Here is a 72089-nt window from a genome sequence, read left to right on the forward strand (position 1 = left end):
GCTGTTTGGCTATTCACTTCAGGCAGGGATGGCCAAACTGTGGTGGAACCCTCCTGCTGTGGTGGAACTACGAATCCCATGAGGCTTTGCAAGATTCTCACAGCCACAGACATGACTCCCGGAGAGAGATGCTTCATGGCATTTGTTGTTTCACAACAGCTGGAGGGCCGGAGTTTGGCCATCCTTGACTTCAGGCTTGTACGGCTGAAATCAGCCGTACAAGCCTTTGTGCACAAGTGGAAAATCTTCTTGAATTGTAAACAGCCAGTGATTGCTGTTTACATACAAACATTCTGGCAGCTGTAGAGCCGCCCTATCGCTTGTATTATACATGTGGGTGTGCCCCCCCCCTTCTGATCCCGAGCTCCACTGTGCCCAGTGCAGCTCTGTCACTAGAGATCAGAGGGAGGGCAGTACACAATCTCCCTCTGATCTCTCTGCTGGCCTCTGGATGCAAGAAGTTATGTATATTACATCACGTCCGCATTCAGCTGATATTTTCCAACTACAAAAGCACGGATGGGGAGGGGGGCGGAATGAGAGGGCACCTCTCTGAAATGATTTTTTTCTTCAGGTTGGGATGTCTGAAACACCCTGGTCATCAAGTGGTTAAAAACAGTGCATTATACAGTATATGCTTTATAGAAAACATATTGTGCTCCACTACTCAATTCTACAGTCACATATTTGCTCTGTATTGGATATATTGTTTTAGAACTAATTAATGTATGCATTCTGCTTGTTTATCTTAAATCTTTATTTTGTCAGTGAGGTAGGGGTGACTGGTGATGAAAATATTTTGGGAACCAGGCTGTGTTTAGGCAGTTTCCTCAATGAGAAAAAAAACTTTGACACTTGGTGAAAATAAAAACCATCCACACTGCTGTGATTTTGTGAATAGTATTTCAGAAGCAGGCACAGTAACTTATTCTCCCAGCACTTTCCACTTGGAAGGTGAAATTCAATGGCATTTATCTCTGCTGCACAGATTCTGCATTACAGTTGTCAATATGCAACCATCCCTCATTTTCAAAGCATCCTTGATTCCCATCCTGCAACTGCATTGGAAGACAGGCAGATCAGAAGCTCCTGTTTAATTTACTGCCACCCCTGCTTATCTGTAAGACCATTTCCTTGTGATATATGTTGGGCATTAAATTACAGAAACTATCTGCAGCAAAACATACCATTATAAAATAGGATGAAAATAAAGTGTTAGCCATCATTATAACCTTCAAAGAGCTGACGGTTGTGTTTTTTGTTTGGAACAGAAAAAGTGAATACATTGTATTTGTATGTGCTCATTAAGGATTGCTTTTAACTTGTAATGCATAGAACAGCATGGACAAAGGCTACATACAGTTCATTATGAGCAAAAATATTTATCAGTGCATATGAGGTAATAAATATAAACTCAAGACAACATTAAAGATAGTTTGAACAGGATTGTATGCATGTAAGCAGTGTTCTTTCTCAGAATGGAAAACATAACATTTAGCTGAAGAGCTAGTGGAGGCCTACCTAAATTTTTTTTTAAAAATCTGTTACTCTGACTTGTATCTCAAATAACAGGATGATTAGGGCTTGTTCACACCATGTCTGGAGCAGATCTGGACCAGAACAGTTTTTGTCCACACCTGAAATGCATCCCATTGTATTCCTATAGTATTTCTGTGCTCTGTTCACACCAGTGCAGTCTGTTCCGGTGCAGGGAAAATAAATGCTGCATGCTCTATTTGTTCTGGTCTGGAATGCACAAAAATGCATGTAAATGCATCAAAAACATATGCAAATGCACTGGAACACACTGGAATGTACCTAAAAGCAAATTTAAAGCTGAAAAAAAGCATCGGAAATGCACTGCACTGCGTTTGCTGATCTGCTCCAGATCTGGTCTGGGCATGGTGTGAACATGCTTGTTCACACCATGTGCAGACCATGTCCAGACCAGAACAGTATGTTCTCGGACCAAAAAAGCATCCTAATGTATCCCTATGGTTTTTCTGGGCTCTGTTCACACCAGCTCAGTCCATTCCAGTGCAGACAAAAAAAAATACTGCTTGTCTCATTTTCTCTGGTCTGGAAGGCACTGGAACACATGGAAATGCATCAAAAATGCATGCAAATTCACTGGAAACACTGGACTGCACCTGACAGTCATTTAAGCTAAAACAAAAGTACCACAATGCAGCAAAATCGCAGTAAAATAGAGGCAAAAATGCACAGCACTGTGTTTGCAGATCTTCTCCAGATCTGGTCCAGACATGGTGTAAACATAGCCTAAGGGCCCAATCACACCATCTCTGGACTAGATCTGCACGCATTTCAGCAAACAAGGTGTGGTGCATTTGTGATGCATTTTTGATGCATTCTGGTGCGTTCCAGCGCTTTTTTTTTTACGGGGGCTGTCATTATGCAGATTATTCTCTGAGATTACTTCCTGCTTCATTTTGTAGCACATCCCTTTGTGTGAGTAAGCTGGTGAACAGACATGTTTTATTTGTATGCAGGCATGTTCTTAGTGATGGCTATTGCAATACTGAGACAAAGTGCTTGCAGGAGATATCGATTTTTGGATGCACCCACCATTGAAGCTAAGAGAATCAAAAGATCAATTTTGTATTTTATACAAGGACTTGCGGGCACACCCAGAAAAGTTTTTTTCATTCACTCGTATGTCTATTTGAAGGTGATATGTGTTATTTATCCAAAGCCCCCCCCTTTTTAATTCATTATTTTGTGTTCTGGTGTGTTCCAGTGGGGTTTTGACACTTTTTTTGCATTCCAGTGTGTTCCAGTGCAAAGGAAATGTGACATGCAGTATTTTTTTTCCTGCACTGGAATGGACTGCACTGCTGTGAACACAGCCCAGAAATCCCATACAAATACTGTACATTGGGATGCATTTTTGGTGCAAGAGAAAAATTTAATGATCCGGATGTGATCCAGACATGGTAATAATGGGCCCCAAGGATACGTGTATTTCCAGATCAATTACACCAATTTTTTCTACATAACCGCCTGATGAAAATTATCCCTCCAATGCTCCAGATGCCATTGCCCAATACCCATGAACAAAGTACTGATATTTTTGCCACCTTCCCTTCCTAAAAAAAACCCACAGCAGTACTGGATTTCATTATATTAAAGAAGAATTCCTTGCAATGTTGCAACCCCAGCACTGAAGTGTTAAGGGCTCGTTTGGGTCTAGGGACTAAAATAAAAGAGATATATTCACCTGATCCTCAGTTCCGCTTGGCTGCTAGACGGGTCCCTGCAGCCTCTTCTCCCCTTTGCTCTGGTGGTCTAAGTACCCATGACATCATCACATCTAAGGCAGACTTCCATTAGTCGTGAGGACACCAAGGGACATACCACAGCTGAAGCAGAGGGGGAGGGAGGTGATCACTCCAGCCAGCAGGTGGAGCACTCGGCTCCTTTTCCCATGTTTACCAGACAAATGTTAGCCACTTTTCTGAAAAAAACTCTTGTTTACAGAGCTCAATGGCTGATGCTTAGATTATATGCATAACTAGATGATCAGAGAAGGGACTTATCTCCCCTCCTCCTTTTCTGCACAGCACCATACATGCATGCAATTAGGAAGAGGCAGCCTAAGAAAAAAACATTGATGCTCTGTTCAAAATCAGTGGCAAGTGTGCTTTTGTACAGTATAAGTGTACAAAAGCTTTTATGAAATTAGTAAAAATATTAGTTTACACATTCTTTACACATTTAAAAAAAAATACTTCTAAACCACATTATAGTTTTCCTTTAATATTTGAACAAAGACACACACACGGTGGCATTCCAGCTGTGTGACCAGAGCAGTTTTATTAAAAAAACAATAACATAATATTAATTTAAAGCAATAAATTCCTTTACCAATCTTTACAAACACAACTGCCAATATCAACTATGCAGCTTATAATCGATTCACCAGAGTATATTCAGCAAACATAAATTCTGCCACAGTCTGTCTGCCGAGACTTGGTTATTCCTGTGTTGGGTGCTGCCATCTTGGCTCACAGTGTGAAGAAAGTTGAACCAAACTGTCAAAGACAACTTTGAGCCTCTTGTTCTCTGCCACTACTCTCTGTATACATCATCTGTCGAGGAGTGTTGTCAGAGATAGAGATAAAGTCTTAGCAAATTTGTGTGAATTTTGCGGAAAGCAGGAACTTATTTTAAACAGTTGATTTTAATGTTCTACAGTGTTCACAAACTTGGGGAGTTAAAAGGTTCATTTAAAAAAAAAAACATATTTGAAGCAGAGCAGAGTGGTCTTGTATATAGACAAAACATAAACATCTGTGTAAGACACATACTTGCCACATAGTTGACAATAAACTTACAATTTAGTTCACAGTAGGGCAGTGAATTGCATTAATGCAGTACTATGGATTTCTTTCCCTTTTCAACATATTCTGTTGTTTTTTTTACAACTGACCTTCTATTGCATGCCAAGGCCAGGATCCAAAAAGGATCTTAGTTGCACAGCAAGCTTGGTGCAAATTAACTCATACTTGATGGTAGCCTAATCTTAAGCTAGCCATACACCTGTCAATTTCTTTTGTTCAACTCGCGGGCTGAATGGAAGAAATTGACGCCATTCCTCCTTCAACACAAACAGTGTGCAGATCGAGGAATCCCGCCGGCACCTGCCAGAATACCCGGCCAGAGCGGGCAGTATATTGGCTGCTGGCTCTAATCGCACTGAGATTTTCCAGCCGGCTCCTTCGATCACCTGATTGAGGAATGCTGGCTGAAAGGGAGCCGACAGCCCCACACACTTTGCAAATTTTGGCCGGCACCATAAAAACTGTCCGAAATTCGACCAGTGTATGGGCACCTTAAGCGGGATGTGATGCATCACTATTACTGGTAGAGAAATGCTGCCCCTGAAGTGTAAGTGGCATGCCTTTTTACAAACTTTGGTGATAAATTATGTAGATGCCTACAACCTTTGTCTGTTTTGATAATAGCCAATCATTATTTGGCAATGAGCACACATTTCTTTAACCAGCTTCTTACTATGTAGTAAACAACTATTACTATGCACACAGGAAAGTGCAAACATAGAAATGTTACATGAGAATGAATCAACAGGTCACAACCAGCATATACATAGAGACGAAAAAAAAGCTTTTTGTACTGCTTGGAGGAGAAAGTGTAAGGTACAGGCTAAAATATGGTTACACTTTTCTGTCCTTGCTACACATTACTCTGTGAACGTTGCACTGCTTAATAAGCAACTAAACCCCATTATCCAATAAATTAGACTGCATGTAAAAGTTTGTAATGTTTATGTTCTGTATTCAAAATACAGAACTGCAATATAAAACAGCATATTTTCGCATATGTTGAAGTGTGACTATAGACAAAATAAAAAATTACGTATATGATGCAGTCTGTCACTAGTGTTAACACAGCTGCCTATATTTTTTACATAGTTGTTTTTACAGCAGTCTTTATTTTTTACATAGTTATACTTCCTTTTTACGGAGGGGCTGTGGGCAATACTAAAAAAAATATGAAACGGGGGGTTGGAGCAGCGGGATCCAGAGGTGGGTAGCTGGGTTACTGTTAGAAGGCGGGGGAGGGGGAAGAGTGCTAGAGAGGTCAGCCCTGATCTGATTCACCCCAATAAATTTGCCAAGTTGCAGGATGTTGGGGACATCAGTTCAGGGGGGACACTGCTGGAGCACGACTCATCCTATATCCGCAGGGGGGAGTGAGTGCTCCGACGAGGACGGGAGCAGGATGGAGGGTCGGGAGAGGCAGATCCTGGTGGTGGGAGACTCCTTTATCAGGCGGACTGACAGGGTAATCTGTCATTGGAACCGTGAGATCAAATACTATGTAACTATGTAAAATTCTGACTTTTAAAGTTAGAATTCTGTGTTTAAAAGTCAGAATTCTGTGTTTGAAAGTCAGAATTTTAAACATCGAATTCTGATGTTAAATGTCAGAATTTTGTTTCATGTTTTTAGCATGGCCCAGGGCTTTTCTGTACATTTTCATCCTGCCAGTAAGCCTGTTAGTTTTCAACTTCTTTTAACAGGCCAGGCTGTCCAGCAGAAATGACACTAAGAGGGTTGAGACAAACGATTTATCACTGACAGGGGTGCTTACAATGGTCAGCTTTTATTTATATAGTTAAAACATTTATCCCAAAGGGAAAACAGTGTGTTGCATTAACTGCTAAAGTGTTTGCTGGAGTTAGGTATTAATTTGTTAGTCACTTATAAAAAGTCAATCTACTGTATATCTAGTGGTCCATCTAACACCCTCTACTCAGGTTAACAATGCTGTTGTCCAAGGCTGGCTATGCTGCTTTTCTATAGATACAGTGCAGTACTGATCGTAGCCACTGAAAGACAAGTGGTGTGTTATTGGCCAGGTCACCAGGTGAAAATAAAGGCAAAAAGCCTGAGAGAAGATGATGGCTCTGCTTCTTCAAATCCTCCTTATTCACCCTTCACTTAAAAAAGTGGTTAGCTGGGTGGCGTGTCCGGCCGCCGAGTGTAATGGCCGCTATGTGAATCAGTTCTCCTTGTCTAAGCCCTGTCAGCGACGATCTTCACAGCAATCTGCAGCTCCTCTCACCCAGCTGTCTACCTGTGATCCCCCTACGATTCAGCAGTGTCAGCCGAGATGAAGAAGAGGAGTAAAGGTCTGCACAAACCCAAGAAGCTGACTGATTTCTATCCAGCTACTCAGTCAGTGGGAGGACAAGATGGCGCCGACTCCTTGCGCTCTTCATCTGACAGGTCCCGTTCTCCTCGGTCTGACAGAGCTGTGAGTAACGGCATCTCTCCTGCTCTTTCACAGCCCACACAACTACAGGATGAGTTATCTCCACCTGACTCTCCTACCACACGCAGCCCTGCTAAGAGCAAACGCTCTAAAAGATCTGATAACTCCTCCACTCTCCCCACAGCTACATTACAACCTGCTACTGTGCCCTCCTTGTCATTAGAAACATATCCTTCTACCACTAACCCGGCATCTCTGGCTGACATGAAAGATTTACTTGTCTCTCTCCGCTCCTCTCTGCAGCAAGATATGTCAGGAATGTTTGACAAATTAACCTCTTCCATGGAACAACTTTTCACACGTGTCTCACATGTTGAGCATAGAATGGGGGACTTCAAAAGGACATAACTCTCTAGTGGATCAGTTTAACAACCAGAATTCTGATATACAGTGGCTCCGGCTTAAATGTGCAGATCTAGAGGATCGCTCCCTCAGAAATAACATAAAATTCAGGGGGATTCCTGAGTCGGTCTCCCCAAATCAGTTAACAGCGTACATCACCCAAATGCTTCAAGAGCTCCTACCTGAGGCTCACTCAGGTGACCTCATTGATCGTGCTCATAGAATTGTCAAGCCTTCCTTCCTACCAGATACCGTCCCAAGAGATGTTTTAGTGCGTATACATTTCTATCACACTAAGGAAAAAGCAATGGCAGCAACAAAGAATAATGCACCTCTTTCTCCGCAGTTCAAAGATGTCTCCTTGTTTGCTGACCTCTCTCAGGGGACAATCGCTAATCGACGTAAGTTAGCTCCGATTACTTCAACTCTCCGCCAACACCACATCCTCTACAAGTGGGGATTTCCCACTAAGCTGCTCATTTCTTACAAAGGGAAAACATACCCTGTTCTCTCCTTAGAAGCTGGGCTCAAGTTCTTCTCTGATTGGAACATTCCTCCTCCATCTATGGATACCTGGAGGCCCTCAGGTCCCATACGGATTCCCAGGATTGGAGCTGAAGCTTTTCCCAACACCCACAAGTGAGGGCTTTTCTACATTTGGTACTCAGGGCTACTACCTAAGTTCCTTTTTTTTTTACAGTCTATGCAGTTGACTTTATCCTGTTCCTTACAGGCAAAACCACCTGCCTTTTGCCCCAGCTGCAGCTGCTGCCCATTAATGTCGACTTTTTACTGTCGACTGGTTCTTACGTTATTGTTTTGTTTTGTTATCCCTTGTCTCAGTTTTTTCAGTCATGGTCACGGGTCACAATTGATCTTGCATATGTGCTCTTTGTCTCAGATTGCTGTTTGGACTTCCTCTCTTCAGCCTGATTGCTCTGGCTCATTCACTTCCTATGTCCTCTTAGATGTCAACCTCCTTTTTTACTTCATCCTCCCAAATATGAATGCCTATTAACTTTACTTCCATAAATGCCAAAGGTCTGAACATTCCGCACAAACGTTACAACCTCCTCCAGGAAACCAAGAAAATTCATAGTGATGTTTTATTGGTACAAGAGACACATTTTGCTAAATCCAAAACACCTTCCTTCACCTTTCGGGACTTCCCTCATGTGTTTCTAGCCAGTGCCGACAAAAAGAAAGCTGGGGTGCTCATAGCAGTGAACTCTTCCATAGCCTTCCAACTATGTGAATGCATTATGGACCCAAATGGTAGATATATAATCCTTATTTGTGAACTTAATGCTCAAGTCTTCACTATTGTAAATATATACGCTCCTAACATCGGACAGATTACATTTCTGAAACGTTTACTTAAACTTATCGAGTCCCGAAAAGGCATTTGATAGAATCCATTGGGCATACCTTAAAGCTGTACTACAAAAGTTTGGGTTCAGTGGCCCTATACTTACAGCTATATTATCCCTATATTCCTTCATTCGTTCTTTCATCAGGTATTTTATCGGACTCCTTTCCGCTCACCAATGGCACTCGACAAGGATGTCCTTTATCTCCACTCATTTTCGTGCTGTTGATGGAACCTCTAGCTCATCAAATTCGTACTGCAGAGGATATCTCTGGAATTACCATTGGCCATTCCGAACACAAAATAGGCCTATTCGCGGATGACGTGATTCTTATCTTAACTAATCCCACTAAGTCCCTTCCCGCAACATATTCCTTGCTATCTTTATTCAGCGAGGTTTCTTACTAAAAACTTAACACCTCCAAATCTCAAATTCTACACCTGTTTCTTCCTCCATTTAATAAATCCCAGTTACAAACCCAATTTCCCTTCCATTTGGTTAGTTTTTGTGTTCCCTGTGTCCTTCCCTTCCCCAACCACCATCACATATGCTTAATCTTATATTTGTATTGCAGTGTCAAACCAGCTGACTTTTGATGATGGTGCTCTGTACCTTGTTATTCCAATGTATATTGTACTTACTCACTGTTAAAATCCAATAAAGATTTATTGAAAAAAAAAAAAAGTGGTTAGCTGAGATAAGATGTTAGTGCAGGCAGAGCTGGAACAAGATCCCCCGGCACCCAAAGATAAGTGCACCCCCCACCTCAGCTCAGATGGATTATGCATGCATATCCATACACTCGGTGGTTGGGCTGGTGTAGGTTTCAGAAATGACAGCTGCTATCCACCAGCACCATGGGTTACCACCTTTTGATCCATGGAAAACTGAATAGGATGAGGGGTAGTTGCAAAATGGTTACATTAGAATGATTTAGTCATAATGAGCATGAGATTGGTGAAACATAGCTAGGATGTCATTAACTTTAAAGTACTTACTGTAAAAGTCATCCAAAAAGACTAATGCTTCATTCCTCCCATAACAATGACTTTTAGTCAAAAAAATCAAACTACAGTCGATGGTTTGAGAGTTGTAGCATAGTATCAAATACAGAATTGTAACATAATAATTTTTTAGTAATAGACATTTTGAAACAATTGACTAAATGGGGCAGATCTTTTTATCAGTCTAGTGTCATAAAAAAAAAGATTCCACAAATTATTCATTAGTGACATTTCTAGGTTGCTAAAAGACCTGGTGCACTTCTGGGCATTTAGAGTAGATTAAAGTGCTGCAGCATGTCATAGCAAAAATAAAACTACCTTTTTGGTTTTTTTTTAGGTTTCACTCTTTTCTGCTCCCCTATCCCCCTAAGTCAGTTTTCTCTTTTCATGCTGTATTTTCCTGCAGATAGTCCTCTGGCTCTTTGCTGACGTGTCTAAAATCAAGGAATCTTAACTCACAAAAAGCCCTGCAAAGTTTCCTGCACGGCACTGCTTCTATCACAACTTATATTGTGCACCCTAATTAAGCCATATAGAAGTTACCATGGATGATCTAGTGTTGATTGGTGAGATATTAGCAATGGCAAATGTATGCTTTGGGCAGATATTTTAAGAAAAAAGTATCAGTCACAAGGGTTGACCTTGGTATAAAATAATGTAAAAGGGAAAAATGTATTTATGGCAATTTATCTAGTCACTGAGAGTGAGATGTGGAATCATTTGCACAATATTTATTTACAGGAAGGTATACAATCTGACTGTAAATATGTTTCCTGAAAAAAAGAACTCATACTCCATTTTAAGGTAAAAGATGCAATATTTCAGATTGTTTCCCAGGACTTTTGAGCCTTTTTGTATTATATAAGCAATTTAAAAAGGGAGTCATGGGGTAAATAAATCAAGCTCTCTGCAGACAGGGCACACAGTCAGGAGAGTAAAGAACAAAATTAGGAAGAAAAGGCAGATTAAAAACTAGTATGAAGAGATAATCAAATATAAGGTTCAATTCTTAATAATGTTGGGCCTTGCTTGGGCAATTAAAGTGGACCTTTAACCCCAAGTTGACCAAACATCTTTGTATGTCACTCTAACTGCTCTTTCAAAAAGGCTGTGTTATGGTAATCAACACCGCATACATAAGTTCCTTGCCACACCTAACTAGCCGGATTGTGTCTAAAGGCAACTTAAAGTTAACGCTACCTGAATTACTTTTATTTCAGGAAAGTAGAATTTGGACAAAACAATTTGTCAGGACTGCAAAGATTGAACCCCAGAATTCTCTGAAAACCCATGTTGGTGGTAAATCCAAACTGTATCCTTAAAAGGAAGAGCCTGAAAAACTTCCTTTATGGCAGGTTCACTTGGTATTTTTTTTAATGAAAATTATATCTGAAATTACATTAATATGTGGAAGGTCATATGAGATTTAGGAAATTGGTTTTACATACACCTTAATGTAAACCTGAGCCCAGACTATGCATACAAAACTATTTACATATTCTGAACAAGCTATTAAACCACCACAATTAAGAACCCCATACAGCTTATGAAGGATCCCTTTAAAATGTAAATACCAGTTAAAGATAATGTATAAACCAACAAGCACATGTAAATAAATAAAGATTTTGTTGGCAGACATGTTGTGTTTCCATCACCAAGGTACAGGTTCATGTAGGAAGGGACACAAAAAGTGTCCATCACTACACCCTGAACCTGGTCTCAGTGGGATCAGCTATTGTTATTGTGGTATTTTTCAAATATTTTGTGTTATATTTTTAGAATTTAAATTCTCCCCAGATACTGTTCTTGCTGAGCACCTTTTGGGGCTTATAAATGCAGATCAGTTCATATTGTTATATCAACTGTAAAATCTTTATTTACATGCACTTGTTTTGGTTTTAGTTAAAAAATGACAATACACTATCTATAGCAATTTGTAACGAAAGGGGATGGCCAGAAATATAATGCTACATGCCCAACGGTGCACATCCTACTCTATATAACCAATCCATCCCATATAGTGAATACCTGCACATTAATCGCAACAGCTTACACAATCAAGACTTTCAAAAATAGGCAGATTGTCAAGACGGCTACTGGAGAAATGTGGAACTGGTACTTATTAAAGGTGGACTCCCAGGTTGTGAATTTTATTAAACCAAGACAGTGTTTAGAAGGGCTACATCCATCAAAGATAAGTTAGTCCATAGCTATTATGAAAGTATTAAAGTCTCACCTTTTGTATTATATTATTCTCGCCTATTGTATTATTTTTTACAGTTCAGTCACCTTACACAGTATATGTTGTTTTTTTACCCCATGCTTCTCTGTGCAATAGAATATGAGGTCCAGATGGTAACAGCATACTCCCCCGCTTCCCAACCACGTTCTGCAAAGGAGACCACCTCTTGATTTACAGTACTTGTCTCACTGTCTCTGCACTTTCCCAACGCAAAACAATGTTCCTCTTCCACTTTGAGTGCCTGTATAGATTCTTGTGACAGTGCACCCCCTCCCCCTGTAGTTGTGTGCCCTTACTTGTTTCAGAAATAAGCAGGGGCAAAAGAGCTGTAAATCAAGAGGCCCATCTTCTTTTCAGAGCGAGCTTGCAAACGAAGGGAGGGTGCTGTCACCATCTAGATCTCAGCTTCTGTTGGGAGTTAAGTGATTGCACTGTGAAAAATAATACAAGTAATGTTTAAATGTGGTGGATGTAGATACTGCCAATTCATCAATGATCAGAGGTCAATTATTCTTCCTAATGGGAACTTTTTGACATCCAAGCTTTTTGACATCTTTTTGACATCTAAGCATTTTCTTAACTGTAAAACTCAGTGATTTATCTATACATTTATCTATACATTTACTTGTATAGTAGTTACTATATTGGAAAGACAAAATGTGAATTTTTATGCAGGATACATGATCATACCTATGCCACCGAAATGGGAGATTTAAATACCTTAATTGGGCAACATGCTGCCTTATATAATCAAGAGACTCAATGTGAAATATATGGCTTTATATAGTATCCATATTGATCTGAATGGAGGTGATTTTGATTACTACAATGTGTGATGAAATGAATATATTCAGACTGAGTGACCTGCCAAGGCTGAATGAAGCTACTGGCTTTAAACCATTTATTAATAGATAAAACACACATTGTAACATTGAGACAATAATGAATAAAATCACTAAGATTTACAATTAGATATATTTATATCAGGCTTACTATGATAATGGTATTTTTATATATTTTGAATGATGTACTTTATATAATTAGATTTTCTAAAAGTTTTCTATAAGTAGGCAATTAAGTGGAGGCATTCCCTGTTTTGCAAACTTACTGTGCTCTGTGGCCAGGGTCCATACACACACCTGCAGGACCCTTGTGCCATCTGGAAGCCCTCAGATGGCATAAATCTATATATTTAAACAAATGTCTTTGATTTACTGTTAATGTGCCATAAAAAAACAAAACCTTATATTTGTGATCAAAATGTCCCTTGGACGGGATGAAAAAATATCCAAATAAGGATAAATACAGTTAATAAAAATTATTACTGTGAAAAAATGTCACAATGAAACAATGTGTATAAATATATAACAGTGAATATCACAATGACCAAATATTGACAGTGAAAAGTTCATAAATGGACAATAATAAGAACAAAACGTGCCGCAACCAAACCAAAATAAGATAGTGATAATGCGACCCCTATCTGGATGGACAAGCCTTCAGATATAACAAACATGAAATATTTGTGACTATTTATAGTCAAACTCCAAAAAATTCATATAGTGATAAGTGCAATAATTGTCAATTCACAAAAAAGTCCTCAAAATAAAGGGTCAAAATAAATGCAAACTCCAAACTGCCACCTCCTGCAACAAAGGCTTGCAGTAAAAAGAAAAAGTTTGCCATGAACAGAAGAGCAACTAAAACTTACCCCTAACCTCAAATCAAGCATCATAAAATGTAAACAGAAAAGCCCCCAGGTGGCAAAAAAAGTTTACTGCCGAAAGAGCTAGCAATCAGAATTAAAACACAGCTTCCGAACGGAACCTAATCTCTTACTATACAATATATCAGACTTCCCTATGCTTTCCCCGCAGTTCCAATTTAGAGACACTATGGCTGCTCTGTCCCCTCCCCCCTTTTATAGTGAGGGGACTGACCAATATCCCCCTGATTGACCTTTCTAAATCTTCTGGCCATAGTTCAAGGTCATGTGGTGCATTATGGCTTTAAGAAATTCTTCATGGTGAATGGGCACATAAATTGACCAGGTCTGTGAATCTCAACCCCACAGGATTTGCCTCAAACCCATGATAGCGGCAAACCCGAACCTCATCCCTATAGTGCATCTGATACTGTATGTTAGTACTCACATCAGACACAGTGAAAAGGTACAAGTATCTCTTTTTCAATAACCCCAAACAGAGTCTTCTAATTTATCCCTTATAATTTACAGAGACACTTGTAAGGCTGAAAACGTGTAACTTGTAATGCATCATTAACACAGAGAGAAAGAGCATGAATACAATTAAGTGACAGCACCACAACCCCAGCAGAAAAAAAAGAAGCATCAAGCCTACCACACTGATTACAGGTGAAATATTTATCTTTTTTTCTAATTTAATGAGATTTTCTGATGGTAATTTGCATAGGTCCATTACAAAAAATTATTTCAGTATAACTCATCAGTTGGATTTAATTGCTATTGTGTCTCATTTTAGCACAAGGTAGCACTGACTTTCAGCAAGTTTTCATATTTTTTAACTTCAAAGGAATATGAATATTTCAACCTCAACTAAGCTACCAGCAGATCATGTCCTGTGTTCTATGTCTTACTCCTGTGGAGTTCATATCCCAATCGATGCCATAATCACCTCATAAGATGGCAAACACTTTGCCCTTCTTTTAAATAGAGAATGAGGAAAGCTGTAAATCAGGAGATTTACAAATAAAATAACATTTACCCCTCACTGGTAGCACAAATGTCTGTAGGCAAGGCCTCCCAGGCTACATCTGTTGAAAAGCAGGCACTTTAGACAGTTCACACCATAGGTTAGAGAGAAGTACTTCCAAAAGATTCACAATTGGCTGATTGCAACTGATGCCATTAAAAAGCATTTCATATGCTGTTTACATGCAGAAAAATGGCCTCAGGCAGTTATAGAAAAATGAATAATTCAGCAACTGTATTAGTTGAAAAATTTATCTAATGGAGCTGAGTGAAGATCTCCAGCAGTGATACAGGATTATACATTCTAATACTGGATAGCTGCTCCCTTGGGACTCCTAGAAAATAATTGGGAATAATGGGATTAACCTGTTCAGTGTAGTCCTGTTGCAGTCAGCAATTTTGTCTAGTGACATGCTAACTGTTTGAAGGTGACTGTAATACAACAAAAAGTCAATCTTAATATTTGTTTATCTTCTTATATGGGGAGACAATGTACAGGCCAGAACAAACAAAGCAATTGGTATATTATTTAATTAAAATTGTAAAGTAAAGAAGAAGTAAAGAAAATTAAAAGTGGCTCTGTTACTCAAGATAGCATTGATTGTGTGTACCAGAACACCCATCCTCTTCAAATCTAGTTGCTGTTAAACTCAGTTCCTGAGCTTCCAAATAGATTCCAAATGAGCCAATTCCAAATTGCTAACTCTACCGAATTGAAAATATAAAGGTAGTCTACATTTCGACATTTCTACCTATTCTAATAAAAACATTATTCAGGACTCTTGTACTTTAATTGTGTTGGTCTCTGATTATCAAGAAGGAAATTATTTACCCTCATTAGAAGAGAATAGTTGTCTGGAAACATTGTATTCAGGGAAATTAAATCTGGGTGACGAACATTACACTTAACTGAATGATTGGCAATCGGGAACTCTCACAACATTCTCAGTTTAGAATCAGTAGTATAAATGGAAACTCCAGGCACATCTAGCCAGAACAAACAAACCTCTAGGACAAATTTAAGTCATAAAGGTATCAAATAGGTGGGCATGCTAAAATGAGCACCAGCATTCTTGTAAAAATAAAATACCTTTTTATTGCAGTAACCATTCATCATCCATCAAACGACCATCTTGGTGACCCCTCTTTTAGCATATTTCCACATTCCTGTTTAGCAATTTCTGCACCACCTTATTAACATGTGACCAAAGCCAGGCACATGCTTTGGGTTGCCCATGCACAGGGTGGAGACAATATTGAGTCCGTTATTAATGAACAGGTTGCCCACTTACAAATGGTTAGGGTAAAATCAGCAACCCATTGTCTGGCTGAAACAACCCCAAGCAATCGTCCAGCATGTGGCATTTTTGCCTCAGGCTCATTAGGTGCAAGACAACATTTCAGGGCTTTAGTTTACATTTGTTTGTACTTAAGAAGATGGTGTTTGTGGCAAGAGATAATCCTGAAGTGAGGGTTAGAGAAGAAGGTGCTACTTACAGTCCTACAAGTTCCACTGTTGCCATCTGTGTATATTCACAGTCCTACAAGTTCCACTGTTGCCATCTGTGTATATTCATAGGTTGATAGACAGATAGGTTGAGTGGACTATGAAGAAAATATACTGCCCCTAGCCATGTCTACTGCTCCTTGTATACTTCACATAGCGAGATTGGGGAAATGTGGACACACAGTACCCAATCATCACAACTGGATGACATGCTGACCAATTTCTGACTAGTCACAGTAGCATCAGAAGAGGAATGCAATGATGTTGTTCTCATGTAAGCAGTGGATTTCTAGTGGTAAGTAAGTGGAGGTGGGTGATTAGGAAGAAGAGGAGAATGATGGATATGGGCAAGGGCACATACTGTAGATTTTCCCACTAGAAAGTGTGTTATCTTATGTGTTCCCACAAGACTCAACCCTCACAAAGTTCCAGGAGCAGTACACAAAACTAATGAGACTCCTCCAGATACTTTACACAGGTCTGCCAGCTCCGCTAACTCAGAGACAAAGATCCTGGTAAGCAGTGTCTCTTGCACCACAAGCTACATACTCTCCTGAAATGCAGAGCCTTCAGAGAGAAGTCCACGGAGGAATGCAAAGCCTTCCTGAAGGAGAACAATGTGTGCTACAAGTGCTGCTCATCTAAATCTCACCTTGCCAAGAACTGTAATGTCAGTGTAAAATGCACAGAATGTGACAGCTCAGATCGCAACACAGCTTTACACCCTGGGCCAGCCCCATGGACTTTAGAACGCACTCACTACACAAGTGAGCATGGCGGGTAGGAAGAATAACTGCTACAACTACACAAGATTGCTTCCAACAGTAAAGTAGTAATGGAAGCTTTCCCTTCCCAAGACCACTCTAATGATCTAAAAGACTTAGATTTAGGGACAGACTCTTTACCTGTCCAACGCAGTCTTGGTCTACTCCAGGACTTGAAATCTGATTCCTTTACCTTCCAAAAAAAGCCAAAGAAGAAAAAACCTTTCACTTGCAGAGTATGATCCATTAGGATTCCATTAGGATTCAGCCAGTATGATCCATTAGGATTTGCAGCTCGTGTCACAATTCAAGGTAAAGCATTACTTAGAGACTTAAGTTGTGAAACATCTGACTGGGATGCCCAACTCCCCCATGATAAAAAGGACCTCTTGGATAGAGTGGAGGAATTCTCTAACAGCCTTATCTGATCTCCATGTTTCACGTCCATATGCTCTTGTACCCTCTACAAAAGTACAGAGCCAAAAACTTTGCATATTTTCTGATGCTTCTGTCAAAGCAATAGCAGCTGTTGCCTAATTAAAGACTGCAGATGTTACAGCACAATGCCATGATTTGTAATGGGCAAAGCAAAACTAGCTCCACACCCAGAACACATTATCCCTAGACGAGAACTTTGTGCTGCTGCATTAGCTGTCAAGCTAGCAGAACGCATTACCTCAGAAATGGACATTGATCTCAAAGATGCCAAATTCTACACTGACAGCAAAGTAGTGTTAGGCTACATCTAGAATGAAACTAGACGATTCTACGTTTACGATAAGAACAGAGTGCTAAGGATCAGAAGATCCACCCATCCAACACAATGGTACTATGTATCTAATGACCATAATCCTGAAGACCACGCTAGGAGAGCTGTTCCTGCGTGTCACCTTAAAGACACAATACGGTTTACAGGACATGCATTCTTGTACAATCACAGCCAAGTCCCAAACTATTTTATGTTTGTGTAATATATTGAAATGTGTTGCATAGGCTACAAATTGAGGCTGAGATCTTTCCCTGATCTCCTCCTCTATCCCTATACTTTTACTTTTTTCCTGCTGTAAAAAAAAACTTCTAGCAGGGCTTCTAGCATTTTCTTTGCTATGTACGTACCATACATAATGAGAACAGAGCTGGATGCCAGGGCATGTGTGCATATGCAGGAGTTACATATTCACCTGCAATTGAATGGCCCAAAAGGAATGTTGAAACAGCAAATGCAGCCTGGAGCTGTCACCATTGGAGGAAGGCACATTGAGAAGTAAGTGCGGCATAATTTGTAAGTGTAGCACAGTGTAAGCAGGAGTGCATAGTAAAGTTAGTATTGTCAGATTGTCATTGTAATATCTGATGCTGATTTGTAATCTATGCTCATCTGGTTTCCCCTAATCAGTCTGTCATTGTTTGCATCTGCCTGATGCTTGTGTACCATGGCCACATGGCAGAGCAACTAATGAGAGATTGCTATGAGCATGTATGTCTCCCTAGCCAATCACTAGCAGGTTAATGACCAGTTGTGCATGCTGGGAGAGGAGATAAACACTTGGGGTGGGCCATGTGAGCTGTCTCTTCCTCCCCGGGCCCTGCCTGGGGGTAGGCTTCTATGGACTGTCTGAGATCGCTAGGCCTAAAGCCTGGGGACCAGCCATGTGCTTACACCGAGGCCTGGGTCTGGGGCCCAGTGGCTACTACTGATACCAAGGATGAAGATGAATAATGATTCCTGATTCAAGTGCTGCTTTGCCAGGTGCTCTTCTCCCAGACTGCCATGTGTGACTTAAAGGTTCTAGTCTGTGATGGCTGCAGTTACTCTATCCTACCACTTAAAGCAGTCTACACCAGCCTGGATGATCATGACCCTCAACCCCACTTCCTGAATTTCATCAATAAAGTTCCTCAGCATCATATCTACAATCTGGACCTCGCTTTTATCGGTCACCATAGAGGGTGGTTAGTGCTATTGGGTAGTTTGAATCTGAATACCCCTAGACATGGTGATGATGAATGGTTTTACTATTCTCTGCGGCTCCTTAAGGGGTGTGCTACATATTCTGTAAACCCCCACTCACAAATCACTGCACACATGCTGATAAGTTGCTGTAAATGGTAGAAAGATCTAACATAATGCATTATGGGAAAACCTACAAGTCACATAGGATGTGTGCACATGGAGGGATGTAAAAAATAAATGTCAGTATTAAAAAGTTTTCCCCAGTCACTAATCAAAATCAAATCTACTGTGGAAGTCTAAATGTGATTTGTAACACAGGAAGCAGGTGTAAAGTAAATTACACACTCCTAATTGGCTACAAGAGAACTATCTACAAGGAATTGCAGGGGACTCAAACTAAAGTAAACTGAGTAAACCTACTGACTTTAGCAGGGCAGATGTGTTTGCTTGATAGGTTGATTGTTTTCTGTTGCTACCCAGAATTGTTTTTTATACCTTAGCAATTAAGTGATTCTCAAATTGTTTTCACATTCCTTCCTCAATGGCTGTTTTTTGGCAGGATGAAGTGCCCCTCATAGAAATGAACAAAGATAAATTGTACATTATGCAAAAGCTAGAGGAGAATAAATTGTACTGCTGATTTTCAGATCTATAAATGCAGCCAGAGGAAATCTGATTATAACCACCAATCTGGATGAAAAAGTCCACATTTTAAAATATTCTCTGATCTCTAGTAGGGGCATTGCACAGTTTAGGACTTACATATCAGCACTACATTTAATGGTGGAAGATCACTGCAATCCTCTACAATCACCTCAAAATATCAAAATTTCATGTCCCTAATTACAGACTGCATATTAGCATCAGCTCTCTAATTTGCAACCTCATTTAATCACATACATTTAAACCTTGCTTATTATGCGAACAGCACAGCCCACTATAACATGCAGAGAATTGGGAGCTCTACAGGAGTCACAATTTCAGATTGTGTATACTGCATTGTTGTGAGAATCTCACCACTAGGGATAAGGTTCAGGATAGCAAATACCATGGGGTTCGAGGTTGAGATTCACAGTCCTGGCAAACGTATGTATGAATTTTTTTTTACAACCATAATTCACTGCATGGCTTTTAACCCCTTTCGCTGCCAGATCATTTTTTTGCACATATATTGCAATCCATATATTAGGCCGTAAACCCTCCAGAATGATATATATTTCCTGAAAACAAAGACCCTGTAAAATAAAATGGTTACAATTGAAATTTTTTATGTCGCATGATTTTAGTGCAACTCTTTATCAAGCCAAAAATGTTAGTAAAAAATAGTTTTGGAGCACAAAAACACACAGAAAAAGACTCAGGTTTGGTAAAATATAAATGACGAGGTGGTGCCGAGTAAATAGATACCTAAAATGTCAAGCCTTAAAATTGTATGAGCCCCCCCAAAAAAGATGGTACTTCCGTCAATATATTCGGTATAATCATCCATAGATGACACTTTGCAAACCTGTAAAGATCATAAGTTTAGAGTTAACCATGAATATTGGCCATAGAATTATTGCTGTCACTTCGGCGCATGCAGTGATTCCTAACATGTGTAACAAATTTGTAACGTAACGTGTGTTTACGTTACTATGTTCACAGGGACTAGGGGCTTTAAACATTTTTGAGGGGTTTTTTTAAGTTTCTTTTATTTAACTTTATTTTTTTAATTTTTGTTTCCTTAACTTAAGTGATATCACATGTTGGGCTCACAAGCCTATTGAGGTCACCTTTGAACTTCAAAGAAGCTGTTCAAATCATGCTTGATCAGCTTCTTTATTGGCTTTATCTAGCCAGGGAATAGACATGTGCGATTCCTTTCATTTTGAATTGAAATTCATACATCCGGATGCATTCGCATTTCCGAATGACTAGAATAATGAATCCGAACATATCCGAATGTTTGCTAACAAAATTCGGATCTATATATGAATTTCATTCAGAACGAAATAAGCGGGAGAGCTGTCATTTATAGCTCTCAGGCTTCTCTCTTTGTTGACATTCTGGACTTGTATCTTGAATGAAAACAAAGCAACACAATATTGTTACAAAATGTAAATAAAGAAAAGCTGAAGGATCTGTGTTATTCTGTAACGGCTTCTGCTTCTTTGCGGACACTTTGATCCCGGATGTAAAGAACCTGACAGCTTCACAGAATACACAAAAGTGTTTAACTAATAATAATAATAATAAAAAAACAGCGTGCGATTCCCCGGCAATTCATACCAGACCCTTTAGGTCTGGTAGGGATTTTAAGGGGGACCCCAACGCCAAAATAAATAAATAAAAAATGTGGGGTCACCCCGAAAATACCATACTAGACCCTTAATCCGTGCAGCAGCCTGGCAAGGGAGGAAAGGGGGAGGGCGAGTGAGCCCCCCTCCCTCCACCATACCAGGCCACATGCCCTCGGCATTGGAAAGGTGCTTTTTTATTGTTTCTGTAGAGTGTCAAAAGTTAGAAAGAAATAAAGTAAACATTTAATGTCACTTTTCTGCAACAAATTTCCGTTCCATTTAACTCACCTGAAATGAAAAAAAAAAATTGATTCATGACTTTCAGAACCGAATCCCGAAAAACGAAATAACAAAACATCCCAAACGAAACTAAACACATTTTTTGCCGTCTTACATGTCTACCAGGGAATTAAAGCTGAGGAACCGGAAGTGATGCAATCAGTGTCGCATCTAGCTTCATTCAGCAATGATGAGATCAGCAAATGCTTGTTTGCTGGTCTCTCTCCCTGCTTTTCACTGACACCTGTGATGCTGGTCCCAGGCCCACAGGAGGAACAGCGGAGAATGGAAAGCAAGGCAAGGGGTGTCTTTAGGGGTGTCTGGCCATTTACTGGCCCCTGGAAGTGATCTAATGGCTTTCCAGCCACCAGAATCTCTTCTAGTATAAAGCTGAGAGTCAGCTTTACACAGGCAAACAGACACCAGGTGGCTATAGCCGACTGGAGTGAGTTTACAGAGGCCCGCAGCCAGCACCATAAGGCATATGGTGCTGGAAGCAAAAGGTTTAAACTATAGCTAGCAGGCTTAGGAGGTCCAATATGGTATCTTTTGGATAAGCTCTCATTATATAAGGGAGGCACAGAGCAGCCATAATGTCAATGTATAGCTACTGTAGGGAAAGGATAGGGAAATTTGTCAAACTGCATAGGGAGCGATTAGAGTCAGTTAGACAACTGTACTTTGATTCTGATTCTCAATACTGGGGGAATTTTTGTCCTTATCTTTATTTTGTGATAAATTAGAGGTTAGTGGTCACAGGCAGTGGCGTAACAATCGCCATAGCGACCCAGGCGTCTGCTATGGGGCCCAGGGTATAGTGGGGCACATGGTGGCCCGGCCAGATGCCGAGCCTGGGTTGCTGTGGCATCCTCTGCTGGTGGCTTTCACTGGTGGCTCTGAAGAAGAATGCACTGCTGTTCAGATCACTGACTGTAATCTGTGCAGCAGTGCGTTCGTCTCCAGAGCCGCTGTTGAGTCAATGAGAGCCAGCAGAGGCGGTGGAGAAGGCCGGGCCCGACAGTGAAGGAGGAGGCGGGGCCCGTGGTCGACAGCAGGGGAGGAGGTGGGGCCCGGCGACGGAGGAGAAGGCGTGGCCCCATCAGCGAGCATGGAGGAAGAGGAGGCGGACAGGTAAGGAGTGCGACCAGCCCACCTGAGGGTGACCCTGCAGAGCCCACTATAGAGAGTCTATGGTGGGCTCTGCAGGGTCACCTTCAGGTGGGCTGTGTGGGATCTCAAGTGGGCTCTGCAAAGGGTATAACTAGAAATTACAGGGCCCCATACAAAATTTTGCTATGGGGCCCTGTGATTTCTAGTTACGCCCCTGGTCACAGGTAATCTTTTAGCTGCTCTCCTGTCTAAAGCAAACTTGTTTTTTTCCCTGCAAGTCCTCCCTCAAAATAAAGGGGTTTTGTTTCAGGGGTGGTATTGTAGGATTTTAATTTATTTTGGGGGCTATATTGGTTTTTATTTAATGTTGGCAGGGCCCCTATTTTGGGTCAAACCAAATTGGGTTTTTGTTTCAATTGAGTATTTTTTCTGCTGCAAGTTGTTTTTTTTCCAGGGGTGGTATTGTGGGCTTTTCATTTCTTTTGTGGGGTTTTTTTATGTTGATGGGGCCTTTTTTAAATTTTGGCTGCTGTAAGTACAGTACCGACCACTATATCAAAACTGTGTTTTGTACTTATGTAGCAGCCAGCAGGAGCAACCTCAGCGCTCAGCAGGGAACACACTTTCTGACATACCTAAAAGTCTTATATGGCAGCAATTGTAGCTTCAGACAGTGAAGATCTGACTTACCATCTGCTGGAAAAGTAAGTATTTAAAGTAGTATTAAAAGCGCAAACTTTTTAAAATAATAAATTCAGATAAAACAAATGTACATTTCGCAACAAAATATTTCTTTAAATTTTGAGCCAAGCTTTTATAGTCATCATTTTATAGTCATCATCCAAACAGCTGGCTCCACATCTTTCAGCTCCACCTTCCTGAACTTCTCATCCAGTACAAGATCACAAGTAATCACAAAGGACAGAAAAGTCCCTAGCAGCTATCCATCTACTATCTTAGAGAAGATAGTAGCTCTAGCTTAGAGGAGGGAGAAAGCAGGAGGGAGGATGGGAGTGGTTTGCCTTTCTTGTGTCTGTTAGTAACCCATCCGCATGTTTTTTCTTATGCACTCATCAAGTAATCAAGTATGATTTGCCTGTCAAAATCATTGTGATACACATAGAAGTTAGTATTTATTCAACTTCATTAATGTCTCGTATGCATTTTCATAGGTGGCTTAGAACCCTCCAAGTATATCTGTTACCTAATGTGCTAATACCGATAGATGAGAGCTACAACCCAGCATCAGTAACTATAGTTAATATAGAGCCAAAGGAAATCTCACCGCTCCAATTCCTTAGCCACCATCAGGACTCCCCAGGTGCTGGTCTAATAGGTGCGTCTCCACCTTAGAATGCAGCAGAATACGAACAGACCGCACTATCCAGAGAATTCCAATACTGTAGACTTTATTGAAATTCACAGCAAATCCAGTATATCAGTGAATAAAAGTGTATAAAGCAACAAATGCCAGCACTGCACACCCCCAACCAACTACAACCTCTCACATGTTTCACCCGAAGGCTTATTCATAGAGGAGTTCTGTCACGTCCTGTTTCTCTTCCCTAGTGGCCCATCCCATCTTCTCCCAGGTGTAAGCCAAGGGGCATGCCTTCTCCAGTCACACATAGAGCAAACATCTCTGCCTTTCCTATACAGTGCTAGTGGCATATTTTGTATGATGTGTGTTCGGTCTCCCCGCCCTGCCCATTGACCGCAGCCTCTCTTGTCAGTATGAGTCTGGCATTAAGGAGAGGATACTGTACAGGATGCATGTAGTAAGGATTGTTGTTCTATTCTGGAGAAGCTGGGGTTTGTGATTAGATGGAGCCCCATTTGTGTCTCTCTCCAGCCATGTCCTCTTTACACCTGACTTTGCCCTTTGTCTCAGCCACGCCCCTTTACATCTGTCTCTGGTGATCTATGATATATATATATATATATATATACTGTAGTTCATAAGATCTGCAGTCGACATGTAAGCTCAGAAGAAGTGGGCTTAACCCTCGAAATGCATTAGCACTACTTGCTTGTACTCACTTACTGAAAGTCTGTGTCTTTACTCCTGTTTTTGTGGTGTTTACATGCAAATTGGACTAAGGAACTATACGATGATTATTCAGACAGGTTTTGTGAGTATCTCTGATCTCTTACTTTTATTCACTGTTTTAATAAATGATAATTCACAAAGAGCAGGAGCTGTCTGTCTATTGTGTTTTGCTAACATTGCATACAGTTTGTAGTTGTTAGATTTCACCTCACATCTTGTCCTGGGGACAGGGAGTTATATAAAGTGATCCCTCCACTGTGGACAGAGAGAAGCAAAAACATTTTTAGCAAGTTGAGAAAGCTTTTGAATGTCAATCAGGTATTTAGCTCTGCTAGATTATTCCTGTCTTAGTTATAAGCACCTACATTTATTGTCCTAGAGGCATAGGGACAAAAAATCAAAAGGAAATTTCTGCTGTGAGGGGATTCAATCCTTTTTGGTGGATTCTGGTCTCCCTGTGTTATCTGGCACAGATAGTCAATCATTAGAACACCCAATCTCCAGGGATGAAGTAGGAATAACACTTGCTGCTATGAAATTAAGTAAAGCCCCAGGCCAAGATGGGTTTGTTTTAACTACCTCCGGGCCGGCCGTAGTAAAAAAACGGCCGGCCAGGAGCTCTCTAGATGAGACACGCCGCCGGGCGCGCGCGAGCGGGAAATGGCCGCAATTTAAAAAAATTAGTGGAAATATGCTTATAGAAACTTTTTGGTTGATAAATACGCTTTGCTGTGTAAAAATCACACGCAACTAGTGCGTGCGTGTGTTTAGGTTAGTAAATCACCCCCAAAGTATCGCAGTGCTGAATACTGAAAAATGGCCTGGCCAGGAAGGGGGTCTAAACACCTGGTCTTGAAGTGGTTAAGTAACTATAAGACTTTTGCCGATATCATGACTCACGTGTCTGCTAGTGTTCATTGTGCTGCTACAAGGGGTTTCTCTGCCTCGAGTCACACTTGCAGCCCACATTACCATCATACCAAAAGAGGGCAAAGTTCCTAGTTGTTGCTCTGATTATTGTCCCATTTCCCTCCTTAAATTAGACGTAAACATTTTTTAGGAAAAGCCTGATTCATGCTGATAAAGCTGGCTTTATACCTACCAGAGAAGCCAAGGATAACACTATGCAGACTATGCAGACTCTTAACATCATTCATCTTGCCTTCTCCCTTTTGATTTTTGTCCTTGTGATGGAACCACTACTTTGTACTATTAAGAACTCTCAGGATATCCATGGCTTTCCATCCACTCAGGCCAGCTCAAGTTGGCAGCTTATGCTAATGATCTTTTATTCTATTTTACCAAGCTGACCTTGTCCCTTCCTTCTCTAAATATAATCCCCAGATGTTTCTTTAACACCCTCAGTTTCCGCTATGCTCAAGGGCAACTTCAATTTTAAATGGGCGTCCACATCTATTCAATTCCTGGGAACCAATATTCCTTTAGATCTCACCACAATTTTTTACCTCAGTTTTAAACCTCTTTTTCACTATTTCGGAATGGACTTTGACAGATGGCACATTTACATGGTTCGGTAGGAAAAATATCATCAAAATGAGCGTCCTCTCCAAATTCACGTTTTCTACTTCAAACTTTTCCCATTACCTTACCAAGTAGGTTCTTAAAGTTTATCCCCTCAAGCCAGTGTGCTCGGTGTAATTCTTGATTCTGAGATCTCCTTTCATCCCCACATCCAATCAATATCCAAATCTTGCCGACTCAACCTCCGCAACATTTCCAAAATTCCTCCCTTTTTTACCAAATGACACTGCAAAGCTTCTAATTCACTCCCTTGTAATCTCTCACCTTGACTAATGTAACTCCATTCTTGTTGGCTTACCACTAAACAGGCTATCCCCCTTCAGTCTATCATGAATGTTGCTGCCAGACTCATCCACCTTACTAACCGATAAGTGTCTGCACCCCTCTCTGCCAATCACTTCACTGGCTTACTCTTGCTCAACATATAAAATTCAAAATACTAACAATAACCTACAAAGCCATCTACAACTCTGCCCCAACCTACATCACTTACCTCATGTCAAAATATCACCCAAATCAACCCTTCTCTCCTCCCAAGACCTCCTGCTTTCCAGCTCTCTTGTCACCTCCTCGCATGCGCCAGGATGTTTCTGAGTGTCTCCCATCCTCTGGAACTCCCTACCCCAATCTCCTACTCTGTCCACCTTTAGGGGATCCTTGAAAACTCATCTCTTGGTTACCATGATACCAGCCACCCCTGGAGTCGTCCCAGCCACCACACATATCCCATTTGTTCCACACCCCATGTGTACCCATAATTCTTGACAGGTCACCTCTTGGTGGTAGCGCCTCCCTCCTCATCATTTTTTCTGTTCTCTCCCCCATATACATGAAATCCTTGTGGACTTGGACAATACTGCTTCCCTTTCATTTATTACCCAGTGGGAGCAAGAGTTTCGGTGTTCATTTTCTCAGGACCAGCTCACATTCTACATCTAGCCCACAAAGCTTCCGTCTCCAACAAAGTTCAGCAATTGGGCTATACATTGTTTGCAAAAAGTGTATATGACTCCATCCCATCTCCATTCTGTGTTTCCTCAGACAGTCTGAGGGTACGTTGATACATATCTTTTGAGTCTATTACCTGATTCCTCCATTCTAGAGGTCAGTGAAAGAAATGTGTCATAAGCTGACAGGTAATGATTTAGGTGATGATCCCTTAGCCTACATCTTTCGCTTAAATCATTTGTCTATTAAGAAATATAAACGTTTCTGACTTATTATCTTCTACATACTGCACAAGTCTGTTTACTTCCGATTTCCCATAGACACACGTGGAGACTGGCAGTTTCAGTTTTTTCTTCCATTGCAAGATAGAAGAAAAAACTGTATGAATATGGATGTTACAGCGGTGACATCTGCTCCGTACTGCTGCGATCAGGAGAGGATCTGTTGACACATCCTCTCTTGATCAGCCCCCGTGAAAGGGGCCTTATTGTTGAAATTGTTGGTTATGTGTTTAGATGAAGCACTGAGATCTTGAGGAATGCTGAATTAAGTTTTACTTGCTTAGAAGGACATTGCATGTGAATACAGCATTATACAGCATACAGAGAGAACGTCATGTATATATATTATAGATAAACATGAACATACAGACTAGCATTGACTAGCAATGCATTATAGGGCCATCTACAGCTCAAAAGACACAAAAGATATGCTGTTGTATTTCCAAGAGAAATAAGTTTTGGCCTCTGATCATATTGATGTTTTTGTGTGAATTCTCATGTTTCTTAAAAATAATTAAAAAAAATAGCAAATTTCTGAATTTGGATCACAGGCATAAGTAAAATTCTGACAGGGTCTAATCTTTCCACACTCTTTACAAGGCTAAAAAAAAAAGATAAGAAAAGAAAAGAAAGGGGAACTGTGCACGCCATGCTGAAGATGTATAACCTCTATAATAAGTAAGGTTATTTATCAAGTGTCCTATTTATTGTTTATCTTTGTCATCAGGACTCTGATAAATATAGAAAATCTTTGCTAATGCATTCAGTTACTAAAGCATCCCACTGGCCAATCAGCTGGAGATGATAACACTTAAATAGAAAAAAAAATATGGAGTGCTAAATATGCAAAGCCAGCTCTATGCCAATATTAGAGTTATGCATTCAATTGAAATCATGATGAAAAATTCCATTGTATATTATGTTGTATGAGTGGAAAAGCAAGTGGAATTGTTGATGTTCTGTGTGGCTTATAATTACAAAGCAGTTTATATTCTGACTATTCTAAACCAGAGGGAATCATCTGACTTTCCTAGAATTCTTCAATCTAAACGCTTCATTCTCTGTATTTTCTTGAACCATGACCCCAAAATTGACAGCTGTGGCATAATTGGACTGCTTTTCCAACTGAATAGGGCGTCAATCCTGCATGGATATTGTTATAGACATTAGAGGGGGGAACATTTTATTGATTCTGGCTACTTTTCTTTATAAAGAAAGACGAGGGAGGAAAAAAAAAATCATAAAAGCATTGGCTCAGAAAAAGTGGGGGGAAGGCACAAGCAAAATAAAAAGCTATCATAGCTTGGTCATTGTACAGATAGTACAAGCTTTTGTGTTCAAGACTCAGTAAATTGCTTGCATTTTCTGTACATGGTAGTACAGGCCTGACAATTGATAAAACTGTCATCATTCATTTTCTCTTTTTTTCTGCATTACTGCCTGTGGTTTCATTTTTCCTCATCGTCTAGAATTAACTCTTAACTACCTGCCTCTCTAAGGACCAAAGGACTAAAGTTAACCTTTTTATTGTCAAGTTTTTGACATTTACAACATTGTCTCCACTTGAAGATCAAAGACCCAATCTTCCTAGCTAAGTGATCATTATGTGCAGCATTCAAGTTGAGTGCTGTGAATATCTGTATTACTAACAAGGGATATGGTCACTTCATTAAGGAAATATAGGAAGCTTTAGTATGCAGGAATACACGCACTGTTACAGTAATATTCTATGCTTCCATTTTAACAAGTGTATTCTAATACCTACATATTCCTGTATAACAATTTGCTAGTCATACAAATAGATAGATTGTCCCATTCTATTGGTCCTGTAAAATAAGAAAGTGTATAGACCACCTTTTTATTCTGCCATTGTCTGCTCACTTGTTCTACATGTGCAGCACACTGTATAACCTTTTTCTTCTTGCAATCCCTCAGATGTGTGAAGTAGTATGCACATAATTTTTCAAGATGCTTCAAGTACAGGTAAAATGTATTAAATCCTTTTTAAATTTGGAGTTATAATTGTAGCATTTTCAATAAACCAGAAATATGACCTCTTATAAAACAAAATATGTGCCGCAGAACTTCATTATAAGTGCATCTGCACTTACAGCCCCCCTGCAAAGTCCCACAAATACCAGCTGATCCTGCCAGTGACGTCCACTTAATGCAGCTTTCTATGATGGGGTGACAATGAAGCTGCACTGCTGTTGAATTCAGAGCAGAGTTGCCACTCTCATGTAGGCGGTGCTTGCTTGCACTTCAGTGGGATGAAAATAAATGTTGCAGGGGCTGTGTTTTTCAGCATTGTCAGTGCTGATTCACAAACCTGTAGCCAGTTAGCGCCTGGCAACACCTATCCTGGCCACTGCTTTCTGTATTGTCAGTACTACCTCTGTTACTGGAATCCTCCCACTGTGAGCTGCAGTGTCTGGCAAGGAGATGTGTAAAACATAAATGAGGGAGATTAAGGAGGTGTTTTTGCTTACTTTTTGATGTTGTACATCACATAGTAACTGGACTGAGTATTTGTTTGGACTGTCATAAAGGAGCCTTGTACTTTAAAGTATTTTTTGTGACTATCACATATTTACAAGCGTGCCCTTGTAAATTGTGTTACTCCACTAAATATAGAGATTTGTAAATTAGCCAGTAAAGGGGGAAATAACTCAATTTCCAATTACTCTTCCTCCTTTCTTAGCAAGGGTTGAGGTAACCCACTAAGGTAGTGCTTTTTTTAAAAAGAGTCAGCAGACTTAGAGCCTGATATTGTCAGGGAGAGCAGCTGTCACGTCCCTGGTGAAGTCTGAAGTGATGAGGGAGGCTTCCTCTTGCAGCTCTTGTCAGAGTACCCCTTGAGGTGGTACAGGGAATTAATGGAACTGGGAGAGGCATAAGTACCTGTAGCTGATGCAGGACTGCTGGTGTAGGAATTACAATGCAGGTAGCTTGAAGCAGGGTATGACAGAAGGGGAGTTAGACAGACCAGGTCGTCAGACGGCAGGAGCAGAGTCACAGGAGAGCTGGATCAGAATCTTGCTGGCAAGCATAGCTAAATCAGGATGCAGGAGAGTATTCAAGACAGGCGGGGGTCAGAAGGCAGGCAGCAGGCAAGCAGAGTGAAGAGTCAAGCTGAGTCGCATCCAAATAACAGCAACAGGAACAACGGAGCACAGGATACAGCTGAAGATCTTCCAGCAGCTAGCAGCTGGCAGCTGCATCCATCATCCTTAAATAACCCATCTGGCACCAACAAGAGAGTGCCCGGTGTACCAGAGTGCTTTAGATTATGTGCATGCATGATGTTAACACCAAACCGCTTCCTATGTGCATATGCACACGCAAAAGCACGTGTAGCAATCTGTGCAGCCGTTGTACTAAGAACACCAGCAAGACTTCCCTGACAGCAGCAAAGCAGAGCCACTATGTAGCAACCCAACACACAGGACTGGATTTGTACTTTTTTCTTCCCTAGGCCAGCAACCTTGTACCCTCACTCCCCAACATACACACACAGCAGAGATGTCTTCAGAGATAACACAGGTACTGTACTAACACAACCAGGGACCTCAGCAAAGACATAATCAGCACTGTACTAACACAACCAGAGACCTCGGCAAAGACATAATCAGTACTCTATTGACAATACCAGGAACATGTCTGCAGAGGCTCACTCTGTAATATAATGATACAATTAGAAATATCTCTGTAGAGATACAGTCAGAACCATACTTACAGAACCAGAAACATGCCCACAGAGACAAACTCAGTACTGTACTAACACACCAGAAACATGCCCACAGAGACAAAATCATTACCATGCTGATACGACCAGACACAAATCTGCAGAGACAAAATTAGTACCATACTGACATACCAGAAACATGCCATAGAAACAGAAGCAGTATCACTTCCCTGGAAGCACTGACAGGAAAAAAAGAAGCAGTAAAAGACTCATACGTAAAATTAACAGGACTTGCATTAGATGATCCAGGGTAAGATGATAAGGGTTAAGGACGCACTTTAAAGCAAAATTAATTATATAGCACTAAGGGTTACATAGTTACATAGTTAGTCAGGTTGAAAAAATACACAAGTCAACCTAATGAGATAAGAGAAGAAAAATGAAAACAGAACGCTATACGCACAGTTACCCACTGTTGATTAAGAGGAAGGCACCCCCCCCCCATTAAGCATAGTTCAATCTGCTCCAACAGGGGAAAAAAAATCCTGCCTGATCCCATAAAACAATCGGATATTCCCTGGATCAACAATCTCTGGTGTGTAATATACCCATACGAACTCAATATCCAGTAATATTCTGTGCATTTAGAAATACATCCAGACTTTTTTAAGACAGTTAACTGAGCTAGCTAGAGCTAGTTCCTAGGGGAGTCTATTCCACATTTTCCAAGCTGTAACTGTGAAGAATCCTTTCCATATGCAAAGGTTAAAGCTCTTTTCCACAAGCACAAAGAGTGCCCCCTTGTCCTTTGCAGTGACCCTAAAATGAATAATTTAGCCAAGCTCACTATATGGACCATTTATGTATTTACACATGGTGATCACGTCCCCCCTTAATTGCCTCTTCTTCAAAGAGAACAAATTCAGTGCCTAATGTGTTCAAATTCAATTCTAATTTTTCCTCATAGCTGAGCACTTTATTTCCGCGTATGAGTTTAGTTGCCCTTCTCTGCATTTTCTCCAGTTTCTACCTAATCCTTTTTGTGAACTGGTGCCCAAAACTGAATTGCATATTCCAGATGAGGTCCTACTAATACTTTGTACAGGGGCAGGATTATGTCTCTATCTCTGGAGTCTAGACCCCTCTTAATACAAGAAATTATTTTGCTTGCTTTAGAAACTACGGCTTGACATTGCATGCTATTATTCAGTCTATGGTCTACCAGAACACCCAGATCTTTCTCCATCATTGACTCCCCCAAACATACTCCCCCCTAGAGTATAGGACGCATTAATGTTTTTAGTCCCCAAGTGCATAACTTTACATTTATCAACATTAAACCTAATTTGCCAAATAGATGCCCAATCACACAGTGCATTCAGATCTGCTTGTAGGTTGCAGACATCCTGTAAGGACTGTATTTCACTACATAACTTGGTGTCATCTGCAAACACAGAAATAGTACTTTTAATCCCCAACTCTATATCATTTATAAATAGGTTAAACAGTAAGGGGCCCAACACTGAACCTTGGGGGACACCACTAACAACAACTTGAAAACTCATCTCTTGGTTACCATGATACCAGCCACCCCTGGAGTCGTCCCAGCCACCACACATATCCCATTTGTTCCACACCCCATGTGTACCCATAATTCTTGACAGGTCACCTCTTGGTGGTAGCGCCTCCCTCCTCATCATTTTTTCTGTTCTCTACCCCATATACATGAAATCCTTGTGGACTTGGACAATACTGCTTCCCTTTCATTTATTACCCAGTGGGAGCAAGAGTTTCGGTGTTCATTTTCTCAGGACCAGCTCACATTCTACATCTAGCCCACAAAGCTTCCGTCTCCAACAAAGTTCAGCAATTGGGCTATACATTGTTTGCAAAAAGTGTATATGACTCCATCCCATCTCCATTCTGTGTTTCCTCAGACAGTCTGAGGGTACGTTGATACATATCTTTTGAGTCTATTACCTGATTCCTCCATTCTAGAGGTCAGTGAAAGAAATGTGTCATAAGCTGACAGGTAATGATTTAGGTGATGATCCCTTAGCCTACATCTTTCGCTTAAATCATTTGTCTATTAAGAAATATAAACGTTTCTGACTTATTATCTTCTACATACTGCACAAGTCTGTTTACTTCCGATTTCCCATAGACACACGTGGAGACTGGCAGTTTCAGTTTTTTCTTCCATTGCAAGATAGAAGAAAAAACTGTATGAATATGGATGTTACAGCGGTGACATCTGCTCCGTACTGCTGCGATCAGGAGAGGATCTGTTGACACATCCTCTCTTGATCAGCCCCCGTGAAAGGGGCCTTATTGTTGAAATTGTTGGTTATGTGTTTAGATGAAGCACTGAGATCTTGAGGAATGCTGAATTAAGTTTTACTTGCTTAGAAGGACATTGCATGTGAATACAGCATTATACAGCATACAGAGAGAACGTCATGTATATATATTATAGATAAACATGAACATACAGACTAGCATTGACTAGCAATGCATTATAGGGCCATCTACAGCTCAAAAGACACAAAAGATATGCTGTTGTATTTCCAAGAGAAATAAGTTTTGGCCTCTGATCATATTGATGTTTTTGTGTGAATTCTCATGTTTCTTAAAAATAATTAAAAAAAATAGCAAATTTCTGAATTTGGATCACAGGCATAAGTAAAATTCTGACAGGGTCTAATCTTTCCACACTCTTTACAAGGCTAAAAAAAAAAGATAAGAAAAGAAAAGAAAGGGGAACTGTGCACGCCATGCTGAAGATGTATAACCTCTATAATAAGTAAGGTTATTTATCAAGTGTCCTATTTATTGTTTATCTTTGTCATCAGGACTCTGATAAATATAGAAAATCTTTGCTAATGCATTCAGTTACTAAAGCATCCCACTGGCCAATCAGCTGGAGATGATAACACTTAAATAGAAAAAAAAATATGGAGTGCTAAATATGCAAAGCCAGCTCTATGCCAATATTAGAGTTATGCATTCAATTGAAATCATGATGAAAAATTCCATTGTATATTATGTTGTATGAGTGGAAAAGCAAGTGGAATTGTTGATGTTCTGTGTGGCTTATAATTACAAAGCAGTTTATATTCTGACTATTCTAAACCAGAGGGAATCATCTGACTTTCCTAGAATTCTTCAATCTAAACGCTTCATTCTCTGTATTTTCTTGAACCATGACCCCAAAATTGACAGCTGTGGCATAATTGGACTGCTTTTCCAACTGAATAGGGCGTCAATCCTGCATGGATATTGTTATAGACATTAGAGGGGGGAACATTTTATTGATTCTGGCTACTTTTCTTTATAAAGAAAGACGAGGGAGGAAAAAAAAAATCATAAAAGCATTGGCTCAGAAAAAGTGGGGGGAAGGCACAAGCAAAATAAAAAGCTATCATAGCTTGGTCATTGTACAGATAGTACAAGCTTTTGTGTTCAAGACTCAGTAAATTGCTTGCATTTTCTGTACATGGTAGTACAGGCCTGACAATTGATAAAACTGTCATCATTCATTTTCTCTTTTTTTCTGCATTACTGCCTGTGGTTTCATTTTTCCTCATCGTCTAGAATTAACTCTTAACTACCTGCCTCTCTAAGGACCAAAGGACTAAAGTTAACCTTTTTATTGTCAAGTTTTTGACATTTACAACATTGTCTCCACTTGAAGATCAAAGACCCAATCTTCCTAGCTAAGTGATCATTATGTGCAGCATTCAAGTTGAGTGCTGTGAATATCTGTATTACTAACAAGGGATATGGTCACTTCATTAAGGAAATATAGGAAGCTTTAGTATGCAGGAATACACGCACTGTTACAGTAATATTCTATGCTTCCATTTTAACAAGTGTATTCTAATACCTACATATTCCTGTATAACAATTTGCTAGTCATACAAATAGATAGATTGTCCCATTCTATTGGTCCTGTAAAATAAGAAAGTGTATAGACCACCTTTTTATTCTGCCATTGTCTGCTCACTTGTTCTACATGTGCAGCACACTGTATAACCTTTTTCTTCTTGCAATCCCTCAGATGTGTGAAGTAGTATGCACATAATTTTTCAAGATGCTTCAAGTACAGGTAAAATGTATTAAATCCTTTTTAAATTTGGAGTTATAATTGTAGCATTTTCAATAAACCAGAAATATGACCTCTTATAAAACAAAATATGTGCCGCAGAACTTCATTATAAGTGCATCTGCACTTACAGCCCCCCTGCAAAGTCCCACAAATACCAGCTGATCCTGCCAGTGACGTCCACTTAATGCAGCTTTCTATGATGGGGTGACAATGAAGCTGCACTGCTGTTGAATTCAGAGCAGAGTTGCCACTCTCATGTAGGCGGTGCTTGCTTGCACTTCAGTGGGATGAAAATAAATGTTGCAGGGGCTGTGTTTTTCAGCATTGTCAGTGCTGATTCACAAACCTGTAGCCAGTTAGCGCCTGGCAACACCTATCCTGGCCACTGCTTTCTGTATTGTCAGTACTACCTCTGTTACTGGAATCCTCCCACTGTGAGCTGCAGTGTCTGGCAAGGAGATGTGTAAAACATAAATGAGGGAGATTAAGGAGGTGTTTTTGCTTACTTTTTGATGTTGTACATCACATAGTAACTGGACTGAGTATTTGTTTGGACTGTCATAAAGGAGCCTTGTACTTTAAAGTATTTTTTGTGACTATCACATATTTACAAGCGTGCCCTTGTAAATTGTGTTACTCCACTAAATATAGAGATTTGTAAATTAGCCAGTAAAGGGGGAAATAACTCAATTTCCAATTACTCTTCCTCCTTTCTTAGCAAGGGTTGAGGTAACCCACTAAGGTAGTGCTTTTTTTAAAAAGAGTCAGCAGACTTAGAGCCTGATATTGTCAGGGAGAGCAGCTGTCACGTCCCTGGTGAAGTCTGAAGTGATGAGGGAGGCTTCCTCTTGCAGCTCTTGTCAGAGTACCCCTTGAGGTGGTACAGGGAATTAATGGAACTGGGAGAGGCATAAGTACCTGTAGCTGATGCAGGACTGCTGGTGTAGGAATTACAATGCAGGTAGCTTGAAGCAGGGTATGACAGAAGGGGAGTTAGACAGACCAGGTCGTCAGACGGCAGGAGCAGAGTCACAGGAGAGCTGGATCAGAATCTTGCTGGCAAGCATAGCTAAATCAGGATGCAGGAGAGTATTCAAGACAGGCGGGGGTCAGAAGGCAGGCAGCAGGCAAGCAGAGTGAAGAGTCAAGCTGAGTCGCATCCAAATAACAGCAACAGGAACAACGGAGCACAGGATACAGCTGAAGATCTTCCAGCAGCTAGCAGCTGGCAGCTGCATCCATCATCCTTAAATAACCCATCTGGCACCAACAAGAGAGTGCCCGGTGTACCAGAGTGCTTTAGATTATGTGCATGCATGATGTTAACACCAAACCGCTTCCTATGTGCATATGCACACGCAAAAGCACGTGTAGCAATCTGTGCAGCCGTTGTACTAAGAACACCAGCAAGACTTCCCTGACAGCAGCAAAGCAGAGCCACTATGTAGCAACCCAACACACAGGACTGGATTTGTACTTTTTTCTTCCCTAGGCCAGCAACCTTGTACCCTCACTCCCCAACATACACACACAGCAGAGATGTCTTCAGAGATAACACAGGTACTGTACTAACACAACCAGGGACCTCAGCAAAGACATAATCAGCACTGTACTAACACAACCAGAGACCTCGGCAAAGACATAATCAGTACTCTATTGACAATACCAGGAACATGTCTGCAGAGGCTCACTCTGTAATATAATGATACAATTAGAAATATCTCTGTAGAGATACAGTCAGAACCATACTTACAGAACCAGAAACATGCCCACAGAGACAAACTCAGTACTGTACTAACACACCAGAAACATGCCCACAGAGACAAAATCATTACCATGCTGATACGACCAGACACAAATCTGCAGAGACAAAATTAGTACCATACTGACATACCAGAAACATGCCATAGAAACAGAAGCAGTATCACTTCCCTGGAAGCACTGACAGGAAAAAAAGAAGCAGTAAAAGACTCATACGTAAAATTAACAGGACTTGCATTAGATGATCCAGGGTAAGATGATAAGGGTTAAGGACGCACTTTAAAGCAAAATTAATTATATAGCACTAAGGGTTACATAGTTACATAGTTAGTCAGGTTGAAAAAATACACAAGTCAACCTAATGAGATAAGAGAAGAAAAATGAAAACAGAACGCTATACGCACAGTTACCCACTGTTGATTAAGAGGAAGGCACCCCCCCCCCATTAAGCATAGTTCAATCTGCTCCAACAGGGGAAAAAAAATCCTGCCTGATCCCATAAAACAATCGGATATTCCCTGGATCAACAATCTCTGGTGTGTAATATACCCATACGAACTCAATATCCAGTAATATTCTGTGCATTTAGAAATACATCCAGACTTTTTTAAGACAGTTAACTGAGCTAGCTAGAGCTAGTTCCTAGGGGAGTCTATTCCACATTTTCCAAGCTGTAACTGTGAAGAATCCTTTCCATATGCAAAGGTTAAAGCTCTTTTCCACAAGCACAAAGAGTGCCCCCTTGTCCTTTGCAGTGACCCTAAAATGAATAATTTAGCCAAGCTCACTATATGGACCATTTATGTATTTACACATGGTGATCACGTCCCCCCTTAATTGCCTCTTCTTCAAAGAGAACAAATTCAGTGCCTAATGTGTTCAAATTCAATTCTAATTTTTCCTCATAGCTGAGCACTTTATTTCCGCGTATGAGTTTAGTTGCCCTTCTCTGCATTTTCTCCAGTTTCTACCTAATCCTTTTTGTGAACTGGTGCCCAAAACTGAATTGCATATTCCAGATGAGGTCCTACTAATACTTTGTACAGGGGCAGGATTATGTCTCTATCTCTGGAGTCTAGACCCCTCTTAATACAAGAAATTATTTTGCTTGCTTTAGAAACTACGGCTTGACATTGCATGCTATTATTCAGTCTATGGTCTACCAGAACACCCAGATCTTTCTCCATCATTGACTCCCCCAAACATACTCCCCCCTAGAGTATAGGACGCATTAATGTTTTTAGTCCCCAAGTGCATAACTTTACATTTATCAACATTAAACCTAATTTGCCAAATAGATGCCCAATCACACAGTGCATTCAGATCTGCTTGTAGGTTGCAGACATCCTGTAAGGACTGTATTTCACTACATAACTTGGTGTCATCTGCAAACACAGAAATAGTACTTTTAATCCCCAACTCTATATCATTTATAAATAGGTTAAACAGTAAGGGGCCCAACACTGAACCTTGGGGGACACCACTAACAACATCAGACCATTCAGTGTATGAATCATTGATCACCACTCTCTGAATATGGTCCTTAAGCCAGTTTTCTACCCAATTACAAACTGAATACTCTATACCTACTGACCTTAACTTATACATTAGCAGCATGTGGGGAACTGTGTCAAATGCTTTTGCAAAGTCCAAGTATACTATATCCACAGCCATTCCTCTGTACAGTTTATCGCTCACTTCCTCATAAAAAGAAAGTAGATTTGTTTGACAACTTCTGTCTTTTGTGAATCCGTGCTGACTATCGCTTATGATATTATTTTCAAGCAAAAACAAGCACATGTGATCCTTGATCAAACTTTCAAGTATCTTCCCAACTATTGAAGTTAAGCTTACAAGTCTCTAATTACTTTGTAAATACTTTGATCCCCTTTTAAAATATAGGCACCACATTGACCTTGCACCAATCCATCGGTACCAAGCCAGTCATTAGAGAGTCTATAAAATTAGATACAATGGCTTTGAAATTACACAGCTCACTTCTTTGAGGACACATGGGTGTAAGGCATCTGATCCAGGTGCTTTGTTCACCTTCATTCTGTCTAACTGGACCATATCAATAGTCAGCCATTGTGGTTCAGTAGAGGCTATGGCACTGCCATCCCCATTATGGACTTGAGTTACATCCTGTTCCTTGGTGTGCACAGAGCTGAAGAAAGTATTTAATAGATTTGCCTTCTCATTGTCCCCAGTTACTAACTCCGAGTTATCTTGTAAGGGGCCTACATGATCAGACCTGATTTTTTTTAATACTAATATATTTAAATAATTTTTGAGGGTTTATTTGTACTCTTTTGCAACCTGACTTTCTAGTCATGAAGTGGTTAAATGCCCTTTTCTTATTCTATATGGCTTTTTTAACATTGAACGTGAGCCACATGGGTTTTACTTTTAGCTTTTTAAACTTATTGCATACGGGAATATATATTGTAGTATGTTTGTGAACAATTGTTTTGAAACAATTTGCTTTTTTGTTCTGTGTTTTTTGATGAAAATATTCCCTCCCAGTTAAAGTCTTGAAGAGCAGCCCTCAGCATGGGAAAAATTAGCTAAATGTACAGTGGGAGCCGCTGCTCGTTTAATACAAGTGATCTAATTAGATCACTTGTATCAAATCGAGCAGCGGCAAAAATGTCCGCTCCTTTGGGGGACCTGTGACCACGGCATAGGAGCTCACCATAGAGCCCCTAGAGCAGGCGAACAACGTCCATTCTTCGTCTGCTCTGTATGATTACCGAGACCGTGGCGGTGTAATCACAGCGCCATCTGTCTCAGCTGTGACTAACTACAGCTGTCACAGAACCCCTGCGTCCTATAGTCTGGAGCGCCTTATAGAGCGCAAAATACGGTAGTTTATTACAGATGGCAGTACAAAGGAAGAAGTTTCTGGATTTAACAAGAGGGATGTACTAACTATAGCAGAACAGTAGGGGAAAACAGGGGGACATACCTTATGACAATTATACACAATACTACTGCTACTACTACTACTTTTGGTAGCATAGTTTTTAATTGATAAAGCTATATTCTAGTTCTTGGCCATGGCTCTTGGCTTTCATTTACAGATGGGGCAAGTATGTGCCTACACAAATATTGTTTCTTTACGCTTGAATAATTAACACAGGATCTGTCACATCTGTCACAATACAGGTTCTGGTTAAGTCTTAATCCATTCTTGGATTAGTGCACAAATAATTAGAGATAGTAATTGTAAAGAAATTAACAGTAGGCATAGATTTTTTTTCACAGAGTATGGACTGACTGTGTAAGGATGTTGCAGTCGCTGTTCCAGTGTCCCCATCCTATATAACCTTGTGACTTTCCTTCCTAACTCAATGGGCTCTCTCACTCCCTGGATTACAGTGAGCACTGCTGGCTTGCTAACCATGATTAAATTGGCCATGAACACACAGGACAATATGTATGCATGTGTGTAGATGCAGATAAAATGTAAACAAGTTTAAGTATATACTGTAACATACATTAGACTTAACAAAATGAGTTTAAAGGTTTAGCCCTTGAACATGGAGTAACATCCCTTAAGATCTTTGCAAACAGTCTTGCTTTGAAGCTTTTTGCATTAATATTCCATTGGATTTGTTTTCCAGCTTCCTAGCTGAAAACATTATAAAGTATACATAAAAGCAGTGTGTTTCATGTTACATTTCGAACCTTGCTAGTGCTGGTATCCACAGAGGCCTCTAGTGAGAGAGAACTGGTATACTTTGCTCCTTCTTGCATGGTGCTGCAGAGTTAAACAGTTACTGGCAAAACAAGAATTATGGGGAGCAAAGAAAACTCTTAATGCAGCAATTTAAAACGTAAACTGTGTATGATTCTGCTGAATATTTAACTGAAAATGTGTTGCTGTTTATTATTGCCCCCATCATTTTCATTTCGTAAGGGTAGAATTTTCTTCTCTAATGAAAAATCACTCGGTATTTTATGTGAGTGCACATTTGGGCTATTCATGTAGTTTATAGTTTTATGAACTTACATGCCATGCCATGCCATGATATTTACCTTTTACATGTCAATTCCTCCAAATGGCCCATACTAGTACAGTGCTGCTCCTTTTTTTCCTATGTAGTATGTGCCATGCCCAGTAGAGAAGTGGGACTCTGACTTGCCTCTTGCATCTATCTATCTATCTATCTATCTATCTATCTATCTATCTATCTATCTATCTATCTATCTATCTATCTATCTATCTATCTATCTATCTATCTATCCATCTATCCATCTATCCATCTATCCATCTATCTATCTATCTATCTATCTATCAGAATCATGGCTATTGCATTGCTATTGTTCTGTTATTTGAACGGTACTCCAGAGGCTCTATGTGTCTGTTGAACTTTGGCATTTGTAGCTTAGAAAGACGCTTAGAAGGTATCCTATTTGCAGTGCAAAGATTTAGAGCCTAATTACATGTGAGCAATGCTTTGTGGTGCTTCAACACACGTTAAGAATGGCCCAAATAATTCACATTACCCTATGCAGTATTCACATTGTGGTATTCTAATGTGTGTTGTTCTCTATTCACAATAAATTCTATGGCAATGCACTGCACATGGAGCAGGTATGTTATGACAACATGTTTGATTGCATGTAGCTGCAATGCAATGCAATGAGAATGAATGAGGCCTTAATGTAGGAATAAGAAGTTCTTTTTTCTGGCTATTTCTGGCTAAAGTTGGCCATTTTTATGTTTTTGATAAGGCAGCTCTTCACTAATATAATATATTATAATACGATACAAATATATATATAATGTTTTCAGTAGATTATACTAAGATGGCAAATTTAAAATTGGAAGTGGGACGGGAAGCTTTCACCAAATCCCTTTTATAAGGGGTGTTTACATGTATTAACTTTTAGATGCATTAACCCCTCACAACCACCAACCAATGAGAAGATGAAGGCTGGCTGGTTACAATAGGGTTCCATTAATATGTTAAGGTTCCAAGCATAGCCCTAGCCAGTGGCCCCTTTAAGCAGTGGGAGCTGCACAACCTAGGCATTACCGCCACATTGGTGTTACTTTCCCTCTTCCCACTGGTGATGGACAGACCTGGAGGATTGTGATCGGCTGCATCAGAGGCAGGACTTGGTCCCACCCACAGAACACAGTAAAGGGAAGCAGAGTGTATCTGAGAGTGGGAGAAAGATTGTAGTGCAGACACAGGGACTTACAGGGAGAGTTTAAAAGAAGTATGCTGGCTAGAGATAGTAGTGTAAGTGTGTTGTGGCCTTTCATCTGGCCTCCCAAAGACATACCAGCTGTGCAGAGGCATCTAGGGATGGAGTAACTTTTTTGGCAGCCATTAATACCCATCCCACCAAAGCAGTTGTTTGACTGCTAGCTGCTGTAAGGAAGACATATAATAGGCATTGGAGTGGTGGGAAGCCATTGGACACCTTTGTGTGTACTGAACCTGTTTATTATTGTGGGGCCTTGCATCTGGCAATGGAGCTCAATTCGAGTGTCCTCTGCATCCCTCCATTTTTAGTCACCCTAGGATACTTGTGAGTAGAGATGAGATTCAGGTGCAGGTTGATCATGAATTTCATGTGGACCTAAGCTGTTTGCTGAACTGGCAAACAAAATAGCCAGATTTACCCAGTTTGCCAGTCGAAAGCTCCAGCTGCTACAGCCAGGAGTCATACGTTTAGTGGTGTTATTACTACCGCCACTAAATCAAGCTTTTGGCAGCCTGCCCACCAGCTTGTTCCAAATTATAAACAAGCCGGTGGGTATCCCAGGTGACATCATTGACCAAATATTGTCATGATCAAATTTAGTCAATTATGTCAACCAGCAACCCCCAGCCAGTTTATTGACATTAAGCAGATTACTGAGTAGTTGTCATTTGTGTGCATCCAGATTCAACAGATCCCTGCATTTTTGGACCAGGGTTGTGAAGATGAGGCCCTTGTCACTATGCCCTCCAGCAAGGTACCCTCCCCATGCTGAGGGCATGTGGCCTGGTATGGTTCAGGAGAGGGAGACTCATGCTCACTAGCCCTCCCTTACCTGGCCAGTAAGGTTACATGTCTGGAAAAGGACCTGGTATATATGAGGAGCACTCCATGTTGTTCATTCACAAACAAAATGGTGACACAAACACGGTTACCTAGACCCCTCCCAGCATGATCTATTGGTGGAATCTAGACACCTTTGTAGTGTGTACACACCCAGCAGGTGTGTTGTGCAAAGCCCTGCATGAATTGTAAGGTGATGTTGTGTAAATTAGCTCTACATTGTGTTGCTTGCATTGATGAATGCAGAAATGTAAATGCATGAGCTAACCATTTTTGTCTAAACTGTGAAGCAGCATTATATATGTATCATGTGCATGATTTTTCCATATATGGCATTAGTGGAAATATGCTTTTAGAGACTTTTTGGTTGATAAATACGTTTTGCTGTATAAAAATCACACGCACCTAGTGCGTGCGTGTGTTTAGGTTAGTAAATCACCCCCCATATGTTCATGACCATACTAAATAGTTTTTTTATATAAAATTACTTTTATGTGTAATATTTTTACAATGATACTTTGATACTTGTCTACCATGGCAGTGCCGAGTTAATGTCCCTTTTAGGCAACAGCTTGCAAATAAAAAAGGCTTTGAAAAAGGCTATACAAAATAACAATGTTTGGCTCATATAGACTTCAGTGTGGTTCTGTGTTTTTCAAGTGTTTACCAAACATCCAACATACCGAACTCACTCAAATACCTTCTTTTGAAGGCTGAGCACATCATTGTTAGATTAAAAAGCTCCATCACTTGCACACCTTATGTTTATCTACTCCACTAGCCAGTGGCTAGATTGGGGCTAAGCTTTATAGATATTCAACATAGTTACAGTATCTGCATTGTTTTCTGCTTTAGTGGCATTCACCACTGTGATTGCTGTTATCATTGTCAATTCTATGTCACTTGCCTAGTAAATCAGAGTTTCCCATACAGGGCTTACTCTAGCCTAAACAAAGCTCATTATATTACTATTGGTGTGTCAGTGCATTTTTAAATCCAGTTAAAGTGTGGGCCACCATTGGAAATGGTAGGAGAACCCAAGGTTTGTAGTGTTCTTGGCAGCAGTACATTTAACCTTCAAACTATACTACTCTGGATGTTTAGAAAATGTCAGTTTAGCCATCACTCAGGTTAACGCAGTACAATAGCACATTTTTAAAATGACTTCTGCCAGCAACATAATAAGCTAATCTATTTTTCCTGAATTATTTAGCAAAGAGAGATATGCAAAACGACCTGCCCGTAGGCTGATGCGCAGGTTTTTGTGTATTAGGCATCAGATTTGATCTCCAAAATTATTTTACAGCCAGAGATGTCAATAGAAATTTTAGAATTTTTTTTCAATAAAAAGGCATCTAATAAACATAATAGAAAAAGCTGTACCACTCAGCAAAGCTTATTTTGTTAACAGTTGTAGAGGATCTTGTTGAATTAAGTGTGCAAAAAAAGCTTAAAAGTACATGTGGGCATTAGTATTGTATTTTATCAGGTTTGGTTTTCCTAAACAAACAATATAGCTGTTTATTTAGCCATATTAGCAAATACCTACTGTTTATTTTTACTACCAGCCCATAAAACCATCCTAAAATGACTAACAAAATAAAAATGGTCATGTCCAATATTGTAAATCAGCAATAAAGCATTTATTTGATTTGGCTTTTTCTGTGTTTTTTTTCTAAATCTTGAAGTAAGTTGTAGAGAGTGTAAAAATGAACATTTCAAACACCATCAGTGGGTTGGAGCCATAGCCTGCTGAGAGGGAAACCAGCGCATTCATCTGTATACTCATAACTGGAAGTTGATAACTGCTACCAGGAGATATGAGAGGGACCCTGCTGTACTGTAAGGATCTGGCTGGACGTGATCATGAATCCTTAGTGTTTTTTATTTGCATGCCTATAAATCAGAGGTGTACAACTTACAGGCTGCAAATCATTGGGGGTTATTTTTTTGCTTGTGAGCCATTGCTTGTGATCATTGTTTGCTTGTGGTGTTGAAGAAAAAGATGGAAAACACAATAAGCATCCAGTTGTGTGCAGAGGAATTTAAAGTAAAATATTTCCTGTGCATATGGTGGGAGAATTTAAGTGAATACATCTTGTTTCATTGTTACCACAGGGGCCTTAAACTAGAAGCCTCCTGAGCATATTTAAGTTGACTTTAAATGGCTTGTATCATGATAGCCTCTCAGGCTGGTTCCTACAGTAAAAAGTATTATGGTGCACTGATCTCTGGGGCACAGAGGCAGCTGCACAGAAGCTTTCTTCTATATATATGACATGCCAGCATGAAGTCATGGTATGTTTGCCTTCCCTAGATCTTCCTAGCAGGTGGTTTCCTGCATTTTATTAAAGGGCTGCTGGGTTCATCCTAACAGCACACAGGGCTGCTGTAGGCTGAAGCATATTCTCTGACTGTAAAACCAGTTGCCACCCTGTGTTCTGTTGCCAGACTGATGGACTAACTACACACTATTGACTTTGGCTATTATCTTGACTGGATTTTGCATTATGTACCTGACCTCAGTTTTCTTCACCTTAGCAGTGTCTTTATTTACCCTTCTCTGTTTATTACTTGTACATAATAAAGAGATGGTAAGAAGTTTTGCTGCACCCTTGATCATGAAGAAAACATATGTCTCTTTTATGAAGTTCCAGGAACAAACCTCTGAACCTCTGCAGAATATCTGTAGTTTTTAAGCAACGCAATATGATCGCTTCCTAAAATGATACTTAAGTCAAACCTTCCAATAAGGGCCTGCCCTGCAGCTGTTGCCTCAGGTGGCATCTCTTTGGATCATGTGAGGGGTGGTAGGCATAGCAGCATGGCTGCTGTGCTGCACAATGTTTGCAGTGTGCCTGCTGCCCCCTTTCTGGCCAGAGCATCTCGGGTTGCTAAAAGACATCACTGGTTGTCAAGAGCTTGGCGGGACAGCGACCAGAGCATCCCAGGTTGCTAAGAGCTGGGCGTGGAGATACAGAACCCTTACACATCTCCCTGCTTGGCTCTGAGCTGTTAGCATCTTCACTCTGCTAGCTGTTAGTGATGCCCCCCCCCTTTCACCCACCCCACTTTTGGGTGAACTACCAGCACCCCCACCGTCTGCCTAAGTTGGCAAAAAGTCTAGAGACACCCCTGCTTCCAATGCCCTGCTAACACTGTGCCTCATCCAGGAGTGAAGACAGGTGATCCACCATTGCACCACTTTATACCCATTTACAAGATGCTTTTTTTTTGTTAAAATCAGTCACTTTAAGCTCAACCCAGGTGAAACCTCCTATATCCAGTTCATATACATTAAATTCAAGTATTTCACCAGCACACACTTGGGAAATCAAATATCAATATGCATTGATATGTTTATTCAGTGCAGGATGTCACATAATGTCATACAGTACTAACGTTTCAGGTCCACACAGGGATCCTTCATCAGAGCGACACAATGACGAGTCTGAGTGTAAATAGTATTTGGACTTTGCAGTTCAAATACATGACTAACAAAATTTGGCAAAAACTTTTTACTACAGTTTAGAAAATCTCATCAAAGTTGTAACCATTGGAAGGTGTGGTTAATTTTACTTGACTTCTCTGTGGTAGGCATTTTTAACTAAAAACTATTTATGTGAAAACCATTTTAGAGTAAGGCATTCAGTTTTGTTTTGACTTCTTAAAAAAAAATGTTTAAAGTAGAAAATAATTGGTTAAATTATTTACACTCTGTGTCCCTGTTGTTTCCTCACTGTACAGTATAGTACTGCTTTAATCATTCTCTCTAATTGTAAAACCTGTGGCTGAAAGATATCAGTGTGGTATGAATCCCCCTCTTCTATAAAAATCCCAGAAAATACTTCCAAATGCAGTTTTTTAGTCTGCAGATAAAAATATTGCTTTTTACCTTATGGTTTATAAACAAGCTTTTATGAAAACTATACTGAAAAATGCATAAATATACAATAAATACGTTGTCAACTATACCTAGTTTCCAAAAAAGGTTTCAGAAATGAATTCCAGACAGACAGACAGACTTAAAGGGGTTCTAAACCCTCCGTTTTTTTTTGCTTATATCTACTGCTAGCATGCAGTAGATATAGGCAAGAAGTGTAAAAAAAAAAAAATGTTAAACTTAACTCGTTATCGCCGCTCGCTCCCGCGCCGAGAATCAGGAACTGCTCATACGGCCGCAAAGGATCTTGGGGCGGGCGCATGCGCAGTTCCGATTCTCGGCCGGGAGACGAGCAGAGACGCAAGGTAAGTCTATGGATGCGTGCACCCGCCTGCAGACACCGCTGGATCGGAGAGACAGAGCAGTCAGCGCTGGATCAGAGAGACACATGAAAACATGGGGAAAGAAGAGGAAGATCGGAAAAAGAGACATCATTTAAAGTAAGTGCTAACATTTACATGGGGGGGGGGAGGGAAAAATGTTTTGCCTTTAATATCACTTTAATTTTAATGTCACTTATTAAATGTTTTATGGTTATAATGTATACACATTATTTTGGCTTATGGTAATGTATCAAAAATGTATTGAAAGTGAGATTTTTGAAATTATCTCTGCATGTTTAATTCATTTTTTTATTCTAACTTATGTTTTTGAATTTGGGAGGTGGTGTGTGTGTTGGGGGAGATGCTAGGCAAAAATGTGCACTTTGCATTTTCATGTAATGCCTGCTTTAAAATAAAAACTGTAGCTTTGCTTATAAAAATACAAATGGACTGCTAACAAAATTTTAAATGACAGCTAATGGAAAAAAAGGTGTAAAACAAAAGTTACAAAGCCATCAACACAGCAAACCATGTTTATTTGTTTTCTTTGCTGGTAAATCATTTGCCTAGCACAGACAGTGGGAGGAGACACTTTTTTATTCAAAACATTTTTGCTTCTATTTTTTTTAAAACACTGACCCAGCATATAGACAGTGAAGTGAGAACCCCTTGCCCCCATACTTGTTCCAGGTCAGTATTATTAAAGCTATTGGATCAGAAATACAGTGGTACCTCGGTTCACGAACGCTTCTATCCTGTCAGCTCCATGGCAGCACACAAATGGGTTAATCCCTCCCTCCTCCCCCTAATCAGGATCGTAACTCATAAAAGCTGAAAGAGTCCCCTGGCTTCCCGTTCCTTTTTTTTCCTCCTACATGTCAGGATCAGAGCAGTGTGCCTACCTAGCAGGGATAAAGTTCTTGCTGTCTGCCGTCGTCTTCTTCTACCTCCTTGAGTTGGCAAAGTCCCTGTGAGCCCTTTCCTAAATGGTGCAGGTCCATGGGAGCCTCGCTGGCGATCCTCGGGGCCTGGCTAACAAGGTGTAAGTACACTGCTGTTGCTCATTATGGGTGGAGGATATATTCCTTCTTGGTCGGGGCTCCTAAAGGTGCCCATACACCTTACAGTTATCTGGAGAGTTTTTGTCTTTGAGCAGAAAACGTTTGTCTATTTGGCTGAAAATTGACAGGTTAATGGTGTGGTTGTACATTAAAGCGGTGGCTTGTACCAGGAGACAAGGGGGTGCACGCAGTCGTGCCCTGCTGGAAGAAGTCTCTCCAATTATGACCGCCATCAGATCCATCTTCACTTATCGGCAGTGTACATGTCCCCTCAATCACAAGTGAGTGGTGTCTCCTCGAACAAGTATTTCAGGACCCGGGGTCCTGGGGCTAAACTCCGGAAGTAGACCTATTTCTGTCCCGAACCAACACCGTAGTCGTGAAGTTCTGTAACGATTGAGCGAGTGTGGATGAGGATCTCAGCTGCGGAGAGGCTGGTTGGATGGCTCAGGTGGGGGTTCGCACTTACACTCTGTAGTGTGGTTGAGTGAGGTTGGAACCCTTAACACATCATACGCCACCACAGGCTGTAACTGCAGAGGTAACAACAAATGAAAACTTCCTCTGGTCCACAAGTGTGGTTAGTAGGGGTCTGTGGGGGTTTGTAGTTCGGAATTCAGTAGTTCACTTCACTAATGTGTAAACACTATAAGCAACGGGAATTTACTTGGCAGTGTAACAAGGTATCAGCGGTTGTTCCGTTTGTAGTTATGTATACAGTAGTTCACTTCACTAATGCATAAACACTATAAGCAACAGGAATTTGCTTGGCAGTGTAACAAGGTATCAGCGGTTGTGCCGTTTGTAGTTAGGTGTACAGTAGTTCACTTCACTAATGCATAAACACTATAAGCAACTGGAAACAACTTGGCAGTGTAATAAGGGTATCAATGATCGTTCCGGTTGAATATTACCGTCTCTCAGCAATACATAACACACACATGCCCCGGACTGCAAGGATAATGACAGAAATTAGCAGTACTCCAGAGCAACCCCCTCTGAAGAGCAGTGTCTTTTTAACCCCACAGCGTTGCAAGCAATATACACTAATGCAGTGTCCAGGTGGTACTTATTGTTGGATTTGCCTTAGAGCCCCTTCAGGAGTACAGGTCAAAGGATCCGTGTTGTGCTGGCAGCAGTCCAGATTCCAATTCTCTGGAGGAGGAGGGCCGGCCTGCTAAGCCCTCACTCTCATGTGTGACGGGTCTGAGGGAGGCGTCTGGAGGGAGGAGCCGAGGACGCAAGCCGGCCGGCCCGTCTCCTAGTAACGAGATGGCGCAGCGGCTGTGCGGGGAGACGGGTCTCGAATTCCTGACAAGTTCTTCTCGAAGTTTCCATGTCCACAAGCGGTGGCAACGGACGCCCTGACAGCAGAATGGACATTCAGATGGCTTGCGCCTTCCCGCCAGTGCCTTTTCATACTACAATTTCTGAGGAGACTCCAGAGAGAATAGGTGGCTGTCCTGGCAGTGATTCAGAACCAGCCCAAGGGACCTTGGTATCCTCTCCTCTGCCTGATGGGTATCCAGCCTCCACTATTCCTAGCGCCATTGCCCGACCTTCTATCAAGGTCCGATCCTTCACCTAGCACATGTGAAACTTTGTCTAGCAGCATGGATATTGAGAGGCTGAGACTTCTCACATTGGGTTGCTCAGATAGGGTAGTCGATACTCTTCTTCATTCTAGGAAGCCCAGTACTACTCGTCCTCACATTAAACGCTGCCTTTCTAGTTGCTATCACCTCCACCAGATGGGTTTTGGAGTTGGCCGCTCTTGTGTTTAAAGAACACTTCACCACTTTCCTGGCAGATGGAGTGATTCTAGTTCCCATGCTGAGGTTCATTCCCAAGGTTGTGGCTGACTTTCACATACACCAAGAAATTGTATTACCAACCTTCAAGTCAGATGATGGGAGCCAGATTAGCTGCTTGGAAGTTGGTAAAACGCTAAAAGCGTATATTTTGGCCACCGAAGGGCTCAGGTCTAAGGGTCATCTCTATCGTTTCGGCAGGTGCCAGGAAGGATGCTACAGCATCCAGTAGGCTCATAGCATCCTGGATAGGGAAGGTGCTATTGTTAGCATATGAGGCCGAGCACATAACTGTCCCAAGTGGGGTGTCTGCTCATTCCACTAGGAGTCTAGCCACATCATGGGCTGTTTCCTTAGAGAATGTGTGTAAAGCGGCCACATGATCTTCTCCGCACATGTTCATGACACACTACTGTGTAGATCCAGAGCCTTAACTAAAGTTGAATTCGGCCGTAGGATTATTTCTTCTACCATGAGTTGTGATTAAAAAAATTTCAAGCATACCCACCCCTGTTTTTGGCTAGTTAATTCCCATTCGTGTGCTGCCATGGAGCTGACAGGAAAACAGGAAAATTGTATTTCATACTTACCGTAATTTTCCTTTCCTGTCCAGCTCCATGAATTATGAGCTTTTATGAGTTACGATCCTGATTACGTGGAGGAGGGAGGGATTAACCCATTTGTGTGCTGCCATGGAGCTGGACAGGAAAGGAACATTACAGTAAGTATGAAATACAATTTTCCTGTTTTTGCGCAAACAATTTGATTCGCGAACAGGAAGTTCGGCAACATTCTGCTTCCGTTCGCGAACTCTGTATCGGGTGACGAACACAACCGCAGCCATGTTCCCTGCTCTGACACAAGGTCGTGGCTTCCTCTAGTCGAGATTGTGGTCTGATCACAGTTTGATTCGGTTCACGACCAATTCGGTTTGTGACCAGAATCGTGGAGCAACGTAAGTTCGTGAACCGAGGTACCACAGCACAGCCTGGTAACTACTATTTTCAGAAGGAGAGATCAGCAATGGTAGCCTACATTTTTCTCTTTGCATTAGATTTCTTTCAGGCTTCTTTCAAATTGCAAATTCAACATTTTTTACAACACAGCTTTCCACAACACCGGTCTGTGTGTGCTGAAATATGCTGAAACACATGCACATTATGGTGCACTGGTTAAGTGTGCCATACATTGCACTTAGCTTAATGCTTTACTGTTTGCCTGAATAGGCCCTAAAGCTTTTATTCAAACATGGGAGAAAAGAAATAGCAGAATTAGAGTTGTTTCCCATAGTCATCTTTATTTTCTCACAAAATAAAAGAGCATGTCTAATTAGTCACTATGACGAACAAGGCCACTATTGTTTTCAAATTCTTTCTCCCAGTTATCACAAATAGGTGCTTTCTAAATATAATTTTTAAAAACAGTTATCATGTCCCATTGGAATGGCTAATAATCAGAAGGTAAATATTGTTATCACTATTGTTATCAGCTAATGTGGAATGTAAAAATGCTTCATATAGCAGTGTGGGCATGAAATTGTAGATTTTCAATCTAATTGTAAATTTATTTATTTCAATATTTTCCCAGCTATTGTATTGAAATAACTAGTACATCTATAGGGGCATTTTTGGAAGTTAACGGTAGAGTGCTTCCAGGCGTCAAAGTGTAATTGCAGCTTGTGCATAGTTGTACATGCCGGCTGATTGAAAGATAAACCAATGAAAAGAATGTACAAGGTACTGCCAAATATTATTACAGCCTGCTTGTGTAAGATGTCATATTTCCTGCCGTTTGACACAGCTAGTAATAGAATTGTCTCTCAGATGCCTGGAGAGAGCAGTTTAGAACAATCATAAGGGCTTTCTTATTGTCAACATTTCAAATGAAGGAGCATGTAAACTCCTCAATTAAATCTTAAAAGTTTTATCAAAAGCTGCTGATTTAGGTGGATGTAAGATGCAACTCTGAAATTATTCTGTCAAGTTATTACTCTGTGTGGGATTTGTACAACAGTGCAGCACGTGAAAAAATTGTAAGTAGTAAAATGCTGAAAAAGCACCGTGCATTTTTGCAATGTGAGATCTAAGGCAGAACAAGGCATGGTAAGTCAGTTATAAGGAAATTACAGCAGCCCTTCGGTTCAGTCGAACCAAAGGGCTGCTGTACGGGCTATTCACTATAGCCCGTACAGCAGCCAAAGGTGGCCGAGCAGCTCAGCCGGGCTGCAGGCATATGCTTTGGCTCAACTGAGCTAAAGTGACAGCCGAAGCTGGGCGAATGGCCTTCCGAAGGTCAGCCTTTCGCCCCGCAAATGACAGCTACTGTAGCATCCTCTATCTTCCATGTGCAGTGTCTGGCACCAGGGTCTGTAGAAGGGGCAGTGACACGAACATGATCACATGACCAGGGGCGTAACTAGAAATCACAGGGCCCCATAGCAAAATTTTGTATGGGGCCCCGTGATTCCTAGTTATGCCACTTGCAGAGCCCACCATAGACTCTCTATGGTGGGCTCTGCAAGGTCTCAGTTGAGCTGCACGCCTCTTACCTGTCCATCTCCGTGGTCGCCACCGACGGGCCCCTGCCTCCTCTTCCGTCCCCGGGCTCCGCCTCCTTATATCGACGGGCCCCGCCTCCTCTTACGTCACTGGCCCCACCTGCTCTTAGATCAATGGCCAGTGATGTGAGAGGAGGCGGGGTTGCTGTTAGGCAGGCCCCACCTCCTTTTTTAGCTGCAAACGCCGGTGTAACCGGCCTATTCTGCCGCATCTGCTGACTGTCACTGACACAGCTCCGCAGAGGCTGTGAGGGGGAACGTTCTCCTTCACAGCTGCTGCTGAGTTATGTCAGTGACAGCCAGCACCCAAGACGCCATAGCGTCCCAGGCGGCCCGCACAGCATCAGAGGTATGCCTGGCCGGGCCCCCCTGTGCACGGGCCCCATAGCGGCTGCCTGGGTCGCTATAGCGATTGTTACGCCACTGCACATGACACACCAAACATTTGTTCGCATGAAAGAACTCTTGATAGGGTAACATATTCGTTTTACTTTTTTCTGTTAAATCCTCAGTTATGTTGTAGTTTTCTATGATTGCATACTTTGCACTACCTAATTGATTGTATTTACTAGACATGTGCACCAGCAAAAAATTTGTTTTGTTTCATTTTGATTCAAATTTTGCTTTTTTTTGCTTTTCAGAATTTGGGTCTGAAAGTCAATTTGTTTCGGAATTCAGATTTGGCGGGAAACCGTAGGAACTTTTGTTTCGTTTTCGTTTCAATCGTTCGTTGCAGCAAAGAGACATTTAAGAGGGAAAAAAAGGTTTTTTGTTCTCAAATGTCACTTTGCTGAAACGAAATTTCATCCAAAAAACAAAAGTTCGTCCAAAAAAAACGAATCGGAAATACGGAATCGGAAATTTGGATTCGTTTGCATTCTTTATATCTGTAATTCGGATACATCCAAATCTCCGAATTTTCGTCCGAAACGAATCGCACATGTCTAGTATGTACCTACACTACACTGTTCTGAGCACTTTAGCAGTCAAAATATGTAGAATGGTCCCATGACAAATCATCTTCTCTCTTAGGAAAATGTCTCAATGCTATGCTGTCACTGTTGAAATGCATTTCCTTTTTATTTGCATTGAAATAACAAGTTAGTGCATTCCTATGTAAATGATTTTTGGTTTATTTCCTTTCTTTTTTTGGTCTCACACAGTGGAAATTGCAGATACACTTGCCAACCCTGATTTCTTACTTCACTTCATTGAAATGTACAGAGAATCGCCTTGTCTCTCGTGGATAAATTCCAAGGAATACTATGGGGTCTATTCACGAAGCTGCCAAAGGATCCTCCGGCTAGCTTCGGCCCCAGGACCCCTTCGGTTCAGTAGAACCGAAGGGGTGCTGTACGGGCTATTCACAATAGCCCGTACAGCTCCCGATCATGGCCGAGCGGCTCAGCCGAGCCGAACGCATATGCATCAGCTCGGCTGAGCCGTGCTGAAAGCCGAAGCCACTCGGCCTGCTTCTGACAGCTGGGCGGAGCCAGCCGTGATCTTACGGCTGGCTCCGGCCACTTGCAGTGAGATCAGCGTCCCTGGTTACCTGCTAACCAGGGACACTGATCTCCAAACAGCTAACTCTCCCTGGCGCCCCGGGAGTCTCCTGCTCCCGGCCGCCAAGGAGAGAAACAGGGCTGTGTCCTTTTTTTTCTTTATTCTAACACGGAGCGATGTCAGAATAGAAAAAAAAAAATGTTCACATTGAAAAGCATTGGGACATTACTATTGGCTATTCCAAATTGCAAAAGCCAATAGTAAATTAGCATTGTACCCACCCTCTGCTGCAGTTCCCCATCATGTCCATCAGCAGAGGGCGGGTACAATGCTAGTTTACTATTGGCTATTGCAATTTGGAATAGCCAATAGTAATGTCCCAATGCTTTTCAATGTGAACATTTTTTTTTTTCTATTCTGACATCGCTCGTCTCAGAATAAAGAAAAAAAAAGACACAGCAGTGCTTCTCTCCTTGGCTGCCGGGAGCGGGAGGCTCCCAGAGCACCCGGGAGAGTTTGTTTTTTTTGTGTTTTTTTTTACAGCAGCAGAGCCGCCGGACAATAGGAAACTATTGGGCGGAGCTAGCTGTCACTGCTAGCTCTGCACAATCGTTTTCTATTTACTTTTTTAACTTTTTTTCACTCTTTTTCTGTTCTGCTCGGTCCCTCTGAGGGACCGAGCAGAACAGCCGAGCCGAATGCCGGCTATTCACTCACTGCTGTTCGGCATCTATGAGAATAGACCGAACAGCAGCGAGTAGCCTGCCGGAGGTTCGGCTCAGCCAATCCAGATGTTGGATCAGCTGAGTCAAACTCCTTATGCACTTCAGGTCAGCCGAACATGCTGCGCAGTTCAGCCGACCCGAAGCCACCCGATGTATGGCTGATTTCAGCCGATATACGGCTGAAATCAGCCGTACCAGCCTGAAGTGAATAGCCGAACAGCGTTTGGCTCACTTCACTTCAGGTCGGTCTTTCACTCGGCTGCATATGGCAGCTTAGTGAATAGACCCCTATATGTACATGTTGCATATACTGGTTGTAAATTTCTATGTTCTTTTACCAGTTTCACCCACCATGTTTTGTTAATAAAGCTTCGTGAATAGACCCCTATGTTATGTAAAAGTGTTTATGCAAAGGTGGATATTCTGTACGTGGAGAGTAAAATCACAAATTTGCGCACATTTCTTAAGAAAGAGGGGAACAAAATGAAAGCAGTTATTAAATCAGAAGCAGGAGTGGACAAGATATATATCCCCAGTCTGTTGTATTTTGAAAGTCTTTGCTTTCTGGATGATGTGGAGGAGCCACACCAATCAATAAATACTTTACAACCTTCCTCAGGTCACCAGGTGAGTCGTCAGGTCAGAGTCAAGATTGCTCTCAGGAGTTTTGTTTCCACAAATACATTTATTAAACAACTCCCATAGATAGTATGCATGAGTGGAAAATGATTGCAAGACACATAAGATAAACAACGCCTTGCTCAAAATCAGGTATAATATACAGTGCATACTTAGTGTGTATATATGTATGTGTCACGGTCTGGGGACCGGGGCACTAGGGTATGTGAGCTCCGGGGTTTGAGGAGTTGGTAGGAGTCACAGACAGGAGGGATGTCTGGGATGTTGGTCACATGGAGAGAGGAACTAATGGTCTGTGCGTTTTCAGGACGCACTAGAGGCGCAGAATCTAAGAAGGGCCAGGTATTCGACAGAGCCTCTAGTGGTGAGGATGATTGGCTGCTGGACACCTTCCAGGTTGCGGCCCTCTAGCGCACCCACACAGACGCAAAGGACTAGTCGAAGCACCGGGGAATTGGATACAAAAACCAGGTAGGGAAGAAACTTGTAACCAAGAGGAGGAAAATAGGAACAGTGGCACACAAATGAGAGAAAGACACAAGCAAAAGGTGCAAAACGCACAGCAGAGTATACTGAAGAGGGGAGCTAAACAAGGACACTTGGGAAGGGTAAGTAGCTTAGAGGCACACCTAGGAGCAGGAAGGTGTAACGTACAAAAGTAAGTAGGAGATGTGCGTTGCACATGCATACAAAGAAGCAGGATAACAGAGGGAAAAGTACATAAAGAAGCACAAAGGGATGTATGCACACAGTGGGTGTGTAGACAAGAAAAAATCCAAACACAGCTACAAGGTAAGAGAGGAGCACAGAAATAAAGGGGTGACAGCAAAGGAAGAGACACTGGAAGTTAAGTGACGGAACTGAAGTACAAGAAAGCAAGTAAAGAGGAGGAAGCAAACAGACAAAGGCTAGAGAGGGAAAACACAGTAGAAGTGAGGCAATGAAGGCAGTATAGAGAGACTCACAGCACACAGGTGAAAGCAATTAAGGTCTGCAGCAATATACTAAAGGTATATGAAGTACTATAGTAGGGGTGCAATGAGCAAAGCAGGGGATAATGCCAAACAGGGATACCAGCTGGTACAGGGAAGACAAAGGCACAAGGATCCAATAGCAAGCACAGGGAATAAGATCCCAGGGATAGTTAGAGGAACAAGGCATAAGACTTGTTGCTCGCACGAAGAGCAACAAGTGAGGAAGTCCTAAATAAGGGAGGAGGAGATATTTTGGTGTAACTGTATTTTATTTTGAAGGCATTTTTAAATACAATTAAATTAAAATTATTAAATCAAAACAATCTAAAATATAAACAATCAACGTCCCCCCCTCAGCGGGCCACGGTAAAATTATCAAACGTTGACCGGTCCGCGGCGATAAAAAGGTTGGGGAGCACTGATGTAGTTGATTCGGTTTTGGCATGCTGCTGCAGTTGCCAACCGAGGCTGAATGGCTTCTAAACTGGCAAGGGCATCACTCTCAATCCTATGCATAAATCCATTCACTAGGCTCTCGCGGTCCAGGAGGTGGGATGCCATACTGTATATTATGTGGTTGTACGCCTTAAAAAATTATGCAAGATACAGCAGCAGTACACATTATGTAATTTTTTTCAATGGCAAGGTTCATGGCAGTATGGAACATTTGGAAACGATTCGCCATTATGCCAAAGGTACTCACTACCACACACCTGGAAAAAAATAATAGGTAATTAAAAAATTTTTGTTTGAGGGTAAAATTTTTGAAGGGAAGTGGTTTTAAGATATGTTCCCCAGGAGCAAAAGCATTGTCAGCTAGAAACACAAAATTTAAACTCTCCTCCGTTTGCTCCATTGATGGCAGGTTTAGTGACCCATTTCGAAGTCAAACATAAAACTCAGATCTCTCCATCAGAGTTTTGACCATTTCAGCTAGGGTTGCACAGATACCAAGTACAGTACTCGGTACAAGTACGAGTACATGCACCAATACTTTTGAGCTCCAAGACTAGACTAGAAAAAAAATCAAAAATTAGGAGGCAGCTGTCATGTGTAAGGAGCACACGGAGCTCCTGGGATTTGTACATCTCTGTTTTAATGTACAAATGTTTTTATAAATATAAATAAAGGGATGCACAGATACCAGTTTTGCGAGTACGAGTACTGGTACTTGCCGAGTACTTACAAGTACGAGTACTGATACATTTTTGTTTATTGTCATGTGACAGTTTTTCTAAAACAATACAGACTAATGATTTCAGGACAGTGGTGGAGTGCCAGAGCCAGGTCCCAGCTGCAACCACTGTAACCCTGGTAGTTCTCATGAAAATGCCAAGTATCTGCACTGGTACTCGAAAAGTATCTGTGCATCCCTAATTTCAGCCTATATCCAAATACAGGAACTCATATTTTGCGTTCACAGCTGCCAACAAATTTATGCTAAAATAGTCCTTATAATTGTAATAATAGGAGTCCGAGTTAGCAGGTGGTGTAATGCGGACATGTTTCCCATCGATAGCTCCTCCCCAGTTTGGAAAGTTCCAAAGATCTTGAAACTCCTTGCCTATGATTTGCCAGTCTTCAGAGTGTGTTGAAAACTGGAAGAAAAAAGTAAATAACCATAAAAAGCAATAATTGACAATCATTCACTTTATTCTTTTTCTTTTCCTACACAGGACAGTTGTGACTTGGAAACAACACCAAATGTATCCTCTAGGTGTCCACAAGTTCATTTAAAAAAGGAAAGAAATGTCAAAGTAGTGATGATGGTATCAACAATTCCATTCAGAAGCATCAGCTGCACTCCAACAGCAAGCTCATTTTTGGAAATGTAACAGCCAGTAAGCTGCAGCGGATGGCACCCGATCAGCGCAAACATGTTGAGGCTATGATATATGAGTTTTTGAATAAAGGGCTGGATAGACTAACAAGCTCATGCATGCATATTGTTGGTTATAACAATGAATATGTTCCTACACCACCCCAATGTCACCACCAATGCCACCAACAAACTGTGGATGGTGTTCTGATACTAATGATACAAATTTATAGATTTCTTGGAAATTTAGGGACTTTAAGCCTATGTGGGTTATATTACCTTGGAAGTTTGAGAAGAATTTATAAGAGCTTAGACTTTGTTGGTAATAAAGCATTTATTTATTTCTGGGTAGTTGCCGGTGTCACCTTGCTTACAAATGCAATAATAACGAGTGTATTTTCTAGAAATCTATGCAGATGTCATGTATTGCCATGGACTGTATCATGCTAAACAGTGAAGTCTAATTTGGATTAGAATTTCTCACCTTAAAATATTCAGCCTTTAATACTTCAACTATTGCCGCACAGGTTTCAGGTATTATGCGTCCCAGTGACTGCGCTGAAATTCCAGTGAAGAATTTTAAATCTTCTAGACTTCTGCCATTGGCTAGGAACTGTAAAGTTGCTATGAGCCTTTGCTCTGCGTTAATGGCTTTACAAAGCACAATATTTTTTTTTGAACATGAGGAGTAGCAAGATCCAAAAGTATCTTGAATGCAGTGTCTGACATCCTCAAATAGTTCCAGAAATCATCAGGATTGTTCTCATTCAAATCATTCACAAGAGCTATATAAGAAAAGTTGCCCCTGTTTTTCTTGCTCCATATTCTGGCTTTTCTTTGCTTTCGCTGTTTATGCTTTTGTATGGCCAGAAGACCAAGCATAACAGTTCCAACTGTAGTCATCGTATTGTCAGTCATGTTTAGTAGCTGCACACAATGAACGAATGCCACATGAAGCTTCAGGGTTTGGATGCTCCTGACAGACTGCCTATGATGAAAGTAAACTTCCGCTGCCTAGGCCAAACAAATACTTCGTCTGCATAGGTCAAATTATTATTTCCATCATTCGTCAAAATTGATGGGTTAGTATGGCTAACAAACAAATTCTGATATTGACATTTGACTATGCTTGATGGGAAATTCTAGGTATAATTGAACAAGGGATAGTGGCATCAACAAACCTTTCAAATTAAAATTGTACAATGTATGGTCACCTTAAGCCAGGCTCTGTAAATGCAGGTCTAAACTTGTAAGAGGTAACTTTATAATGCCCACCATGTGTCACAAATGCAGGTACTGGCTTATTTGATGTCTGAATGGTGAAGTATCCTGACTTAGGGTCAGCAGCTAAAAATATCTTATTAAGGCTGGCAGCAAGCTCTAGCTTTATCCTAGCTAGGGTTAACCAGAGTAAAATATTTGGACCAGGAGTAATAAGTAGGTGCACTGTTGCAGTCCAGTGTGTTATTGTGATCCTACAAAAATCACTCCAAGCTCTCTGAACACCGACAACCAGATGATTACATTGGACAGCTTGATGTGTATAAGGTGTACTGTATTCTGACATCATATCTCAATCTGACATAATGAAGCATTGGAACTTTCTGGCAAGTGTTATATACTATGTTTTAACACACTGATGTGCACTGACAATGCACACCTCTGACATCCTGGTGTATTTTGACAGTGACATATTCTGCTATACCAGTGCATTTTGACATTGGCCAGACCATAAAGCACCTTGTTTTAACATTACTTTTATATTTTCAGTTTTATAGTATAATGAACAGCAGATTTTCTAGTTTTTATTAAAGGAAAAGCTGCATGTTAGATCACATGTCTGTTATTACCCATAAAACAAGATTACAGAAGAGGTTTTCATACCAAGGATTATGTGTTACTTTTAGTTAAATAATTTCAGTGTAGAGGTCAAAGGGCATAGTTCTTATACTGCCAGATATGCAGCATCGTTTTGAAGAAAACATTCTTTGTCTTTTAGCATCTCAGGCATGCATCCTAAATTGGAGGTGAACTCAAAAAGTGAAGATTTGCCATCTTCTTCATAATATCTAGAAATGATAATTGTGCCTAAGCAGGACTCTAAAAACTGTAGCTTATGTTTTGAATGTCTTGTAAAATATGGCAGTGCTCTTGCTGACATGTGACTGTACCTAGCCACTTCTATAGATTTATAGCATGAGCAGGAAAGTGCCTAAATTTAACCACCTGCTGTCCGGCCGTTGTAATTAAACGGCCGGACAGCGGCTTCTTGAGAGCGGGTGGGTGTCTTTAGACGTCCCATCCCGCCCGGGACCAGCACAGCAGCTCTGCGGCCGGAGATCAAACGGAGCTCAGTACACGAGCTCTGTTTGATCTCCTCTCCTCTTCTGAATGCAGGCAGTGATGTGTATTACATCACTTCTTGCATTCAGTGTCACTCTCCGGTACAGAAACCAGAGAGAAGCTGGTGAAGCAGGTCTCTGCTTCATCAGCTTCTCTGGGGGTCCCAAGGTGACATTAGGGGTCTTAAAGACCCCTGATGTCTCCATAAAGAGGACCTGTCACTGCAAATTGGCTATCACATAGGAATCTTGTTTGCTCCCTATGTGATAGCAATAAAGTTCAGTGAAAAAAAAAAGGTTTAAAAAAATGTAAGTTGCAAAAAAAAATTTAAAATCTCCTCCTATCGGCATATCCCTTGTTAGTACAAAAACTCTTCAGCACAAATGGCATTGTGTGTTGCCCTTCCCTTCTCCAACCTTACCTCTACTATACAGGGAATTGCAACAGCCTGGTAGCAGGCCATACTTAGGGGTACTTCCAGTGTTTCATTTAGAAATAGACATTTAATTATGTAATAATGAATGCAGAGCTGCATTCATGACTAAGATAGCTCAGAGGTCCCCTTTTTAATACCACCACTCCCCTTTTACCTTTGATTCCCCCACCCCCTTTCCTTCCAATTAAAATGCTACACCAAGGTTGAAGTATAAATGGCCACAGCAGCCTTTTATTAGAAACATTTTATAAATACTCTTTAAATAACAATCAAAAACAACAATAACCAAGTAACCATACAGTAGGACTTGCTAGGTTTCAAGGTCCTTGAAGGCACTAACTATCCAAACTCAGACCAGTGTCTGCGAGCACCTTTCTTAAAACGGAATGCCCCCAGCCGCCATACACCACCTCGGGGACGTACTTCAATTGCCCGCAGACCCACCGTGGTCCCCATTACCCGGTCATAACGTTTGACCTTACCACCACAGAAGGCCACCCACACCACTGATGGGTCCCCCAGTCAAATTATCAAACCCAGAAAACTGCCTTCAAGGATCCCAAACCGCCAGAATGCTGCAACAACCTTTTGACACCACCAAAACCATACCAGGGCGGGTGGGAAGTCCTGTTCCTTCTCCTGGCCACGCTGGCTCCTGGAACTCCTCCTTCCTGGATACTATCCGAAGCTCCTCCTGTAAAGCTCCTTCCTCCAATCCTGTGAGTATCCCTCCTCCAGCTCATTTTTCCTTCTTTTTTTGTTTAACCCTTTCCTCTCCTGGTTCCCTTTCCCACCCTTGTCATGTAGGCCTCCCGCTTATTGCACTTTGTTCCATAGCTCCCGTCCTGTCTTTTGTTTCTTTTACATCTGTCTGGTGTGCAGTTTTGCTAAAAAATTAAAGACCGTACACAAGAATGTTTTTGTATTTTTTCCTTTATTTTTTGCGTATTTCAATTGTTTATTGTTTACCGTATAAACATATAACATCATACTGATCAAGAGTCTTTTGGTTTAATCAACTGGCAAAGAATTAAATTCACTGGAAATAATTGATTTTGTCTCCAATTCTGTGACATATTTTAGGCCAGAAGATTATAAGCCTGCCCACCACGCCAAAGTAGATTCTTTAGGGCAGGTCCTACTCTAAACTACCCTCAGCTACCCTACTCGATGTTAGTCATTCTTCTTCTAATGTTGAATGCGTGTTTGTATTAGACCTCATCTTATAACCTGTGCGTGTGTGTATGTGTGTGTGATCTACTCTGTGCTAAGTTGGCTGTCTGTCTGTGTCTAGCTATACATGTCTGTCAAATGTAAGTCTGAACATCCGTCTGTGTTATTGTAAGTCAGTGCATGCCAGTCAGTGTATGATATGTGGAAGGCAAAATTATTGGTCAGTTTGATGATATTTTGGTCAGTAAGACATCTGTCACCAGGATATGTGACTTTGAACCCTTTATACAATACTATTAAAATAATACATATTGATGTACCTAATTGTTTTCATTTTTTTTTCTACATTGGAACATTGCAAAGTTAAGAGGAATGCAACACTTCTGGGACTGTCAGATCCACCCCCCTGACTGCTATGTCCAGATTCCCAGCAAAACAGTGAAGCTGAGAGCAGGACAAGCATGTATACAGTTGTAATGAAAGTACTGTTATCACAGGGCCCTGACAGGTCCAGAGAGACTCATCGGAGCTGTCAGGGCAGCATAATAATAAAGCTTTCATTACAGCTATCTGCAAGCATGTCCTTATCCCTTTCGCAAACCAAGGTGTTTTTTGTCTTTTTTGCATACCTGTTATAATCCACATTTTAGGCCAAAAAAATACTTAAAACCTCCTAGGGATATACATTTTCTGAAAGCAGAGACCCTGTAGAACAAAATGTTAGCAGTTGCACATTTTTATGTCACATGATATTAGTGCAACTCTTTATCAAACCCAAATTTTCAGTACAAATGACAGTTACGTTGATTTTTGTTCCCAAAAACACAATCTAATACCCTTTTTTTGTAAAATATGAGGTTTTGCTGAGTAAATAGATACCCAACATGCCAAGCTTAAAAATTGAATGCTCCCATAAAACGGCAACACAGTATACAGTACCCCACATTTTCCATAGGCGACTCTTTAAAAGCCCGTACAGGTTATCATTTTAGCATTAACTGTGAATTTTGGCCCTAGCATTATCTTTCTCTCTCTGGCACACTAAGTGATACCTAACATGTGTAGCACAATCAACTTTTTCGTACATAGGCGCACCCAACATGTTTACATTACTATGCATGCGTTCACATTTTTTTCTTTGTATTTTAAAAATAATTTTATTTTACTTTATTTACATTACTTAATTGTTATCACATAGAGTGGTTTACAAGCCCTCTATGTGAGTGTATTTGTGGTGATAGGTTCTCTTTATGGTGACATTAGGGGTCTATTAGTGTCACCTTTCCAGTGCAGATTGCACTACAAAAGCTTCTTCCACGGGTTCTCTAGCCAGGGAATACCAGCTGAGGAACCAAAAGTAGTGCAATCAGCGTCGCTTCCAGCTCTATTCAGAGGGAAGGAGATTGGCAAATGGAAGTTCACCAGTCTATCTCCCTTCTACCAGCTGACACCTGTATTTCCAGTCCTGGGCCCGCAGGAGGGGCAGCAAAGCCCAGGAAGCAAGGCAGCGGGTGTTGGGTGGGGGAGGGGCGCGCTTCACCGGCCCTTAGAATCGATCTGGCAGCAGCTCAACCACCAGAATTGCTTCCAGAGCGTAAAGCAACCATTGGCTTTACACAGCTGAACAGATAAAAGTAGTCTGTTCAAAGGGGCCCGCTGCCAGCGACGTAGAGCATACATTGTTGGCAACAAATGGGTTAAAGGAGAAGAAGTGAGAGGGTAAAATGTACTTTTCCCAATACTTACAGGGCTATTCACAAAAGGGTGAAGAGTTTGGAGAAGGCAGGAGAAGTGAACAATCTAGGACAACATAGCTGAACTGGAAGGTGAGCTGAATTGGAGAATTTGTCCAAATCACCTGCCTTCTCCAAACTCTTCACCCTTTTGTGAATATCCATTTTAGAGTTTGTGTGGCACACTGCAGCTGTCACACAGCAGGTATATATACTGATAGCATGTAAGCACTGATCGCTCAGCTCATAGTCTTCTCCTGGCAGAGAGCAGTAACTGTAAGTCACCGCCCCCACAAGGTTTTCCACCCTTCCATCTCTGTTTCTCCAGTGCAACCAGGTGGATCTTTCCTGGCTGCAGCGTGGCTCTGTGCTGCTAGCATTTACCAAGCAGTAGTCCACTATATGCTGACTTTGGGTCACAGGAGTTCATTAGTAAATGTACTCCAAAAAAGAAGTAAAGCCAAACAAAAGAAAAAGGTTTGGCTTTACTTCTCTTTTAATTCAGTGCTGGCAGCATCCATGCAGGGAGCTGTGGCCACTACAGCACACAAAAGTCATGTCCATGTGGCCTCTGGACAGACACATGTATACTGTAGTGGCTAAAGTTCCATGCAAAGCCTAATGCTCTTAATGATAAAGCTAAAGCTAAGAGCAGATAGCTGGAACAAATGTTTTATTATCATGCTGTCCTAACAGCTCCAGAAAGAGTCTCCCTGGAGCTGTGAGAGTCACATAAAAACATTGCAAGTGTCTGCAATAGTTTCTCGCAATTAACCTCAATGCTTTACTCGGAGCCATGACATAGCAGGGTGGAGCCAGCATTTACAATGATACAACTGGGAGTTTAGGATTCCTATTAACTCTGCAATGCTCCAAACAAACAAAAGCAAATAGAAATATATATATAATAAGAGATCTCCAGAGCTCCAGATCCCAGCTACATTTAGGAAAACCTGGAAGAACCTGAAAAGCCAGGTTCTTCCTAATAACATGCTTTACTTTCTGGACCCTCTCAGCCCCTTTGGCTGAGAGTCCTGGGTGCCAAGGTCGCCATCCTCCACCTTGGCATTGGCTTACACTGCCACAATATATATATGTATATATATATATATATATATATATATACACATATATATATTAGATATATCAGTATGTATCTTTTTACAGTATTACATATAGGGTTCATGACTGTTTGTATACAGTCATGGTCTTATATTACCTGGTGGACAGGGTAGCCAAAGATGGTGAAATTGTCTAGGTGCCGTGTTTCTTTGGCAGGCAGCAGGTGAGCAATTGGAGCAGACGTTTCAATCCTCTCCATTTTTCCATCCTTTGGCATCTGTAAGCAGAAAGACGAAAAACAAAAAATTCAATACTGGAGCTGACAGATGAAATTGATTTTTATGTGAACCCAAATGCACCAAAAACTACAATACTTTGCTACCACAAAATGAGAGATGATAAAATGAAAAAAAATTGTTAACACGGCCAGATCTGTATATGAAACACTCAGTATGGATCTGGAATATTATTATTATTATTACATAGTATTTATATAGCACCAACAGTTTGTGCAGCGCTTTACAATATCAGGAAGACATTATAATCACAATACAATTCAAGACAAGATGGTAAGGAGGGCCCTGCCCATGAGGGCTTACAATCTAAAAGAGGAGGGGGAAATGATACACGAGGAGGTAGCTGTGTGGGGATGAATTATTTGAGAATGTGAGGGTTCAGTGGTTAGGTTGAGGTGGGATAGGCTTCCCTGAAGAGATGAGTCTTTAGGGAACGCCTAAAGGCAGTCAAGGTGGGAGATAGACGGACAGGTTGGGGTAAAGAGTTCCAGAGGATGGGAGAGACTCTAGAGAAGTCCTGGAGGCAAGTATGGGAGGAGTGGACAAGTGGAATAAGTGGAATAAGCTGGCTTTACCCACCAATTGCTCATTTATTTATGTTACAATAGACTAAAAAGGCTTTTTGGGGGTTTTTAGGTGCACTCATGGACATGATGAATAAAAATCAAATTTTCTATTTCTTATGAAACTAAAATAGGTACATAGTGTACACAACATACAAGCTAATAACAGTTAAAAATTAAAAAGGTACAGACCACATCTATTAAAGGCACATATTTTCAGGAAACTGTATGTGATCATGTCAGATTTCCATCGTAAAGATTAAATACAATAGTTCCATTTGCAACTTGCACCTAGAAGATATCTTGTGGGTGGAAGGAGGTGTTGCACAATCTTGACACATTTCGACCTCAGAAAAGGGACTTCCTCAGAAGAATAGCGTGGTATGTACACTTTAAAATAACAAAACAAATAGGTAAGTACATATAGCCATATATTGTACACATATTGATGGTGTCAACCAATAACCATTGCAACCCCCGTGCATATTTGTGACCACTGGCCCAATCTTGTGCATGAAGGGACGCACCACACCACCATCTGTGTGGAGGGGACCACATAACTTTTTTGCAGCTATAGGTACGGTGTTAGGGGGGGTAGATCCTCTGTTCTGTTTTTATTATTATGTGTGTAAGCTCTTTCTGTTCATCCCGATGAACATTGCTACCAGGACTCAGAGTGAGGAAAATGCTAAATGTCAAGTTGTCACTAGAACAGGAATAACATGGAAACCTTTTAACAGGGACACATGTTCTAGTGACAGCTAAGAAAAGATTAATTTCAATGTCCTCTTATTGCATTTTTTATGTAGAAAAATTAGGAGAAATCTTTAGAACTGGACACCGATTGCAAAATTAAAAAAACCTGATAGGGTTTTAACCATTCCCTACTAAGCACAATAGAAACAAGTTTTGGTCTAAGATGTACTTTGGATCACATACATTGAGCAATGATTTATTGAGTACAAAAGTATATTGAGTACCAAAGTGACATGAATAGATTTAGGGTTGGTGCACACCTAGGCGACTAAAGTACACCTGGCAATACAAGTACCTTTTTTCTGCAATACATAAAACTCGGCTGTTTTAGCCGCGATCATGTTAAGAAGCACGCCGCAATTCCGACCGGCGCGACTGGGGTGCCATTGGAAAATATCCTGGGGAACAAGTAAAGTTAGGTTAAATAAAATACAAATATGTATATGCAATAGAAATCTTTTAAAAGGGGTTCAGAAGTACGGGTAGAGAGACTAATAGCAATGCACCTTATGGATTTTATGTGCAGAAATACTATCCATGGGTAGATAAAGGAAACCTATTCTTAAAAACATTTCTACTCTACATCCTTCTCTACAATTAGCCAATGTAAAGGGCTCTTGAAGTTGGTCACACTAATCTTTGCCAAGTGTTCTTATTTTGTTTCTAGAGGGAGCTAGAATGACTCGTTCTCTGCAAAGCTAGAGACCAAATCTAAAGAAAAGTCACAGTGTGCCTGAAATTCTAAGGTTGTTAGATAAAAATGCAGAGCCCTCCTCACCAACAAGAGTTGTCTATCTATATTTAGACTATATTAAACCTGGCAGTAATTGTAAATAGGTACAATATAAGCTCTAGAGAGAAAATATTGTGAAATATAGTTGGGAAAAAATCTTACCATTCGGATCTTGGCTCAATGAAAACTTTATTCATAGGATATGTCTGTGAAGGTTCTCAGGTTCATCCAGGTCATGGTATATCTGTAAAAAATCAGTCAAGGCAACTGAATTGAGAAAGCTGGTCAGATGTCCAGTGAAACGTCTTCAAAAAAATACAGCAAGTCCAGTTGCCTTGACTGATTTTTTACAGATATTTATTCATCGGACCTCCTTGGATTTTAATTCACTACCCCTGATCTAAAGGGTATTGTACAGTGATTGTACAAATATAGTGTATGAGGAAGTTGTGCACACTTACCTTATATAAGGTACTCATACTGAATGTAATGACATAACTGATCACTCTGTGATGTATACAAGTATTTCTCTACTAACTTTGCTTTCTTCTTATAAGCTTCATCTTCATAAAATCATTTATAGTTGTGATTTTGCTGAAGTTCAAAACCAGTTTTTCTCTTTTTTTCTATTCCTGAAAAAGTGTTCTGATCCCCCACGAGTTGGTGAATCACCAGATGGTATTGTAGGTACTCAATATCATACATTTAAAAAGTTATATTTATGAATATGTACTGATCTACTCAAGTAGTTTTATTAAAAGTGAATATGTTGCTTAATGAAGTAAAATTCCAATTAAGATGTTATCGATAAAGAAAATATCTATCTGACCACGCTGCCAAACACCATCCAATAAAGTGAAATCATCCCCTGAAGTCTGTGCAGAAGATGACAATTTCTCCTGTGACCCCTCCCCCCCCCATGCTCAGTGCTGCCACGGATCTGCATGAGGAACCACTGAGCACGGCAGAGAACCTAAGAGACGGATACTCCTGGAAGTGATGGTTTCTGCACAGATTTCTCGGGGACAGTTTCCCTGCAATGGAGTGGTGTGCAGCACATTTACATTTTACCTTGACAGGTAACATCTTTATTTGGAACTTAATTAAAATCCTAACTCCAGGTAAAGAAGAACTCCCCTTGTAGTGGGGCAACCACTCACATTGCAATTGTTAACTGCTCATTTTTGTCTGGAGGACCTGAGTAATGGACTTTTACTTAGCTGATCCCCGATCCCACTTACTCCTAGACCGAAACCCGCAGCCTCTTTCCCCTCTGCTTCTGTGCTCAGAGGCCTGCAGATTTCATCATGTACAATTCAGGACCCATAACCCTGCATTATGGGTGAGTATGCTAAAGGACAGCCCACAAGCCAAAGCAGAGAGGAGAGAGGTGAGTGCTGACTGCTGCGTGAGTAGAGATCAGGTCCTCTTTACAATACTTCTAGACATACACTATAAGAGCAGTTGAGGTGGGTTTTAGTACAACCTGGACCATCTAAATCAGCAATCATCTTTCACTCCTCTAATGTTATAAAATGATGAAAGGTGACATTTGATCGGTTTCAATATACTTTGCACTTCATCATTTTTGTGCTTTCTTATTATAATTCAATGAAATTGTTACTAAGTAAAGACAGCATGTGCCCTACTGTTATCAGAGTTCTGTTATCTTTCTTCTGAACCATATTCTGTGGAGTTGGAGGATGAAGAGTGATTTCTGTTATTTTCTTCAGAGGTGGCTCTTTAATTAGGCAAGCTAGGCAGTTGCCTAAGTTCTTACACTCACAGGGGCCTTGCAGATTCCTAACTCACCTAGTCTACAGCATCAGCTCACCTCCCAGGTGACACGAAACTAGGGCTGGCATTAGTGTAAGGCCAGGTCCCTCCACTGGATGTCCACCTCGATCTACCATCAGACTGGCATGTCCTGTGGCTCGGCCAATGGGGCGGAGACAGGGGGATGTGTTCTGTTCCTGTTCCTGCAGCAGCGCAGGCACAGAGAAGAGCGGTGGGAAGTGTGAACTCCCCTGGACATCGAACGTGCTGAGTGAAGTGGATGACTGAAGTGCTGCAGTGAAGGGATTGAAGTGACCGGGGGGTGGGTATAATGCTGTATAATTTATTGCTGGTATTTGTGGTCCTCTCTATACAGTGCTATTCTGCATTGCTGTACAATGTAATACTGGGATTTATAGTCCTCCCTAGCCAGTGCTATTTACATTGCTTTATTATGTATTCCTGGGATTTGTGGTCCTCTCTAGTAGGTGCTATTCTGCTTTACTGTATAATGTATTGTTGTGATTTGTGGTCCCTCTACAGTTTTGAGTCAATCTGCATTGCTGTACATTGCCTTGCTGAGATTTGTAGTCATAAAGTCTTAGATTGGATTCCGTGAAAGTGGCACCAGATCACTTTAGGTCCTGAAAGAAGTATAATTTTTATTTGTTGATGCAAAAAAGATGCTTATTCTTAAAATCCTTTACCTACAGGGCTATTCACAAAAGGGTGAAGTGTTTGGAGAAGGCAGGAGAAGTGAACAATCTAGGACAACATAGCTGAACTGGAAAAATTATCCAATTGAGCTCACTTTCCAGTTCAGCTATGTTGTCCTAAATTGTTCACTTCTCCTGCCTTCTGCAAACTCGTCATCCTTTTGTGAATAACCCTGTTAGAAACTGGCATATTAAGCATGTTCTATACACAATTTTGTAAGATTATTTGTTTCTCCTTAACACACTGTTGACAAGTTTGATTTCACATTTAGGAGGCAGCAGCAAGGATATTGAGTGGTCAACACAATTTTTTTATGCCCAGTGTATTGTGTGCAGATATTTGTAGAATTAGATATGAGACTGAGATAAAATTCTAGCTGTGAATTCCTAGTTGCTGGGATGTAAGGCTAGACTTAAAATATGCAATTTATACAGCTCATTTTTAATTATCATCTGCATTTATTTTCATTACGGGTGTAAGTGGGGACCTCACGTTTGAGTCTTCACCTAAGGCCTCACAAAGTCTAGAGCTGCCTCTGACAGGTCCTTATTGAAGTAGAACTTCCGGCAAAATTATTACAAACCCTTGCAGTGGAGCTACCCTAACATTGCATTGGATACCTGCTCATTTGGGTTTGGAGCAGAAAAAAAAAAGCTATACTCACCCATGAGCCGGCCGCACTCCATCCATCTTCTCTACTCCTCTGCTGGAGCGATGGTATGTCCCTCAGAATCCTCATGTCCTATACACTGTATTGGACGTGATTACTCGAGGTTCCTTAGACCACTGTGGCAGAGGGGCAGATATGTTGGAAGGAGCAAGTGTAAAAGCAAGCTTTCTCAGAGGATTGGGTGAGTATAACTTTTATTTTCAGCCCTAGACAAAACCATCAGTTATCCCTTGCTCTGCTTTAAATGTACACAGGTGCGGACATTTCTATTTTGATGTACCTCTTTAGCTTTTTGGGCATTCCTGCCCATATCCACAATACAAATTGTGATGGTATTCAGGATATAAGAACATTTATATTACATTTAAGCATCTGTTCTTAGACAAGACAGAATGTTTCTTTGTAGTTATTTAATCTGGGCATTTATCATAGAATATGTGGGTGTTGCACAACTAATAACCCTATGATCCACTAAATCTTACCCTACAAATGAGTTTATAGATGTTTATCAATCGATAAAAAACAAGTGTAATTACTTGGAAACTTCCCGGAGATGATTCTGAACTCCTTACCTGTCTTTTATTCAACTTTGATTACAGCTACCACGACACGACCAAATTGATCAGCAAAATCAGCGTCTTCAGGGATACAAAGAAAAAAAATGGCAGCTGAGCCAATCAGTGACCAGCTGAGACGCAAAGCAATAATACATAATTGCAGGACTCGCCGAGCTGTGCTAGATAAAAGATCGTTCATAATTGTCAAGCAAATTGCGTCTTGTATTGAGCTTAAAAAAATGAATCATGAGAAGCATTTTCTTATTGATCACCCGAGTAGAAAGAAGTATTATCCTTCTTGTAGAGAGAAAGGTGCTGTAATTATTTTCTTGTTCATTTTGCTTCTAAAAATAAAATAGATCGTGTATTAGATTGAACAGACTAAAATTATGCTTTTATTCATTGACAGAGGAGGAGAGACACATTAACTACAGTACTGTGTTTGAAAGTTTAGCTGATAAAAAAAAAGTAAATTTGATAGCTGTCTAAAACTTAAACAAATACCCATAAAAATATGCCCAACACACAACTAAAATAATAAAAAATATATGTTTACTTCAATCAACTCTTCCAGTGTTTCTCTCCTGGGTGGCCGGGAGTGGGAGACTCCAGGGCGCCAGGGAGAGTTTTTTTTTTTTTTTTACGGCAGCAGAACCGCCGGCAAATAGAAAACTGTTGGGCGGAGCTAGCTGTCATTGCTAGCTCCGCACAATTGTTTTCTATTTATTTTTTTGTGCTTTTTTAACTTTTTTTCTGTTTTGCTCGGTCCTCCTGAAGGACCAAGCAGAACAGCCGAGCCCAATGCCGCTCAGCGGCATTCGGCTATTCACTCACTGCTGTTCGGCATCTATGAGAATAGACCGAACAGCAGCGAGTAGCCTGCCGGAGGTTCGGCTCAGCCAATCCAGATGTTGGATCAGCTGAGTCGAACTCCTTCTGCACTTCAGGTCAGCCGAACATGCTGCGCAGTTCAGCCGACCCGAAGCCACCCGATGTATGGCTGATTTCAGCCGCTATACGGCTGAAATCAGCCGTAACAGCCTGAAGTGAATAGCCGAACAGCGTTTGGCTCACTTCACT

This window comes from Nanorana parkeri, unplaced genomic scaffold, assembly GCF_000935625.1.
Source record: "Nanorana parkeri isolate BGI_ZX_2015 unplaced genomic scaffold, ASM93562v1 scaffold726, whole genome shotgun sequence".
NCBI classification, from domain to species: Eukaryota; Metazoa; Chordata; class Amphibia; order Anura; family Dicroglossidae; genus Nanorana; species Nanorana parkeri.